Here is a 70,452-nt window from a genome sequence, read left to right as displayed (position 1 = left end):
CTGTGAAAACTGACCATTTATCCCTGTTGTTTGCTTCCTATCTTTTAACCACTGACCCATGAGAGAACCTTCCCTCTTATCCCATGACAGCTTACTTTGGTTAAGAGCCTTTGGTGAGGGACCCTGTCAAAGGCTTTCTGAAAGTCCAAGTACAGTATATCCACTGGATCACCCTTCTCCACATTCTTGTTGACCCCCTTCAGAGAATTCTAGTAGATTGGTGAGGCATGATTTTCCTTTCCAAAAGCCATGTTGACTCTGCCCTAACAAATTGTGTTCACCTATGTGTCTGATAATTCTGTTCTTTCCTATCATTTCAACAATTTGCCTGGTACTGAAGTCAGGCTTGTCAGGGATCACATCTGGAGACTTTTATAAAATTCACTGTCACATTCTCTATCTTGTACAGAGGCCGATTTAAACATTAGCTTACATACCACAGCACTGCACATAAGTTTGTTTGGATGTCTCGTGAGAGCTGCAACCTTTGCACCAGGCAGGCAATTTACCATGCGGTTCTCCCACTCATCACAAACCCAACTGCTTATATGTCTATTGATTGAATCCCCATTACTATTACCTGGCTTTTCTTTGTAACTGGGCTTCCCGCCTCAGGAGGGCAGCCTCAGTGTGAGAGGATATCCTGACTTCATCTGGCAGGTGGGTCCCAACTATGGGATCATCTCCCTCTGCTCCAGCTCGATGTTCTCCTTCCCAGAAACTTTCACCCTCCTCAGCAGCACAGAGGCTGTCAGACTGGGGGTGGGACCACTCTACTGCATCCCTAAAAGTCTCCTCTCTGTACCTCGCTGTCTCCCTTGGCTCCACCAGTTCAGATCCTCTGGCCTCCTGGTCTCCGAGGGCAGTAGCTCCTTGGGCCAAATGCCCAGATGTGCTACCTGCCCACAGGGCTGGGAATCCTACATGCTGCGTTCAGTGCAATCAACTGGAGAGCATCACACTGCTGCTGCACTTCCGCCTGGTTTATTTTTACTCTTCCAGGGGGGTTAGTTTGTTTACTTTTGTTGGGGAGGGAGGGGGAGTTTATTGGCCTGAATTTACAGTATGTTTCTTAGATGTACTTGTCTTTAAACTTCCTTGCAAAACTCCCGTTTCCAAAGCTAACCTCTGATTTATATTGCCTGCTGTCTGTTTCCCCTCCCTGGTTCAGGCACGACGCTGGCAAAGCAGAGTGCAGAGTATCTGCAGGTCTTCAGGGAGTGGCGAGCGGAGAACAGCTTCTGGGTCACCTGGTTCACCAACACCAGCAATATCGCCATGGTAACTACTTTCAATGCTTCCTGGGATTGTTGTGCCCAGAGTTATCAGGAGAGAGAAATTAAGACCCTAGGAGTCAGGGGGAAGGGAGAGACCCAGGCATGTGACTGACCCCATCCAGCTGGGCCGGAGCCCTGCCTATGGCCCACTCCACCTCATAGAATCATAGACCTCAGGAGGTATCTAATCCAACCCCAACTAAATCATCCCAGCCAGGGCTTTGTTAAGCCTGACCTTAAAAATCTCGAAGGATGAATATTCCCCACCTCCCTAGGTAATCCTTTCCAGTGCTTCACCACCCTCCTAGTGAAATAGTGTTTCCTCATATCCAACCTGGACCTCCCGCACTGCAACTTGAGACCATTGATGCTTGTTCTGTCACCTACCACCACTGAGAACAGCCGAGCTCCAGCCTCTTTGGAACCCGCCCCCCCCAACCCCCGCAGGTAGTTGAAGGCTGCTATCAAATCCCCCCTCACTCTTCTCTTCTGCAGACTAAATAAGCCCAGTTCCCTGGGCATTAGGGCTACCCCAGGAACTGTGTGCAATAGAAACCTCCCCGAGATAACGCGACACAACGGGACCTGTTGGATCCAGGTCACAGCAAAAGAGTTATCCAGCAGGTGGGAAGAGAAGATAAAAGGGGAACAATAAAATCACAGCGGGGACGGGACGGGACCTCAGACTCCCTGCAATAAGATACCTGGAAACACCTGAGAGACAAAGATTGAACCATGAGAAGTGATGGTCCTAGGCTAGAGAGAGAGATTCCTAGCCTGTGCAAGAAAACCTGGGAAATCCAAGCCCAACAAGACAAGGTAACAGGGGCCCAGGCTGGCAGAACAGGCGGGCTCAGTGATAAGCCAGTACATCAGGCCTCAAAGGGGGGCAACCCATCATGCTGGGGACTGGCCAAATCCAGTGGGCAAGGGGCATGGTGCGTGCCTTTTGTAACTCAAGAGAGGATGTTTTTAAGATGCTCTAGTTTAAACAGGAATTATTTGGGGGCAGGTCTCTGGCCTGTGTTATACAGGAGGTCACAGTGGTCCCGTTTGGCCTTAGAATCCATGCCTCATCCGGAGAAGGACGGATACTGCATGTGGACAGGGCAGTAGCTGAGAGATCAGAGGAGGGCTCTTGGTACCTGTTCATTGCCCTTGAGAAAGGTGTTGATGTAGTCTAGGGTCTCTTTCTCCTGCGAGTCTGGCCCCATGAAACAGGAGGCATTCCTAGGTGATGGTGAATCTGATCAAAGACAGAGCAGTGGTAATACCTGGGGCTGCCAAGCTGCAGGCTGGGTGACAGAGATCTTAGCAGAAACCCTTGCCCCCCGCTCCCACCCCAGCAGGGTAGCAGCCCCGATGCACAACAGGGTCTGGCACAGCCATCCCTGGTTTCCCCAACTCTTTGCTGCTCAGCCCAGCAAAGATCCAGTCAGAGCCCTGGTTCCCAGCGGCCACCCCACTTCCCTGCCCGCACCCAGCATGCAGGCTGAGCCTGGGGATTTGGGGAGCGCCACACCTGGAAGGAGGCATGATGTCAGGCTCTGAGTGGTGTCCCCGCTCTCCGGGCCATTGCTGGAGGGGGCAGAGGGACTGGCAGTGAATCGCTCTGCTCCCCGCTGCGGGAGAGGGAGGAGCTACCCAGTCTGCGCGGGATACGGGGACCCAGGGCCTGCCCGTTCTGCTTCCTCTGACTGCCTCTCCTGCCATTGACAGCCACGGGGTGTAACCTGGGCAAGCCCTGGGCTCCCATCATCAACCCCCCCACCCAAATGCCCTGTGCTGTGCCATGCGTCACCCCCCTGCAAAGGAGCCAGCAGATGGGGCTGCAACATCAGGGGGCATCTCATACTTTGGCCGGCGCCCTTCAATCCTAGGCTTAACAACCCACCGTGCACAGAGCATCCCCTTCGACTGGTGGAAAACATCTTCCGACCCTGTGTGTGACGGATCGGGGTGGGCAATTCAGTCAGTCTCCACCTGATGCTTCTGCTGCCGCCCCTAATGCCCCGGTCAGATGTCGGGGCTGCAGCTGCTGCCAGCAGGAGCGGCCATTCCCCCCTGCCTGGGTTTTCCTGTCTCTCCATCTCATGGCAGCCCAGAGTTGTACAAAGGTGATGGAGTCTTCTCCCGCCACTGACACCCTGGTCTTGCAACCCCAACCCCCAGGGGGCAAGCCCCACCGCAAGGCAGGGCCATGGCCCCGGCCATTTTTGCAGCCCCTCCGCCCACCCAGGAGGCACCCACTCACCAGCATGGAAGGGCTGAGGCACACACAGCTCCTGCTGCTGCTGTGGGCTCTTCCGCGGACTCTTCCTTCGAGGAGGTCTCGTCTCCTCCCAGGCACGGATGGGCTTCAAGGGGACCTTGCGGACTTCCTCAGCCATCCTGCAAGAAGCCAGGACAAGGCATTGCTTGTGAGAGGTGAGAGGCGACTGCCCCGTTCAGCATCAGGGCCAGTCCACGTATGGCCGTTCCACCAGTGCCTACAGCTGCCAGCAGGGAAACAAGCCAATGGATGTGCTCAAAGTCACCCAGGCAGTCAGCAGTACAGGCAGGATTAGAACCCAGGTCTCCGGACTCCCAGGCCCATCCCGCAGGCCAAACGGCCTCCCCCGGGTCACTCCCGCCTCTCCTTCTGCTGGTTCACAAACTGCCCAGCAGACAGGCTGCATCCAACCACTCAGGATTCTTCCTGCCCAGGGAAATTACCCTGATCCCTTCCCCCAGGAATATTGGGGCCGTGGCAGGTCCCAGGTGGGGGAGGGAAGCGGTGTGGGGTGCAGGGGCGGTCTGGTGAGCAGCAGGAGTTGCTCTGACACCACCATGAAGGGGAAGGAGCAGAAGGCGGGAGAGCAGCAGGCAGGCAGGCTGTGCCGGGGCAGAGCTTTGTGGTGATTTCGCAGCTCGTCTCTCCAAGGCCTGTGTGGGAGCAGCCACTGCAGAGAATCCCAGGCCTGATTCCCCCCACGCTGGGTCTCCTGAATGACCCCTGCCCTGGGGGGCTCCATTCCTCACCCAGTGTCTCCTGCTGATTCTGCAGCAGCTGCACGGCAGGCGTCCGAAGGCACCTCTCGTCCTCTCCAGAGCTCAGGGGGACTGTCCTGGCATCGGACTGTCCTGGGGAATGGAACAATGGCTCCGGGCAGCCCGAGAATGCCTGTTCCCCCGGCAACCTCAGTGCCATTCCCTCTGGAAGTGATGGTGTCAGCGAAGGTGCTGGAGGTGGTCAGGCCTCGTGGTTGGAGCTGGACTCAGGAGGCCGGGGCGTGGGTGGAGCGAGGCTGGAGCGAGAGCAGAGCTGGAGTAGGACGAGGGGCAGGGCCACCAGCTACCTCCCGGTCTGGGCACTTACCTGGCCCCACCATGCCAGAGGCTGAGCACACGGGTGTTGTGGTATTTAGGCTCTCAACTACCCCGCAGAGCAAGGACCTGCTCTCCCTCGTTAGCTGATGCCCGGAGCGGCGGGGACTCACCTGATCTCACACAGAAGACGTACAGAGGAGTGGGGAACTGAACACAGCTCTCCTGGGTCCCAGCCCAATGCCTCATCTAACCACCTGTGCTGCCTTCCCGTGCCGTGCCACCAGCCCTGACAACCCTCCTCCTTGTCTCCATCCCTTCCGGGCTCGACTGGTGCGACCCCTTCTGTCGAGCCGCCCCAGACTCCCTCCTGTGCGCATGCCGCTGCCCACTTCCTCACTGGCACCAGGCTAGACCGCCGGCACCGGGGCACTTGGCAGACGTGCGCTGCCCAGCCAGGAGCTCGGGGAAGGCTCGGTGTGGTTGGCGATGCAGTGGAAAAGCAGAGGTGGGCAATAGAAGATTCTCCTACCTGGAGTCAGGAGTGGGCACAAACCTGCGCGTAAATGGGCCACCCACTTTCTGCTGCCGGTGGCGGAGCTGGATCTGCTGGATCAGCGTTCCCCAGGGGCACCTGCCAGCTCTCGCTCTGCCAGAGCCAAGCCTGGCAGTGAGGGGATGAGGCTGTGCCAGCCAGCAGGGGCGTGTCACAATGGGCAGGCGAGTCACAGACCAGGCAATGTGTGACTCCCCAGCCATGGGATGCCCCAGCGCAGACTTGCTCTGGCCTCGCCAAGGCTTTAGAGCCTGTCCTTCCCCACCGGGGCCATGGGAGGGACCTTCCGCTCCCCACAGTCACAGACGTTAGGCCGGAAGGGACCACTGGGCTCCTCTAGTCCCAGCTCCTGCAGACCCCAGGCCAGAGCCCCTCCCTGCGTCCATGCCACTGGAGCCAGGGGGTCTCTGGATCCCCGAGTGGGAGAATCAGTTCCATCCCGGTTCCTCCTTCTCGTGACAGTGCAGAACGGGGATCCATGAACTCTCCCCACCCCCGGCTCCCAGCCCACCTGAGTGGCTCTTTCCACTTTCCCAAGCTGCCGGGTGCTTTGTCCATGGGGTGTAAAATGGTCCCATCTTTGCTTCGTCTCCCACCGCTGCAAGGACGCAGAAGCTGCTTTAATAGCAGCACACACACACACACACACACACCCCGCCCAACTGAGTCTCAGACCTTGCTAACTCTCAGAGCCACGGCAGCCCCAGGAGATGATTGCTGCGGGGGTCTCGGCCCGGGGAGAGGCAGTGACTCCTAGAAGCAGGGAGAGCAGCAGCACCATAGATCAGGGAGGTCTGGCACCCCAGGCACTCAGAGCAGATTGTCAAAGGCCAAACCCCTCTCACCACCGGCTCTGTAGTTCTCCCTTGCTTTCGGTCTGTCTTAGGCACCATCCTGGCCCACATCCCCCTGGCATCTGAGCACTACCCAACCTCGAATGCATTTATTCTAACTGCCCCCTTCAGGGCAGGGTCTGGCAGCTACTCCCACTGTAGAGACAGGGAACTACAGCACAGAGGGAAGAAAGGACTTGCTCAAAGACAAACAAAGCATCTGTGGCAGAGCTGGGAAATGAACATGGGTCTCCTGGGTTCCAGGATGGCACCTTCTCTTTTAACCTCCTGCCCCCTTCGTCCCTGGTTCAGTGGGAGCTGTGGGAGCTCTCTGGGGCACAGGAACTGGCTGGTGCCCAGATGGAGCTACATTGCCTTTTGCACAGATCTCGCTTTTGCCGAACATTGAAAATGCTGCTCCAACCATACCAGGGCCCGCCAGGATCCTTGCAGCTGGTCCGTGCTAAATTGTGAACTGTGCCCTGGCCTCCCAGAGTGGGGCAATGGGAGAGGGTGGGGCTGGCCCAAGGCGCTGCTGGATTGCGGCTCATGCGTACGGAGTCCCAGTGCTACAGAGCTCTGTGCCGGGATGGCGCTTTGTGGGGTTTTCTCAGCTCCTGTCTCCAAGGCCTGTGTGGGAGCAGCCGCTGCAGAGAATCCCAGGCCTGATTCCCCCCACGCTGCGTCTCCGGAATGGCCCCTGCCCTGGGGGGCTCCAGTCCTCATCCAATATCTCCTGCTGACTCCAGCAGCTGCAAGGCAGGCATCCTAAAGCACGTCTAGTCCTCTCCAGAGCTCAGGGGGACTGTCCTGCGATCGGACTGTCCTGGTGAATGGAACAATGGCTCCGGGCAGACGGAGAATGCCTGTTCCCCCGGCAACCTCAATGCCATTCCCTCTGGAAGTGATGGTGTCAGCAAAGGTGCTGGAGGTGGTCAGGCCTCGTAGTTGGAGCTGGACTCAGGAGGCCGGGGTGTGGGTGGAGCGAGGCCGAAGCGAGAGCAGGGCTGGAGCAGGACGAGGGGCAGGGCCACCAGCTACCTCCCGGTCTGGGCACTTACCTGGCCCCATCATGCCAGTGGCTGAGCACACGGGTGTTGTGGTATTTAGGTTCTCAACCCCCGCTCCCCACCCGGCAGAGCAGGGACCTGTTCTTCCTAGTTAGCTGATGCCCGGAGCGGCGAGGACTCATCTGATCCCACGCAGAAGACTTACAGAGGAGCGGGGAACTGAACACAGCTCTCCTGGGTCCCAGCCCAATGCCTCATCTAACAACCTGTGCCGCCTTCCCGTGCCGTGCCACCAGCCCTGCCAAACCCTCCTCCTTGTCTCCGTCCCCTCCGGGCTCAACTGGTGCGACCCCTTCTGTCGAGCCGCCCCAGACTCCCTCCTGTGCGCATGCCGCTGCCCACTTCCTCACTGGCACCAGGCTAGACGGCCGGCACCGGGGCACTTGGCAGACGTGCGCCACCCAGCCAGGAGCTCGGGGAAGGCTCGGTGTGGTTGGCGATGCAATGGAAAAGCAGAGGTGGGCAATAGAAGATTCTCCTACCTGGAGTCAGGAGTGGGCAGAAGCCTGCCCGTAAATGGGCCACCCACTTTCTGCTGCCGGTGGCGGAGCTGGATCTGCTGGCTCAGCGTTCCCCAGCGGCACCTGCCAGCTCTCGCTCTGCCAGAGCCAAGCCTGGCAGTGAGGGGATGAGGCTGTGCCAGCCAGCAGGGGCGTGTCACAATGGGCAGGCGAGTCACAGACCAGCCAATGTGTGACTCCCCAGCCATGGGATGCCCCAGCCCAGACTTGCTCTGGCCTCGCCGGGGCTTTAGAGCCTGTCCTTCCCCAACGGGGTCATGGGAGGGACCTTCCGCTCTTATACCAATAAAATAAAAACCAACAGAATCTTATTAAAGGGAAAAAGGCAACATACCACATTTATTGTGAATACAGAAAGAATCATAGTAAGCAGTTCGTTATAGCTATAACATTCCATTCAATCTCATATTTATTCACACATTCATTCATACAAACACACACACACAGGTTCTGCAAGGTTGTTATCATTGTTACCAGCCTTAGAGTTGCTCATGCCAAGCCATTGGCAAGGTGGCCTGGACGTGAGGAGAGAGCAGGGCCTTGTCAGATGGTCATCTGATGCTTCTGGAAGTTGGTTTGCAGAATCAGACCCCAAAGTTCTCACTTTTTAGAGTCTATTTTTATAGGAATTTCTTCCTATGCCAGTCTATGGGAATTCCTTCATCATGCTGTTGCTGAATCAATCAGCAGATAGCACATTCCTGAGGGCTCCGAGCTGCTAGATGTTATCTTGTTCTTTGGTTCTCCCATTCTTCAGGCTGTTGGGTGGATTCCAGTCTGCCCTCCGGGGGTCCTCTGATTATTTCCACTTGACGCCTTCTTCAGCCCATGGACACTGGATTCTTAGGCTGGCACCTCCCTGATCATTCAGTTATTATCCACACCAAGTATCCATCCACATACATCCTCTATCTCTATTTTAATCACAATTGTGAATACAACAAAAGGGCGGGGAGTCTCTGGGTGCTGTTTCTGTTGTTCGAGTATTGCTTTGAGTCTCTCTCTCTGTGAATTGCTTTGAGAACAGACTCAGTCTTAGAATGTACGAACACAATTAGCAGCTTGCAGGTTTCACACATAGAGGGAGAGAATCAGCACCAAAAACCAAGAGACCTCTTAATTAGTAATACCCTGGACTTTAAACTATTGGGAATCAAACTCATTTGTGATTTTAATACAGAACTTCTTTAATATGATCCAACACCGCTCCCCACAGTCACAGACGTAAGGCCGGAAGGGACCTCTGGGCTCCACTAGTCCCAGCTCCTGCAGACCCCAGGCCAGAGCCCCACCCTGCGTCCATGCCACTGGAGCCAGGGGGTCTCTGGATCCCCGAGTGGGAGGATCACTTCCATCCCGGTTCCTCCTTCTCGTGACAGTGCAGAACGGGGATTCATGAACTCTCCCCACTCCCAGCTCCCAGCCCACCCGAGCGGTTCTTTCCAGTTTCCCAAGCTGCCGGGTGCTTTGGCCACGGGATGTAAAACGGTCCCGTCTCTGCTTCCTCTCCCACCGCTGCAACGACGCAGCAGCTGCTTTAATAGCAGCCCCCACTCCCCCGCCCCCGTACTGTGTCCCAGGCCTTGCTAACTGTCAGAGCCACGGCAGCCCCAGGAGATGATTGCTGCGGGGGTCTCGGCCCGGGGAGAGGCAGTGACTCCTAGAAGCAGGGAGAGCAGCAGCACCATAGATCAGGGAGGTCTGGCAAAGCGAGTGGCTGTCTGGGGTCTGGCACCTCAGGCACTCAGAGCAGATTGTCAAAGGCCAAACCCCTCTCACCACCGGCTCTGTAGCTCTCCCTTGCTTTCGGTCTGTCTTAGGCACCATCCTGGCCCTCATCCCCCTGGCATCCGAGCACTGCCCAACCTCGATTGCATTTATTCTAACTGCCCCCTTCAGGGCAGGGCCTGGCTGCTACCCCCACTGTACAGACAGGGAACCACTGCAGAGAGAGAATAAGGGACTTGCTCGAAGCCAAACAGAGCATCTGTGGCAGAGCTGAGAAATGAACATGGGTCTCCTGGGTCCCAGGCTGGCACCTTCTCTTCCAACTTCCTGCCCCCTTCGTCCCTGGTTCAGTGGGAGCTGTGGGAGCTCTCTGGGGCATAGGAGCTGGCTGGTGCCCAGATGGAGCTACATTGCCTATTGCACAGATCTTGCTTTTCCCGAACATTGAAAATGCTGCTCCAACCTTACCAGGGCCCGCCAGGATCCTTGCAGCTGGTCAGTGCTAAATTGTGAACTGTGCCCTGGCCTCCCAGAGCGGGGCAATGGGAGAGGGCGAGGCTGGCCCAAGGCCCTGCTGGATTGCGGCTCACACGTACGGGGTCCCAGTGCTACAGAGCTCTGTGCCGGGGCAGCGCTTTGTGGGGGTTTCGCAGCTCCTGTCTCCAAGGCCTGTGTGGGAGCAGCCACTGCAGAGAATCCCAGGCCTGATTCCCCCCACGCTGGGTCTCCTGAATGGCCCCTGCCCTGGGGGGCTCCAATCCTCACCCAGTATCTCCTGCTGACTCTCCAGCAGCTGCACAGCAGGCATCCTAAGGCACCTCTAGTCCTCTCCACAGCTCAGGGGGACTGTCCTGGCATCGGATTGTTGCCGGCACCCAGTGCCGAGAGGCTGAACAACAGCTTGAGTGGTTCGTTTCCCGGTGTGCTACACCCAATAATCACAGTGGGGTGGAGAAGCAGAAAAGTTTATTTGAAGCTTCAAATAGGTACAGGGAGATTTGAATCTCAAATCCTGTACACAGAGCAGGAAGTTACACAGGCTTTTATACATTCTTTTTCCCAGCATACTTATCCAATAGCAAGCTGCCCCAAGTATCCATATAGCCAGCCAATCCAGTTCCCAGCTAGTTCCCTGATTCTCTGTATCATTTGTTAAACTCTACATAAAGCTGCTTTATTCAGCATTGTTCTTCCATATCTGCCCTGTGTGGCCTTGCTTAGTTTCAGGCAGTCTGACTCCGCAGCATATTGTTGCAGATTCTCAGCATAACCACTGTGTGTGCCTCCAGGCGGGGGTGTGGGGGGTGGGCAAGGACACTTGGGCCTAGTACGCAGAGCTGCTGCGAGTGCCTCCAGGCGGGAGGGGGGGCCAAGGACACCTGGGCCCAGTACGAGGTGGCTTCATCGACACTCGTGGTCTTCCATCCCCTCGAATTACCTTTTGGCCATGCCCCAGTGTCCCCAACAGGACTGTCCTGGTGAATGGAACAATGGCTCCGGGCAGCCCGAGAATGCCTGTTCCCCCGGCAACCTCAGTGCCATTCCCTCTGGAAGTGATGGTGTCAGCGAAGGTGCTGGAGGTGGTCAGGCCTCGTGGTTGGAGCTGGACTCAGGAGGCTGGGGCGTGGGTGGAGCGAGGCTGGAGCGAGAGCAGGGCTGGAGCAGGACGAGGAGCAGGGCTGGAGCAGCCTAAGACTGTTGCCAATGTCAGGCAGGAGCGAGTTCCTGGCCCTGGAGTCGTGTTGAGCAGACTGAGCTGCTGCTGTGAGACTGAAATACTTGCTCCGGGAGTCACGGGCCTGTTCCTGGCTTGTGGATTGGCGGGAGCCCGGCACAGGAGGGACTCAGGGCCTGACACATGGCTCCAGGGGGCGCTTGGCTCCCGGCCCCACTGGGCACTGACAGGCCAGGTGCAGGGGGCCAGGCGCAGCACCAGGGAGGACATTGGGGAGGCAGGAGCGCTGAGGTGGGGCTGAGTGGGCAGGTGCTGAGGAGCTGCGGCCGGCTGGCCAGCAGGGAGGAGGAGCAGCACCCAGCTGTGGAGGGCCCAGCTGCAGCTCCACACGGGGCGCTGCCAGAGCCTGGCAGGCAGCTGGCTGAAGTGGCACTTTGTGATCTGGCGCAGGCGGGAGCTGGCTGCCCACATCCGAACGCTCTGCAGCGCCGGCGGATTCACATCTAAACCCAGATCTGGCTCCCAATTCACAGCTGGCCCCTCCCCCCGATCTGGAGTGGCTGAGACTCCAGCGCTCTGGGGAAGAGGCCAACAAATGCCAGCTCCTGGGGTGGGCTTCCCCCAGAGACAACCCCGTGCTGGGAAAGGAGGTTCCAAGAGCCGGCAGCTCCACCACTCACACTCCCAGCGTCCTAGGAATGAGCCAGGAGCAGAGTCCCAGTCCCCGTCCCCTGGCATTAATCCAGGGACTCCGCACTGGGGATGTGCACCTGGCAGCACGCAGCCTCCTGAGAACACACAGGCCAGGGTGCAGGGCGAGGGCTCCCAGAGAGAAACGGCAGGAGGGCAATGCTGGGAACCCCCAGGCCGTCTTCAGCTCAAGCATGAGGGCACCCCAGCATCCTGGAGAGCATGAATCTAGCTTCAGCTCAGCCTTTATGTCCCCCCGTTCTCTGTGCTAGATGGGTTGGTCTCCCAGAGAGACGAAAGTGCCCATCAGGGCTTATCCAACGTCAGTTTCCCGCTCTTGTGAAAAAAACGGTGACTTCCCTTACACAGGAGCTGGTCTTCTTCAGGCTGGGCTGGGCCTGTACACGTTCCTCTGTAGGGGTGTGTGCACCCAGGGCCCGTGAGTCACAGACGTTTGCCAATGAACATTTGCCAACACATGTTTGGCCCTGCTCTCCCTGTGTGCTTAGGGACCGCCATCAAAAGGGCACGTCTGCCACCTCCCTCTCAAGTCCTTCGCACCTGCATACTGCCAGGGGAACATCCCCATTTCTACTGAGGCCTCAGGGACAGGGTTTATGATGAAGCAGCTGGAGTTGATCTCCCTCCCCGCCCTCCGTGTTGCACCCCAACGGCTAGCTGGAGATCCAAACTGACACTCCCTGGTTTGAGCCCCTGCCTAGCCAGGCCCTGTTCCCTCCCCCCAGGCAGTTGTTGGCCCTGAACTGCTGCAGGCAGCCATGACACACAGGTGCTTGGGGGCTTGAGAGAAGGGCTATCACCAGCTGAATGACCCCTGCCTGTACGGTGGTGACTGAGGCCACTTTGCCAGCAGGTGCCCCCCAAGTCCTGTGCTATGCTGAGTCTGGGGAGATGGGCAGGTTCAGCCTCATTAGAAGGAATCGGCCAGACAGAAAGGCAGAATCGGGTCCCCGCACGGAGCCCCTCTACTACCTGCCTGTGTCCTAACCACCAGGACAGTGGCCAATCCCACCTTCAGGTCAGGTTCCAGCGTCGGGCCCTGTCCATACCCACAGCGTGTGGCACCCAGCGTGCGCCGATAGACTCCGGTACATGCAGTAAGTTCACAGACACTAGAAACTGTCTAACACCGGGCTGGGTGCTGGGGATGTGTAGGGTACAGAGCACAGCACCCCCTAAGGCCGGGCAGGAGGGCTGGGAAATGCATATGATACAGAGCACAGCGCCCTCTAACACCTGGCAGGGGGGCTGAGAGATGGGGGGTGTAGGGTACAGAGCACAGCGCCCCCTAACGCCGGCCAGGGGGCCTGGAAGCTGGGGGAATATGTAGGATCCAGAGCACAGCATCCCCTAACACCAGGCTGGGGGGCAGGGAGAGGGGGGATATGTGGGGTACAGAGCACAGCACCCCCTCACACCAGGACACGAGGTCTCATCCATCTCAGGGCGGAAATGATCACACTCATCGAATGGGGGATCTGCCACGGGCACTGGCAGGAGCGCGCTGCTTTACATTAAGGTTCTTTGGCTGATGGGCGAATCTCACCCCGCCCTGCGTTTCGAGTGTGAACAGCTGTCGATGGAAACCCAGACGGCAGAGATGGAGCAGGACTAACCGGGGTCACTGGGTCTCGCCCTCACCCCGTGTCTACACTGTATGAGGGTGGGAAATAGCAGGTGCCTTTTCTTGCCCTGATACGATTTTGGAGATGCTGACGCTTGCGACAGCTTTCTCCTTGTGTGGGTTGTGGGATCCAGGGGAGCCGTCTGTGTCCTCTGTACAGGACAAGGTGTGTAGATCGTTTATACCTCAATGTATCACTGTAAATACAGTTATTTAATATATCAAATAAAAGCAGAACAATACATCAAAAAGCATCAAAATGAAACAGAGGATTGCTATGTACAGGGGGGATTGCTATGTACAGGGGGGTTTACACGTGACTAGTTAACTGCTCGAGAGCTTTCATCACCGGGTACTTTCTGACAGATTTCTGTGCCCTGTGTAGGGTTTACGTCCCGCCCTCCGTCCCCGTTTCCGGTCGTGTACGTTTTTGGTGCCGTCGGCCCTTTTGAACATTTCTTTTGTATTGTTTTCTGTGTTTGGCCTGGGGAAGGTTGCGTTCTTGTGTTTTGACATATTTAGAGAAAAAGTATGAACAAGTAGAAAGAAAGGCTGTAAGGGGTTCGCGGCTCCCTCCCCGTCCATCAGGGTGGGAGACCACGCCCCTCGCTACGATACTTCCGGGGTACCTTGGTTCAGGGGAAAATTAGCCCAGTGTTAATGGTTCAGGCCTGCAGTCAGGCCGAGCAATGGTAGAGAGTCTGTTTGCCAGGGGGCCCTCATTCAGGACAGGGCTGCAGTCAAGTAGGGACTCTGGCCTCCAGTCAGGCAGGCAGAGCAGCAGAAGGTCCATTTGTCTGGCCCTTGATCAGGGCGGGGCAGCAATCAAATAGGGGGGCTCTGGCCTACAGTCCGGCAGAGCCGTCGCCGTCTAGCGGAGCTTAGCTCTCTGGTGGGAGAGTCAGCACAACCGTCTGGCGTCCTGATTCAGGCGGGCGCCAGACCAATCAGGCCTCCTGACAACCAGGTGGGGAACCTGCCACTCCTGACGGTGGCGTGGCGGTGGTAGGGGAACCCAGGCCTTCCCGCTCCACTGCGTCCCCACCCAGGGCCCTAAACAGCAGCGGAGTGGTCCGCCACTGGGTCAGCGGGGAAAATCCAATCACAACACGCTGGCCAGCGTGAACCCGATTCAGCTGCCCTGGGCTCCTTCCTACACACCCATTCCGTGTGTACATGGGTCCCAGGGTTGTTGTTCGCTTCGCTGGGGTAGACGGCTAATGGCAGCCCCACCAGCTCCTTGGAGTCCCCGGCGTCTGGCAGCGCCGGCAACCCCTCTGGCTCTCTGTCAGGATAGCGCTCTCCATTAGGGGAGCAGGGAAGAGACGTTCTGCTCCTCCAGCAGCTCTCTCCCAACTCAGCTGGAGGGGCGGCCTTTTATAGTTCCGCTTCCTGTCCCGCCCCTCTGCTTCCGGCAGGGTGGCATGCGGTGGGAGACAAGCCTGCTTTCTGCAACCCTCCTGCCCCCAACAACCCACTTCAGCGAGTCCCAAAATCAAATCCACTTACCAGGGGCCTCCTCTCCTCTTTGCGCTTCGCCAACATCCGGGGTAGAAAAGAGCTCCTGGCCGCATGCATCTCTGACCTCCGAGTCATCTTCTGCCTCTGGGTCCCCTCCACATCCTCGTCCAAGATTTCCTCCTCCTGGCTCGGTCCACTCTCAACTGACATGCGAGCCACCGAAGTATCCACAGTGGTGTTCGCAATGGAGGTGGGGTCGCCGCGGAGTATCATGTCCAGCTCTTTGGAGAACCGGCAGCTCATAGGCGCAGCACCAGAGTGGCGGTTTGCCTCCCACGCCCTGTGCTCGGCGTTCCGCAGCTCCTTCACTTTGATCCTAAACTGCCGTGTGTCCCGGTCATCGCCCCTTTCTGTCATGCATTGTGAAATCTGCCCGTAGGTGTAATGATGCTGGTTCTGGCGGGACCCAACTGAGAGTGCCAGTTCAGGACAAACTGCTTCAAGCAGGGCAGTTACAGCCGAAGGCTGGGGATTTTCCACCTCCAAGGCAAACCAAACCAGCCAAACAGAGGAGACTTTGGTCTCACCCCACTGGCTCACCACAAGTCACACAAGCAATTCCCTTAGACACTCCAGTTTCCCAGTATCACCAATTGTTATGGGGACAAATGGTTATGAAAACCAATACCTCAGGAAAAGAAAAAAGGCTCTCTTGATCCCAAAGGACCAAGCCCCAGACCCAGGTCAATATACAAATCAGATCTTGTCCCAAATCACACTGTTGCCAATCCTTTCGAATCTAAAATCTAAAGGTTTTGTTCATAAAAGGAAAAAGTTATAGATGAGAGCTAGAATTGGTGAAATGGAATCAATGACATACAGTCATGGCCAAGTTCTTGGTTCAGGCTTGTGGCAGCGACAGAATAAACTGCAGGTTCACATCAAGTCTCTGGAGAACATCCATAGCTGGGATGCGTCTTTCAGTTCTTGGTTCAAAGCTTCAGTGTAGCAAAGTCCCTCCAGAGGGATGAAGCAGGACTGAAGACAAGATGGAGGAGCTGCAGCAGCTTTTTATATTCTCTTGCCATGTGGTCTTTCTTTCTTTGTCCCAAAGACAAGCTGTCCATCACGTGGCCTAGAAAAACCTCCGAGTTCTATCCATAGGCAGGTCCCTGAACACCGTGCTGAGTCCCAAGGCTTGTCTGCCTTCTTTCAATGGATCAATTGTGTAGCTGATGGTCCTTAATCGGTCATCAAGCAGGCTAGGCATTGCATCCGATGAAGTGAGCTGTAGCTCACGAAAGCTTATGCTCAAATAAATTTGTTAGTCTCTAAGGGCCACAAGTCCTCCTTTTCAACTTGTCTGGGGTGTCACCCAGAAGCATAGTACAAGATTGAGCCACAGACAGTATCGAGTCAATACTTATAACTTAAAATACAAAAATGACACAAACATATAGATAGCACAGTCATAACCAGCAAACCGTAACCTTGCCTTAGACACCTTATTGGACCCCCCATTATACAAGATTTGGTGCCACTACAGGACCTTGGTTGCAGCAATGATCTATATGGTCCCAGTTCAAGTCAATAACGTCACAGTAGGTATCATAATTGCTACGTCCGGAGTGCAGCTGGGACTGTACAGCCTCCTCTCCCCAAATGCTGATGGGGTCCAGCAGCTCAGCATAGCTCCGAGCAGGTGGATCGCCTGGTGCGTGGAGCAGGTCTGGCCACCTGGAAAGATGCGCTGCACTCATCACTGAGCAAACAGGAAGAGGACTGTCAAAATGGCAAAGGAGTTTATGGAGTGGGGATGATGGATGGTCATAGAATCATAGAATCATGGAATATCAGGGTTGGAAGGGACCCCTGAAGGTCATCTAGTCCAACCCCCTGCTCGATGCAGGACCAATTTCCAGTTAAATCATCCCAGCCAGGGCTTTGTCAAGCCTGACCTTAAAAACCTCTAAGGAAGGAGATTCTACCACCTCCCTAGGTAACGCATTCCAGTGTTTCACCACCCTCTTAGTGAAAAAGTTTTTCCTAATATCCAATCTAAAACTCCCGCACTGCAACTTGAGACCATTACTCCTCGTTCTGTCATCTGCTACCATTGAGAACAGTCTAGAGCCATCCTCTTTGGAACCCCCTTTCAGGTAGTTGAAAGCAGCTATCAAATCCCCCCTCATTCTTCTCTTCTGCAGGCTCAACAATCCCAGCTCCCTCAGCCTCTCCTCATAAGTCATGTGTTCTAGACCCCTAACCATTTTTGTTGTCCTTCGCTGGACTCTCTCCAATTTATCCACATCCTTCTTGTAGTGTGGGGCCCAAAACTGGACACAGTACTCCCGATGAGGCCTCACCAATGTCGAATAGAGGGGAACGATCACGTCCCTCCATCTGCTGGCAATGCCCCTACTTATACATCCCAAAATGCCATTGGCCTTCTTGGCAACAAGGGCACACTGCTGACTCATATCCAGCTTCTCGTCCACTGTCACCCCTAGGTCCTTTTCCGCAGAACTGCTGCCTAGCCATTCGGTCCCTAGTCTGTAGAGGTGCATGGGATTCTTCCATCCTAAGTGCAGGACCCTGCACTTATCCTTATTGAACCTCATCAGATTTCTTTTGGCCCAATCCTCCAATTTGTCTAGGTCCTTCTGTATCCTATCCCTCCCCTCCAGCGTATCTACCACTCCTCCCAGTTTAGTATCATCCGCAAATTTGCTGAGAGTGCAATCCACACCATCCTCCAGATCATTTATGAAGATATTGAACAAAACCGGCCCCAGGACCGACCCCTGGGGCACTCCACTTGACACCGGCCCTCACCTGAGGGCCGGGCAGTAGAGTTCAAACCGATGACCAGAGAGGCGAGAGCAGGCATTGTGGGACACCTCCCGGAGTTCAATCGCAGCGCCGTTATCGACCTCGGTGTCTACACTGGCACCGCAGCCTGTAGCCCCGGCGCAGAAAGTTTTTTAAACTGTGCAGGGCTTTTTTTAAAGCGCTGCAACTGCCCTGTTTCCGCGCCCTGAGTGGCGTGGCCGTACGTACACCTCACCAGTTGCAGTGCAGAAAGCTGCTTTACCGCGCTGCAACTTGCCAGCGTAGACAGGACCTAAGGAAACAGTGCCATGACGTTAAACCTCCTGTTCACCGGAAAAAAACAAGGCTGTGTTTTGGAGTGGAATAAAAATGCACCTTTTAAAAATGCTGTAACAGTTTTAACACATGATGAAAGTTATATTAAGCTTATTAAACATTTTAGATTTTTGTTGCATTATCAGACTGCTTTTGTTCTCAGATGTTTCCAGCCCAAGGGCAAACACATGCTTCTGTGTTTGTTTTGGGTCTAGAGGCTGTATTAAAAGTAATACTTTATAAAAGCAAAAAGTCTTTTTCATTTGTACTTTGTGTTTCTAAGAAGACAAAAAGCATTTTAGTAATAAGTTTGACAGGGGCATTTTTGAATTAGCCAGTTTGTTTTCCAAAGATGTCTAGTTACCATTAAGCAAAAGCCAGGGCCGTAAAGTTAATTAAAGGAAATAGGCATGTAGATTTCAAAGCCTCCTGGTTACAGAAATGGGAATGGCCATATCACCATTTACAAAATCTTTTCTTAACTGTTTAAATAAACTTACTATATAAAAGAATACAAAAAGAGACCCAAACCAAAACAGCTTTACCTTTAAATTGTAAAGAAAGCTTTAAAAATCAGGGTACAGTTAAAACCCTCATGTTTTTAAGGTTTGGATTTAGACAAAAAAGAAGAAAAAGCAGCTTATGTGAAAAATTCTGACAGAGATAAGGGGCTTGTTCTGTTTCCAACATACACACACATACGTTCTTCTTCTTTTCTCATGTTTTTCTGAAATGTAAACCAGGACATCTGGTTTACATTTAAATCTGCATGAAGCAGGATTTAAAAATAGCTGCCTTCCCCTGTTTAGCTCGCATGTCCTGTGACCAAAGTTGTTTCACTGTAAAGATGGCCAGAACATATATGAATTTAAAACAAACAAGAACCCACAGCAGATTGCTTTTCAGAAGACACCCTTTGAACTTCTTAAGAGTGTAAAATAAAGAAGCATCTCGGAGTTAAAACCACAGGCAGTTTACAAAAGTAATTTGTTAAAGTTAAATTAAGTTTTTATTGACTTAGGGATTTTAGTATGATTTTTTGTTGCATTATCAGACTGTCTTTGTTTCTAAATGTTTGCAGTCCGTGTGCTGAGACCCAGGTACAAGCTCTTTTTTAACTGTTTAAATGGACTTAATATATCAAAGAATGCAAAAAGAGAAAGTTGGGTTTTTTTGGTTAACTTGAAATTGTAAAGAAAGCTTTAAAAATCAGGGTACAGTTAAAAATCTCATGTTTTGAAAGTATGGATTTCTACAAAACACAAGAAAAAGCAGCTTATGTGAATCAGTTAGCTTTTTTTTTTAAACCAGAGATAAGGTATTTGTCGCCCCCCCCCCCCCCATTTTTCTTTTCTAGTGATTTTTTAAGTGTAAATCAAAGGCGAAATTTGACCTATTTGAAGCAGGCCCTTCTGCTTTTAAATTTTTTTTGCAGGAAAGGCAGAGGATTAAAACTAAATGTAAACCTAAGGGGCTGCCAAGTTTTACTGAACACTAGTAAGATCAACACCTGTTTACGGGAACGTTAATGGTAAAGATAAAGCAATATTACCATTCACAATCTATTTAACACATTTGTAACCCTTGAAATGAACTCTCTTGTTCTGTAGGGAAATAAAGAGGCCCCTTTGTAACACGAACTGGTTTAAGCTCTTAAGAAGGTGTCTACACTGCCCACGTGAAATCGCTGCCGCGACAACGCTTTAAGGTGGCAGTGTCCTCGCGGCTCCAGCTCAGGAGGGTGTTTTTTCACACCCCTGAGCGGGGCAAGTTTCAGCGCTGTAAGTGGCAGTGTAGACAAGCCCTAATTGAACTGTGACATTTTAAAACAGGGAACACTCTCTAAAAACCCCCAAAATTATTTTTGTTGTTTGTCTGTCAGCCCCAGTGGGAAAAGTCCCATAAAATTTAAAAGGCCTTAAAGCCAATGGGGTTATCTATCTATCTATCAATCTAGTGGGAAAGGTGCTTGGGGCCTGTTTTTTTAGATAAGAATAAGGCAGTTAAAGGGGGTGGGTGGTGAGGGGAGCGGCGGGGAGGGGAGGGAGAGGGCTCTTGTTTAAAAATCTTGGGTTGATAGGATTGGTTCAGGAAAATGCATTCTATGATGCAGCTGTAGAACAGTTTCTGATTGGTCTGCCCGAGAGGCAGAGATAACCATGCTGGGGGCTGTGAGCCTTGGGAGCTCCCTCTTTTCCCGGGGGCAGCCGCAAGGGAAGAATTAGTAGGGGAAGCAAAAGTGGATGGGAACCTGGGAGGCAGTGACCATGAGATGGTCGAGTTCAGGATCCTGACACAAGGACGAAAGGAAAGCAGCAGAATATGGACCCTGGACTTGAGAAAAGCAGACTTTGACTCCCTCAGGGAACTGATGGGCAAGATCCCCTGGAAGAATAACATGAGGGGGAAAGGAGTCCAGGAGAGCTGACTGTATTTTAAAGAATCCTTATTGAGGTTACAGGGACAAACCGTCCCGATGTGTAGAAAGAATAGTAAATATGGCAGGCGACCAGCTTGGCTTAACAGTGAAATCCTTGCTAATCTTAAATACAAAAAAGAAGCTTACAAGAAGTGGAAGATTGGACAAATGGCCAGGGAGGATTACAAAAATATTGCTCGGGCATGCAGGAGTGAAATCAGGAAGGCCAAATCACACCTGGAGTTGCAGCTAGCAAGAGATGTCAAGAGGAACAAGAAGGGTTTCTTCAGGTATGTTAGCAACAAGAAGAAAGTCAAGGGAAGTGTGGGCCCCTTACTGAATGAGGGAGGCAACCTAGTGACAGAGGATGTGGAAAAAGCTAATGTACTCAATGCTTTTTTGCCTCTGTCTTCACAAACAAGGTCAGCTCCTAGACTACTGCACTGGGCAGCACAGCATGGGGAGGAGGTGACCAGCCCTCTGTGGAGAAAGAAGTGGTTCGGGACTATTTAGCAAAGCTGGACGAGCACAAGTCCATGGGGCCGGATGCATTGCATCTGAGAGTCCTAAAGGAGTTGGCGGATGTGATTGCAGAGCCATTGGCCATTATCTTTGAAAACTCATGGCGATCGGGGGAAGTCCCGGATGACTGGAAAAAGGCTAATGTAGTGCCCATCTTTAAAAAAGGGAAGAAGGAGGATCCTGGGAACTACAGGCCAGTCAGCCTCACCTCAGTCCCTGGAAAAATCGTGGAGCAGGTCCTCAAGGAATCAATTCTGAAGCACTTAGAGGAGAGGAAAGTGATCAGAAACAGTCAGCATGGATTCACCAAGGGCAAGTCATGCCTAACTAATCTAATTGCTTTCTATGGCGCGATAACTGGCTCTGTGGATGAGGGGAAAGCGGTGGACGTGTTGTTCCTTGACTTTAGCAAAGCTTTTGACACTGTCTCCCACAGTATTCTTGCCAGCAAGTTAAAGAAGTATGGGCTGGATGAATGGACTATAAGGTGGATAGAAAGCTGGCTAGATTGTTGGGCTCAACGGGTAGTGCTCAATGGCTCCATGTCTAGTTGGCAGCCGGTATCAAGCGGAGTGCCCCAAGGGTCGGTCCTGGGGCCGGTTTTGTTCAATATCTTCATAAATGATCTGGAGGATGGTGTGGATTGCACCCTCAGCAAGTTTGCAGATGACACTAAACTGGGAGGAGAGGTAGACACGCTGGAGGGTCGGGATAGGATACAGAGGGCCCTAGACAAATTGGAGGATTGGGCCAAAAGAAATCTGATGAGGTTCAGCAAGGACAAGTGCAGAGTCCTGCACTTAGGATGGAAGAATCCAATGCACCGCTACAGACTAGGGACCGAATGGCTCTGCAGCAGTTCTGCAGAAAAGGACCTAGGGGTTACAGTGGACAAGAAGCTCGATATGAGTCAACAGTGTGCCCTTGTTGCCAAGAAGGCAAATGGCATTTTGGGATGTATAAGTAGGGGCATTGCCAGCAGATGGAGGGACGTGATCGTTCCCCTCTATTCGACACTGGTGAGGCCTCATCTGGAGTACTGTGTCCAGTTTTGGGCCCCACACTACAAGAAGGATGTGGAAACATTGGAAAGAGTCCAGCGGAGGGCAACAAAAATGATTAGGGGACTAGAACGCATGACTTTTGAGGAGAGGCTGAGGGAACTGGGGATGTTTAGTCTACGGAAGAGAAGAATGAGGGGGGAAATGATAGCTGCTTTCAACTACCTGAAAGGGGGTTCCAAAGAGGATGGATCTAGACTGTTGTCAGTGGTAGCAGATGACAGAACAAGGAGTAATGATCTCAAGTTGCAGTGGGGGAGATTTAGGTTGGATATTAGGAAAAACTTTTTCAGTAGGAGGGTGGTGAAACACTGGAATGCGTTACCTAGGGAGGTGGTGGAATCTCCTCCCTTAGAAGTTTTTAAGGTCAGGCTTGACAAAGCCCTGGCTGGGATGATTTAATTGGGGATTGGTCCTGCATTGAGCAGGGGGTTGGACTAGATGACCTCCTGAGGTCCCTTCCAACCCTGATATTCTATGATTCTATGATTCTGGGGTCCTCCTATTTTTCTAGGAATGAGCCTGTGACTCTTCTCTGAGGACCGTCTTCTGGATGCTACAGGAGGGGTTCAGACTCTCACTCCCCAAGCCAGCCAGGGGCCCTGTGGTTAGTGCTCAACAGAACCAGGCAGAGCTCTGGCTTGAAGTCCCAGCTCCTTCCTCTGTCCTTCCAGAAGAAAGGGCCTGACACTGCATTGCACTGACTGCCCTGACCAAGGACGGCCCACTGCTGGCCCAGCTAGGAAGACAGACTGGAAAATGGATCTGAGAGTTTAGGTAAAATTGCCCCCACCCCTCTCATCGGTCTAACCTCCAAGATGTAGTGGAGTCTGTCGGAGCCTGGGAACTCTGCCAGCAGATTCCGCAGCATGGCATCCAGGATGTCTGGCAAGACCCTATGCAGATCCTGCAAAGCAAGGGAGAGTCATGAGTCAGAGTAAGGGAAACTGGGGCTACACGTGCCACAGGATAGGAAGAGGGGGTCTCTGGGAAGCAGTGGTGAGACCCCCAAACACATATCCTGGCCTCTCTCATTCACATCCCACTGCAGGCAATTAGCAAGGATTCGTGGCAGGATGACAACTAGCTCTTCAATCCATGACTTTAGCATGATCTACCTGGACTTGGGTGGCATCCTTCTCCGTGCCCAGTGTGAACACGGCAAGAAGGGCAGCGCGAAGGAGGTGGGTCTCCAGCTCCGGCTCCAGGGCAGGTGTCAGGGCAGGTGTCCAGGGCAGGTGCTGGCAAGAGAGAGTGGAGCAGGTATTAGACTGTGCAGTGCAGGGGTGGGAGTGGCACCAACAGGGACGTGAAACTGCAGGGAAATAGGCAGAGGTTGGAGAGAATGGCAACTGAGGCACCGAGCCAGGGAATGATAAGGCCAAGGTTTCCCAGACAGACAGTGGCAGGGCAGGAATAGCGCCTGTTCCCTGGACCCGGCTGCCCCTCCTGTATCTGATCCTGGGAGTCAGCCTCTCCCCAGAGCCATTGCACTGTCACTGGAGTGAAAAGAACAGCCGAGCCAGGAGAGAGGGAACCTCTGCCAGAGGAGTCACCCTTAGGAGGTGACCTGGGAGTGGGAGGGGCCGTGACTCCCAGTCCTGGGCCTGAGCAGCACCGGGGTTAGGGGAACCGGGCAAGAGGGTCTTGGTACCTGAGGTTGCCCACAGCAATCAGGGAGTTGGCCAGGACGGCGCCAGGTGGAGAGTCATCAGGAAGCTCCTCAATGAGCTCCTGTGAAACCCAAAGGAGACAAAGGAGCGTGTGAGATTCGGGCCTCACTGACACTTCCCAATGAGATTACACAGCCAGCACCCCACCCAGCCACTAGGATCTCTCACACCTGCCTCCCGCTCCTCCGATTCCTGCCCACTATTTCTCCCGTCTCTTCACCCCAATCTTCAGCCCCAGCAATCCCTGCCCTCAGCTGCCCCTCCAGCACCAGCCATCCCCCAACCATCGGCCCGGAGAGACCCCTGCCCCTCCCATGTCTCTGTCCACCCTCCAGCTGCCAGGAGCCATGTGTCGCTCACCACAATCCTCTCCACCATAGCCACCTTGCAGTAGTGCGGCTCCAGCGTGTCCTGCCCTCTCTGGTGTGCAGTGAGACACGCGGAGTAGATGGCGTGCAGGAACGTGAGCTGCTGGGCCTCATCCTGTACCCATCAGGAGTGGCGTTAGGGGAGAGAGAGCCAGTTAGCCAGGGACCTCCCTGCCCCAGCCACACAAGCTGCAGGACTTAGGCCTGAATGGGGGATAGTGGGGACCCGCCCATTGTCCAAATCACCCATGACTCTTACCCAAGCAGGGTCAGGAACTGGGACAGTGCCTGTGAGGGGAGGAGATCCCGGCTGGCGTGTGACAAACACCCCCACCTTGGGAGTCCCAGATCATGGAGGAGAAAGGTCCCCATTAGGGGTGGTGGCTTATGAGGGCCAAGACCCTCTGCAGGGGGTTGGGATGCTGGGAAGGAGCAGGACAATCTCGGTTCCAGCACAGCTGGGGAACGTTTGTACCTTTTCTCGGCCCTGGAGCTGCTCTTGGATGTTTTTGAGAGCAGCCTCCTCTGTGACCATGTCCACCCGTTCCTCCTCCTCCTCCTCCTCCTCCGAGACCCTGGCAGTCCCTGCACCAGAGAGAGAAGGGGACAGCGTCACCCTGCTGCCCCTCAGGGGAAGCACAGGGGCATGGCGGGGCAATGTGCCCCTTCCCACCTCATGGACCTAGAGCAGATCGGCCCCACACTCCCCACCTCAGTGATGCCTTCAGCCCCCAACTCCTTCAGGAGTCCATAGCAAAGAGACCCTCCACACACACACTGTCCTGGTCTCCCTGGGAGGTGCTCCCCACACCACCTTCCACCCAATGGAGCACCAACGACCAAAGTGGCAGCATCTTGTGTCACTGGGGTTCACGTGGCTCAGGCCAGACACCTGGGCTGGGGATCTGCCCCCCATAGGCAGGGGCCTGGGCCCAGAGTGTTCACAGCCCCCTCTTCACCCTGAGCCCAGCCTGGCTCCTCACCTGGAACAAAGCAAAAGCGTCCATTGGCCTGGTTGCTGCTCCAGTCCCAGGCGCTGCTGCTGTCCCATGGTGTGACGAAGTGGGACTGTTCTTGATGTTCCCTCTGGGTGGTGTGGGGGTGCCTCAGTTTCCCCTAGGCAGTTCTTGGGTATCTGGGGGGTGGAGTAAGGGTATATGATCATTGCAGAGCCCTAGAGGGCATGTGTGTGCAGGAGTCTGGACACAGAGAATGGCCAACACCCTGTTTCCTGGCAACTGATGGCCTGGGCCCTTCCCCCCTGCAAGGTGAGAGCTGAAGGGTTGGAGAACAAAGGAATCAGGTGACCTCCTGGCCCGGGAAAGGAACAAAGCCCAGAGGAGGAGGGGCTGGAGGGAGTTTTCAGTTTGGGGCTGGCTGGGACATGGAGTGAAGTGCAGACGTGGTTGTCTGGCTCACTGCCCCCCAAAATGGACCCAGCTGAGGGGTCCCGTTCTCTGCACCTGCAAGCTCTGTTTTAGACCATGTTCCTGTCGTCTAATAAACCTTCTGTTTTACTGGCTGGCTGAGAGTCACGTCTGACTGCGAAGTTGGGGTGCAGGACCCTCTGGCTTCCCCAAGAGCCCCGCCTGAGCGGACTCACTGGGGGGAAGCGCACGGAGGGGCAGAGGATGCTGAATGCTCCGAGGTCAGACCCAGGAAGGTGGAAGCTGTGTGAGCTGTGTGTCCTGAAGACAGGCTGCTCACAGAAAGGCGACTACCCCAGAGTCCTGACTGGCTTCATGGGGAGCAGTTCCAGAGCATCGCCCAGGGACTCCGTGACACATGGGGAGCGGGCTGAGCTGCTGTTGCTGGTGCTGGGACAGGGATCCTCCACCTCCACCTCCTGCCCTGGGGAGGCTGGAAGGACCTCAGTGGCTGGGCAGGGTGATGCTTCGTGCTGGGAATCAGGGCTGGACTCCTGGGGCCGCTGCTGCCCACACAACAAGCCCCAGAGCCACCCTGCCCAGTTCCGCTCCTGGGCTGGGTCCTGCCTGCCCAGCCGCATCCTGGCCCTGCTCCGTTTTGGCCTGGCCACTGCCTCTGCCACCTCAGTGCCTGCACCGGGAGTGGGTTCCCTCTGCCAGAAGGCTGGGCATGTCCACCTCCTGGCCCGGCAGGGAGCTCCTTCCCCGCCAGCAGGGACGGAGGGGCTGCTCTGCTCCTGGGGAAAATGGCAGCTGCTTCCCTCAGGCTCTGGGGCCACCTGCAGAGCCTTCTTCCTGAACACCCTCAGGAGCCTGGCCATCCTGGAACCGAGCGGGACGTAGGCGTGAGTCTGGGGTCAAGGCAGCCTCTCACTAACCAGCCTTTTGGGCCCTGCCCCCCCCCAGGAGTGCAGGGAGTGCAAGCTACACACACTGGCAGGAGTTCATTGCACGATCTGTTCCCAGCTTTCCCCCTCGTCATTCCTGGTGCTGCAATAACTGGGGAGTCTCCTCCTCTCGAGCAGTGGGGTCAGTCACAAAGACCATCGGTCACTTTGGACAAGCGGCTCCCTCTTGCCAACCCAGGCCACACTCCCCTCGCCCCCTGCCCAGGCAAGAGAAGGAACAGAACCCAGGAGTCTGGACTTCTCCTGGGAAACCATTCCCCACTTCAAAGTCCCTAGGTATAGCAAAGTCAGGGCCCCCTCTTTTCCCATTGATTTCCATGCTCAGCAGCTCACAGGGTCTGGCCCAGCTCAGAGACTCTCAGCCTGGGGAACAGTCTCCCACAAGGGAAGGGCTGGGAGCCCCATTGCTGGGACCTTTCCAAACACACTGGAGATGGCTCTGGAGAAGCCACTCTCTGGTCTGAGAGCCAGGGGCTCCTGGGGGCTGTTTGCAAATCCAATCTCCTTTGGGAGAGATTCTCTGCCTCTCTTTCTGCCTCTCCCCAGACAGACAGGGAACGCCACAGAGGAACCCTAATGCCACTCACTTGCTCTAGGTGATGGAGCGATCGATGGCGGATGTTCAGTGTCGTCCCTCACTCTTCTCCTCACTCTCCAAGCCCAAGGCAGGCTGAAGAGGGTAGTGGTGACCTGAGGAGTTACCCTGCCCAGCCAGCAGACAGGGTGATGACACTGGGTGGTCGACTGGCTGTGAAAACAAGAGTCTGTCTTATTGCCAAGGGACGGAGAAACTCGGCCTGCAGCAGGGGGTGCAGAACACTGCCCTAGGGCGGAGGTGACAGCACCTCCAGGATCCTGACATCCCAGCACTTTACACACCTTCCTGGAGCCTCCCAGCCCCCCTGGGCTGTAGGGACTGCGACCCCAACCCGGCTGATGAGAAACAGGCCTGGGGAGGGGAAGCTACTTGCTCAGGGTCACCCCAAGTGTCAGAGCCATGGATGGGACCCAGAAGTCCTTATTTCCTGGCCCCTTCACTAACCACTGCTGCACACTCCCTCCCAGAGCTGGCAATTATAACCAGGCCCTCATGTCCGTTCCCCCTGCCTTTGACAGGGACTGGACCAGGGGATTGGGAGTCAGGATTCCTGAGTTCCAGTGCTGGGTTTCCTATTGGTTCCATTGCTGGTTGTTTTCCTTTTCCTGTGGGACTTTGGGCAAGTTGCTTCCCGCTCTATGACAGGTTTCAGAGTAGCAGCTGTGTTAGTCTGTATTCGCAAAAAGAAAAGGAGGACTTGTGGCATCTTAGAGACTAACCAATTTATTTGAGCATAAGCTTTCGTGAGCTACAGCTCACTTCATCGGATGCTGTAGCTCACAAAAGCTCATGCTCAAATAAATTTGTTAGTGTCTAAGGTGCCACAAGTCCTCCTTTTCTTTCCCCGTTCTATGGCTCTGTCCCCAGCAGTCAAATGGGGATTTAATACTTTCCGCTATTGGAAAGTGCTGGGAGAATTCCCCAGCAAAAGCTGCTCTGACAGTGCTAAGTAGTATCTGACCATTAAAGGTCAGAGCGCACTGCCCGGGAGGAGGAGTGTTTGGCTCTGGGGTTTCACTTCAGCCCAGTCTATAGAGAGGGGCCCAGCCATGGAGTTTGGCTCAAGAAGACCAATTCTCCAATTTGCTAAGGGCTTTTTGAATTCCAATCCTGTGCTCCAAAGTGCTTGGTGTCATTTGCAAATTTTGGAAGCGTACTCTCCGCTCCATTTTCCAAATCATTAATGAAAATATTGAATAGTACACAACTCTGGACTGATCCCTGCTGGACCCACTAGGTACACCCTCTCCGTTGGACAGCCAAACATGGAGAAGGGCTCTTGGAGTATGGGCTTTCAACCAGCTCTGCACCCACATTACACTAATTGCATCTAGACCACATTTCCCTAGTTTGCTTGTGAGAATGTCCTATGGGACTGTCAAAAGCCTTAGTAACACCAAGATAGATCACATCTACTGTTTACTCACCTCCACTAGGCTAAAGAAGGAAATAGGATTGGTTTGGAATGATTTGTTCTTGACAAATCCATGCTCACTAGTCCTAAGAACCAAATTATCCAGTAGGTGCTGACAAAGTGATTGTTTAATAATGTATTCCAGGATCTTTCCAGGGAGGCTAGCTAGTTTGTAAGTCCCAGGGTTCTCTTTATTCCACTTTTAAAGATAGGTCCTGTCTTGTTAATGGATGGGAAGATGTTCTTTTTCAGGGATCTCAGATGAGAACTGGGGCACAGCACCTGGTTTGTTAAGGCCACAAAACTGGAGGCAGGAACCTCTTCTCTCCTGCTGGCAAAGAACCCCAGGTACCTAAAAGACAGGGACTCACATCCCTGAGTAGGCTTTAAAAAAGGCAATGGTTAAAAAATTTGGCCCCAACCATTTCTTGTTTCCGCAGACTAGACATTTTAGCAAACTTTAGAATTCCTTGGTGCGAAACATCGTGAAACTCCCCTTTCTCCTTAACAGAGGGCTTTGATGCCCCTTATCTCACTCAGGCTCTTGACTGCTCAGAGTTCTAGAATTGTCCCTGTTCTCATTGGACAGATGGGGAGGAGCCTGAGGTACAGAGAAGGGAAGTGACCTACCCAAGGGCCTACACAGCAAGGTGGTGGCAGAGCCGGAAAGAGAAGCCATCAGTCCTGACTCCTGTTCTAACCGACAACAAACCCCCCAGAGCCACGGATAGAGCCCAGGAATCGAGATGTGGGGAAATTTCATTGAAACCGTTTCTGTCAGAAAATCCCATTCAGACTAAGCCAGTTTGTTTCTTGAAATCATAACAAGTGGGATGTTTTGTTGCAAAACAGAAGCATCTCCTCTTTGTCACAGTGTCTTAAATTGTCTTGTTGCACACAAAGAGGAGACACTTAAATCTCAAAAATTCGATAAGAAAATCCAAATAAAATAGACTATTTCAGCTATTCTATCATGTCATAATCTGATCTGAGTAAATGTGATAGGACACCTCATATTATGCACTACTCCTTGTGGCACTCTCCAGTGGATCCCCATCTTCCACCCACCATGAGGTAGGTAGGAGTGGACCTTTATTATCTCTACTTGAAAGAGGGAGAAGCTCTTTTCCTTCCACAGGGAGGATGGACGAGAACACCACTTGCGCCTCATACTCCTTTATTCTCCTTCCCAGAGCCACGTAGTCTGCAGTGATCCACTCAAGGTCATTCTTGGCAGTATCATTGGTGCCCACGTGGAAAAGCAGGAAGGGGTAGCGGTCCGAGGGCTTGATGAGTCTCGGCAGACTCTCCGTCACTTCGCGAATCTTAGCCCCTGGCAAGCAGCAGACTTCTCTGTTTTCCCGGTCAGGGTGGCAGATAGATGACTCAGTCCCCCTGAGGAGAGAGTCCCCGACCACCACCACCCGCCTCCTTCTCTTGGGAGTGGTGGTCGTGGAACCCCCAACCTTAGGACAGTGCATCTCATGCCTTTCAACTGGTGGAGTCTCCTTCTGCTCCCTTCCCCCAGACGTATCATCTGGGCCACTCCTCGCAATGGTACCTGTGGAGAGAACATGAAAACGGTTACTTACCTGTATCTGCGTTTCTGGTACCTGGACGTTCCCCCTTCTTCTTCTGGAGGTCACATGTTGCCAGATTTCTTCACTGTCCTCCTGTCCACGCTGGGCAGCCTGCTCTGAATCTTCAGAACCTTGTGCCTGTAGAAGCATATCCTGACGCCTGTCCAGGAAATCTTCAGTTTCTCTTATGCAACGCAGGGTCGATACCTGTTGCTCCAGACCTTGAACTTTCTCTTCCAATATGGAGACCAGCTTGCACTTTGTACACACAAAGTCGCTTCTGTCCTCTGGAAGAAAGACAAACATAGCACATCCAGTGCAGGTCACAACAGTTGAACACTTCCCATCCATATTACCTTCCTACTATGAGCTTCCTCAGGAGATGCAGTAATTACTCAGAGAAGTCGTTAGGGTGTAAGCCTCAGTGGGCTCACTCCAGGCGAACTCCCAGGCAAACTCCTGTTGTTTGCTGCTCTGCTGTCCGCCGCTGCTTAGCTGGTTCCCCGCCACTCAGCTGGTTCGCAGAGCGCTGGCTTTTTTAAACAGCCAGGCTCACTTGAAACAAAACACTCCCAACTCCCGCCCTTTTCAGCCAACCAATCAAGCACTCACTCAAACTTTCAAGCTGCCCTCACTACAAACACTCCGATCCTCTCACCAAACACACACTCAGATACCCAGATACTCACCAGCACAGATCCCTGGCAAACTCCTGCTGTTTGCTGCTCTGCTGTCCTCCGCTGCTCAGCTGGTTCCCCGCCGCTCAGCTGGTTCGTGGAGCGCCGGCTTTTTTAAACAGCCAGGCTCACTGAAACAAAACACTCTCAACCATAGGATCCATAGGGAAGGAATGTTCTCTGAAGGAATCAACTGTTTCTCTCTTTGCCACATGAAATTTTGGATCCAAATGGTAAAGAATAATTGTTCACAATCTAACCATGGCATCCTTTGTGACTGTAATTAATGCCAATGAACTAGGGAGTGGTTCTAAAAACAGTTTTACCTGGGCCATAGTTCACCATAGTTTCCTTGTCTGGGGTGTAAACCAACAACTAGGTTCCTGCTATTTCTACCTGAGTTCTTGCCAAATTTTTGGCCTTGTTCAGGGTAAACTTACACTTCTCTGAAATAGAATCCTTTACCAAGCCACCCAAATGGTCAGCAGTGGTAGTGAGGAATGGCTTCTACAAACATTCCTGGTTTATTTCTTTAATTGGGTGGCACAGGTCTAAATTAGGAACTGGACACAGGCCTGGATCAGAAGGTCTAGAAGCTCCCAGAGGTGGAGTTTCTATTCAAAAATTGTTATTTTTCTGCAGCTATCTCATTCAACACATTTCATTTTATACACATTTACAGCAACTACAAAGGGTGAGTTCAAAAACACAACTCTTCTATTTCCTCCACATATGCATAGTTAGGGGCAGCATTCTCCAAATCATAGGATTAGCTAAGCGATATCTTCAGCAGTAACCTGCAGTAGGCCCAGAGCCACAACCTCTTTGGAAATGAAACATATGGGCATCTTGCCTAGTTCAAAGTCTGAAATGAAGAAAATATAAAGAAGAGATGTATGAGTAAGCAAATGATAATAGTATTTAATAATGAAATGCCTAGTAATGAAATATTCTTGTATTTTAAAATATTACATGTGAACTACTTAAGTTATTAAAAATAAAAAGTGTAATATATTCATGTTGAAGTATACAATGCAACAAGCAATATTTTAAAGAATATTTAAGTACATTATTACTAATTAGGTAGTAATTTCCAAATGGCTTCTTGATCTTCTCCATAATCTTTGGTGTTGGATACATGAACTCTGGTATCTAATGTGGATCGATGACTTCTCATCCATGCTTTAACATATGGTATTGGGTTCCAGGAACTTAGTGGTTTTCCCAACAAATTGATGGTCATAAAGCTTGAGATATGTGTAATTGTTAAATTCGCCCTTTTATTACTATAAATAATATTCATCAACGGAAAAGCTCTTTCTGCTTCTGCAGAACTAATTGCAATTGTGTTCATAATTTGCTTTGCTTTCTTTATTGTTTCCAGATCAGGAAGATGTTCTGATTGAATGTTATTCTCTACATAGTCACGAAAATCATTGAAATCGACTACAAATTTTATGAATTTGTTTAATTCATGCACTTTTTCTTCTCCTGATTTCCAAGGTAACCTGACTTCTTCAATATTCCATGAAGTGGGATCCATAACATTGAATATTCAACTATTTTAGGTGTATTACTAGAATGACCTAAATTATCTTCTTTATATTTAATGTGATTTTCGTTTAATAATCTTCCCTTCATTTTTTCAATAATACACTCTATTACTTTGTCTCGTGGCAGTGATTTAAACCTTACTTTACCTTCAGACTCTATGCATTTAAAAGCATCACTTTCTATCATTTCATTAATTTTATTTTCATGTATACCAAACTATCTTTTAATTGTATGAAAAAATCAATCATTCGTTTGATTAGCTTATCTGCCTTTGTTAAACTCAATTGTCTCGCTTGCAGTGCATTTGATAATAATGCAAGTTCATCCAAAATGTCAATCATTAATGCCAAGTCTTTTAAAAATTCTTTGTTTTTCAATCTTTTTTCCAGGCCAGAAAATTTCTTATTTTTGGAAAAATAAATATAAAGAGCTGGATAAGCTCTCCAGACCGCTTTGACAGCTCTAAGGCTACAAGAAGCCAATCGAGGACCAAAAACACGGCCTATTTTGATTATTTCAATATATAGTTCTTCAGAAACTTGTTTAAGTTCAAACTGAGTCTTATTTGACTGATGAAAAATTGCATAAATCTTGTCCAAAAAAATCTTGAAATGGCTTATTTCATTGATATCATTTATAGCATCATCTAAAGCCAGTTGTAGCCGATGATTCAAACAGTGCCAAATTATAATGTTTGGAAAATCTTGAATGAGTCTTGTAGCAGCTCCAGATTTATGTCCAAGCATGCTGCTCGCGCCATCAGAACAGAATCCGATTAAATTTTTCTTTAAATATTCTGTGTCAAATCCTGTATCAGTTAACATATTTCTCAAAGCATTATAAATATTTTCTGCTTTTGTTGATTCTAATTCCACTAAATCGAGAAAAATTGTTGGTGAAGAATCTTGTAATTCACATTTTATAAGAATTACAAGCACAGTTCTACTTGAAATTGTAGAAGCTTCATCAATAATAATAATACAAATCTTTGAATTGTTTTAAATGATTTTACTAAAAATTTGTTTTCTTATTAATTCAGCAATATGCTCTACGATTCTGATGGCCGAAAATCGAGAATGTAGGCAGTTCCCTAAATCAGTTTCATTCTTAATTTGTAGCTCTACTTCATCCTCCATATCTGACATTGGTCGGTTTCTTTTTACTAAGCTGTAAACTATGTTGAAATTTTTGCTCCTTATTGCAAGATTTTTTTCAGTAACTTTATTTTTTTCAGTAACTCACTGTAGTGAGAGGGTTTTTTTTAGATTCATTTAAAATATTTATAACTATCAAATGAGAGCTTGATTCGAAATGTTCCTTCATTTTTCTTCTTAGTGAAGCTTGCTGAACTTTTTTATCAGCTCCAGAGGCTTGAATAGTACACTTCCGCCATGCCGAAGAAATGTGTCAAGATTTTCCGCCAAGGACCCCCAAATGTGACGTATTTGCACAGTGGGGACAGCCACATTTTTTGCCTTCCATTATCAACCCATTATATTTCTTTTAAAAATATTGTGCCTGCTCGGAAGTCCAACCATCGGGTGCTACCTTTTCTCAATCATGTAAATCCTCTTCCATTGCGGACACATTTTCAGATGATTCAACATTTAAGATATTTTCATCACCAAAATTATTGTCGTCAGCGTTTTCAGTATTTAAATCATTATTTTCACAATGAGAACTTCTGACTAATGATTTTGTCATTTTCGTGGAAAACCAGTCACTAATGCTTTTCTGGCGTTTCATTATGAAGGGTAAATAATATTGACTAGAAAACTTTAATCTTCGAATAACAGTCCAGTTAGCATTACACACCGAAATATCACATGCACTTAACTAGAAACCGACAGACCAACTATGACTCACTGGTCATGTTGAATTGTATAGAAAACAGTTGAGCAAGTGCACGAACGAGGCAAGTGCAACCCCTATTAATAAAATAATAAACGAGACGTTTGTCTTGCGTCAGGACAAACTTGGATGCGACCGAGTCGCAGCCTGCGACGACATTACATGCGCACGCGCATAGCAACATAAATCTTGACCTATCTGTTGTAGAAATGGCTCTTTAACTGCTAGAATTCTGTGTCCCTTTGCATTTGAAGTTTATTTTGTACACCGTATTACAAGTCTTCATTAATTTAAGGTTTCCCACGTGCCAGTTATAAATTTACACTTACATGAGCCCCTGATGCAACCCCAGAATGACAGCAGGCTAAGTGGGGGCCAATGGCCGGGACCCCGTCTGGCAAGGGGCCAGCGGCCGGAACCCCAGTCCGGCGGTGGGCTGAGAGGGATGGCGGACAAAACCCCAGACAGGCAGCGGCTCACCCACCGCTGGTCTGGGGTTCCGGCCGCCGGCTCCTGCTAGCCAGGGTCCCGGCTACCGGCCCCGCTCAGTTCCGTTCACCCAGGCAGGCAGCGGGCTGAGTGGGGCCAGCAGACCCCAGCCGGCAGCAGCGTGCCAGTAAAAATCGGCTCGCGTGCTGCCTTTGGCAGGTGTGCTGCAGGTTGCCGACCTCTGCCCTATTATTTTCTACACCATTTTATAAGATTAAGATTATTCATTTTAAGATCATTTTATAACATTTTTTTCCTAACAATTTTTAACAACCGGTTCTAAAACTGCTTCAAAATTTAGCAGCCGGTTCCCGCGGGTCCAGCTCACCACTGCCTATGACTACATTATATGATGCTTGGGAGGTGGAAGGTAGGATGTGAAGAAAATAAACTCCACATGCCTCCGACAGAAGGTAACACTGCTGTGGTGATGGGGAAGGCAGGGATCTCCTTCAGGTGTCACTGAGACTGAAACTACACTTTTCTTCCTGCCTCTGTTCCTGCTCTTTGTTATATTTTAAAAGATTTTAAATTATAAAAAGGGTATACAGAAGAATTTCTGTTCAGCTCCAGGCAGTGCAAGTGGGAATGAGACAACCTGTCCCAAGAGGGGAACTTGGTGACTCGAAAGCAATGGGAGGAACAGTAGAAATGAGATACGATGGGTTTCTTTAGACTAGGAAAATGATGGAGGTTAGGTTGGGTCATGAGGAAACATGCTAGGTACCCCAGCCACTATAAATGGGCTATGCCTTTATTGCAGGAAGTTGTGGGTTTTTACAACGGGATATCTAACTCAAACCAGCTACAGTTGCGGAAAATCCTTGTGGAGACCCATGTAGTTAGTTGAGGTCATCCTTATCTCTCCCACCTGTGGCTGATGGACATTCCTGATAGGACTCATAGGACAAAGGAGTTGATAGAAAGGACCATGGGATTCACCCCAGGGAAGGGGAAGCTGCAAAAGGCAACAGTGGGCAAATTATCTGGGGGACCCGAGAGTGACACAAATGGTGCAAACAGCCTTAAAGGTCACTATGTGGCACTGAGCAAATGTACTGAAGCAAAACAATCTTTTGTCAGCTCTAGACAAGTTTTTGGGGTATTTATCTTCCTGATGGACTCTCTGCTGACAAAGAGCTGGGCTTTCATGGACGCTTTTCCCACACTAGAAGCACCTACATGTTCTCTGTCCTGTGTGGCTCTTCTGATATGCGATAAGGAGTAAGCGCAGAGGGAAGGTTTCACTGCATGCCCAGCATTCATAGGTGCTCATTCCTTGTGGATTTTCTGATGTGTAAAAAGGTTTGCGCTCGGACTGAAGGTTTTACAACATGCCCAGCATTCATAGGGGCTCTCTCCTGTGTGGAGTCTCTCCAGTCCAATAAGGCCATTGTGGCAACTGAAGGTTTCCCCGTACTCAATGCATGTGTTGTTTGTCTCTCCTCTGGGGATCCTCTGCTGGGCTGTGCTTTCCTTGAGGCCCTTTTGACTTCCCTGACAATTACTGGATTTATCCACTTTCTCCCCTGCTTGGTTTCCCAGCTGTCTTCCTGGCCTGTGCTGACTTTCACAGGGTCTTTCCCTGCCCCTGGCTCCTGGACACATTCCCTTTAGATCTTTGTGATAATGTTTTGTGTAGTTCCATTTGCTCAGCATCTTCCTGCTGAGAATTCTGTTCTGCATCCTCGCTCACCATCCCATCACCTGCTGGGAAACAGAGAGAGAAAAGCCTCAGAAGCAGGGATGGAAAAGGGGAGAACCAAAATAAGGGAGGGATAGTTCAGTGATTTGCGCATTGGCCTGCTAAACCCAGGGTTGTGAGTTCAATCCTTGAGGGGGCCATTTAGAGATCTGGGGCAAAAATTGGGGATCGGTCCTGCTTTGAGCAGGGCGTTGGACTAGATGACCTCCTGAGGTCCCTTCCAATCCTGATATTCTAAGAGCTTGAGAGCTGAGGAAATAAATCAGGAACTGATCTGAGAGCAAGAGGAAGACCCAGAAAAAACAATTAATAGGAAATGTGGAAATGCTGGAAGTGCTAAATGCCTTTTTTGTTTCAGTTTTCATGAAAGGAGTTTTCATGGAGGAGTTCTGTTGACATAGCACTGTCAAAGAGTTGGGTTGGTATAACTGTGTCACTCAGGGGTGTGGATATTTCACACTCCTGAGCAATGTAGTTATACTGATAACTGTAGTGTAGACCAGACCAGAGTGCCAGTCTATAGAAACAAGAATAAGGACAATCCAGGGAATTACAGACAATCAGTTTAACTTCAGTACCTGGAAAGAAAATGGAGCAAATAATCAAGCAATCAATTTGCAAACACCTAGAAGATAATAAGGTGATAAGTAACAGTCAGCATGGATTTGTCAAGAACAGATCATGTCAAACCAATTTAATAGCTTTCCTTGACCGGGTAACAGGCCTTGTGGATGTGGGGAAAGCAGTAGCTGTGGTATATCTTGACTTTAATAAGGCTTTTGATATTGTTTTGCATGACCTTCTCATAAACAAACAAGGGAAATATAGCCTAGATGGAACTACTATGAGGTGGGTGCATAACTGTTTAGAAAACTTTTTCCAGAGAGTAGATATGAGGGGTTCACAGTCAAGCCAGAAGGGCATATCTAGTGGGGTCCTGCAGGGATCAGTCCTGGTTCTGGTTCTGTTCAGTATCTTCATCAATGGTTTAGATAATGGTATAGAGCATACATTTGACAGGGTAACAAGCCTTGTGGATGGGGGTGGAGAAGCGGTAGATGTAGTATATCTTGACTTTAGTAAAGCTTTTGATACTGTCTCACATGATCTTCTCATACAAAAACTAGGGAAAAGCAACCTAGAAGGAGCTACTATAAGGTGGGTGCAAAACTGGTTGGGAAACCTTTCCTAGCGAGTACTTATCAGTGGTTCACAGTCATGCTGGAAGGGCATAACGAGTGGGGTCCCACAGGGATCAGTTCTGGGTCCAGTTCTGTTCAATATCTTCTTTAATGATTTAGATAATGGCATAGAGAGTACATTTATAAAGTTTGCGGGCAATACCAAGCTGGGAGGGGTTGCAAGTGCTTTGGAGGATAGGATTAAAATTCAAAATGATCTGGACAAACTGGAGAAATGGTCTGAAGTAATTAGGATGAAATTTAATACAGACAAAGTACTCCACTTAGGAAGGAACAATCCGTTGCACACATACAAACTAGGAAATGACTGCCTAGGAAGGAGTACTGCGGAAAGGGATGTGGGTTTCATAGTGGATCATAAGCTAAATATGAGTCAACAGTGTAACACTGTTGCAAAAAAAGCAAACATCGTTCTGTGATGTATTAGCAGGAGTGCTGAAAGCAAGACATGAGAAGTAATTCTCCTGCTCTACTCCATGCTGATAAGGCCTCACCTGGAGTACTGTGTCCAGTTCTGGGCGCCACATTTCAGGAAAGATGTGGACAGACTGGAAAAAGTCCAAAGAAGAGCAACAAAAATTATTAAAAGTCTAGAAAACACGACTTATGGGGGAAGGTTGAAAAAAATTGGGTTTGTTTAGTCTGGAGAAGAGAAGACTGAGGGGACATGATAACAGTTTTCAAGTTCATAAAAGTTGTTACAAGGAGGAGGGTGAAAAAATGTTATCCTGAATCTCTGAGGCTAGGACAAGAAGCAATGGGCTTAAATTGCAGCAAGGGGGTGTCACACTATGCCCCATATTCTTCATAGAGATATTGTTGTGATATGACTATGGCATTACTAAGTTGTATTTTATGCAAGATGGGTCATGTGATGTATCATTGGAAAGGTTATGATTTACTGAATGTGATTATCCTATTTGTATGCATTTATCATTTCTGTATCTGAAGTTAGGAATATTGACTATGTAACAATTTCAAGTGGGTTTGCACCTGGGGAATGCCCACCAGACAAAATGCAATCAGTCTGGCTGGTTAGACAATGGGTCGTTAGGGAGAACAATAGGACTTTGAAGATGCTAATCTCCCACGTTCCTAGGAGCTTCCTGGGATGCTGCTTTGACACTGCAGGGTCATGTGATCATGTCACCTGGTACTGGACTTCATCTTGGACTGCTAATATTTTTCCACTAGTAGGGGGTGGGGATCAAACTGGGAAACAAAGGATTCCCGCCATATGTAAATCCTATTTAAGGCTGGGGAGTGAGTTAATCAGGGTCAGTTCTTCACTGAATCCCCACCCAAGGTGACTGCTAAAAACACCTCAGACTGATCTGGGGAAGAAAGGACTGGATCCAGGCTAGAAGGTATCTGGCCTGTGAAAGGAATATCTGGAGTTTTAAACGGCAAGCAAGATCAGTTTGTCTAAAAGAAATTTTGCAACCTGCTTAAAACAATATTTAAGGTGAGAAATCACTACTTGCAGCCAGTTTCTTTAGCGTGTTCAGCTTAGTTTGTGTGTTTGCTTTATTTGCTCAATATCTACTTTGATCCGTTATAATCACTTAAAATCTATCCTCTGTAGTTAGTAAACTTGTTTTTGTTTTCTATATACCAGTTTGTGGAATTCATAATGGGCGGGGGGCGGGCAAAAAGCTGTGCATATCTTCCTCCACATAGTGGGAGGGAGTGAATTTCATGAGCTTACGCTGTAGTTTTCTGTGCAGTGCAAGACAATATAATTTTGGGTTTACACTCCAGAGGGGGTGTGCACTTGAGTGCTTTAGGGCAATTCATAGAATATCAGGGTTGGAAGGGACCCCAGAAGGTCATCTAGTCCAATTCCTGAGCTGAGTCTTTCCACGCACAGCTGATTTCAGTGTCTGTGTCTTTCTGCAGCTGGGTGTGGCCCTGCCTGCACGTGTGCTGGAGGAGGCTTGACGGCCCGGCTCGCCAGGTCAGTGTAAGGGAACCCAGACTGGTGGAACCAGCGGGCTCAGTGGTACTCCAGTACATCAGGTGGCACCCAGGGGAGGGGGGACAACCTGTCACAGGCGGGTTGAGGTTGGACATTAGGAAAATCTTCCTGTCAGGGCAGTTAAGCACTGGAACAAATTACCTAGGCAGGTTGTGGAATCTCCGTCATTGGAGGTGTTTAAGAGCAGGTTAGACAAACACCTTTCAGGGTTGCTCTAGATAATACTTAGTCCTGCCATGAATGCAGGGGACTGGACTAGATGACTGACTGAGGGCCCTTCCAGTCCTACACTTCTATGATTCCCTCAAACTCTTCCAACTAAGGGAGAGAAGAGGGGAGCAATTTTCCCTCCACATCCCATGCAAACACTCAGGATGAAGGCAGGTGAGGGAGGGAGCTACTGACATAAGTCAGTCGGGGTGAATGATTCCGCTCCTGTGCTTCTGCCCCTCAGGGTCTCTCTTTCTCCTGAGCCCTGGAGATCTGGGACCCATTCCTCCTCCTCCCATTCCAGCTGGGAGATCACATCAAGTTTGGAAACTGGAAATCCTGCCCAGGGGAAAGAAAACAAGGGAGATCAAGTGAACTCTTGAGATATTTGTCACAAAAATGTTCCATTATTTTAACCCCAGTCCATTGTAAAGCCATAAAATCCCAGGGACAGATGCCCAGGCACTGAAAGCTCTCTGCTTATGAGGGATTTAACTATCCTCATCTGTGCTGGGAACACACACAGCCAGACACTCCCCCTCAAAGAGGCTCCTAAGACACAGAGAAGGTAACTCTCTGGGCCAGAAGGTGAGGACGTTAGTAAGAGGAAAATCACCCTGGAACTGCTTCTGACTGAGACAGAAAGAGGCCAAGAGACAAAGGGTGAGGCATAGGTAAGGGTATGGCTCTGTCACAGAGGTCACAGAATCCATGACTTTCTGGGACCTCTTCTGCAGAGGCAGGGCTGGAGCAGCTTCTGGGATTGGTAAGCCCCTCTGGAACTGGTGGGGCTGGAGCAGCTGCTGGCAGTCAGCCCCAAGGCCACCACAGCAGAGACCCCTGGGCCTCTGGAGCAGCTGGCCAGCAGTCAGCCCCGGGGTCGCTGGAGCAGCTTGCCAGTGGTCAGCCCCAGGGCCACCTGAGAAGCTGGCTGGTGGGCTGACTGTAGCCAGACAGCCAGCCCCCCCCCCCCCCCCCCCCACCCTCAGACCAGCATTGCTGGAAACACAGGAGGAAGCAGGAACAGGGCACTTAACATATATTCCAGCACAGCCTTTGAAGCTGTGAAAGCACAGGTGTGCTGCTACAATGTGCCTCTGGGAACAGATACGACGATTAAGCTCACAGCAGGCAGAGGCCCTGTGACAGACATGGCTCTTAGCCCCAACTAAATAGCGTGATGCACACACACCAACATCCTAGGTGGGAAAATATTTACCCTCATAAAAGAAATGTCCAGTAGTCGACACTTATTGTTTCTCTCCTTTGCAAGTGTAAACTACTCTTGCGAAAGCTGGCGTCACCCCGACAGACCAGCCTCAATTTGGCATAAGAAAGGAGAAAGAGAATAAAGGAGTACAGAGGTATAAGTAGGGGACCTACAGCACCATGATTTTTGAGTGCTTTTCACTATCTATCTGCTGGTCAGATAAGTGACAGCCTCCCAAGGCTTCTGCAGCTAAGAGGGTCCCTACGCCTTGTCCCTTATTCGTCTTTCCGCGGAATTGAGTGACCGATCCTGGCTTGGCACCGCTGGAATCGAGAGATGCAAGGAGGGTAAGAAGCACCCACACCTGATCTCCTATCTTTAGTGTACACATATTTTGAAATAGAGCTCTATACTTTGTTTTCTTTCTTTGGGATTGTGGCTTCAGTTTTGTAACTTGTTTGTGTGTGTAACATCTCTACATTTAAATAAGTAGGCACTAGCAATTTTGTAACCACATGATTAGAATCTAGCTTAATAAATTTTGGTAACCATTTATGCATAAGCCTGACTTGTTTTCTCTGGTTTACTGTAAAGCAGCCAACACAATTAAAGAACCTCAGCCGTTTTGGCTCTAAAGCCTGGCCATTAGGTGAGAGTACTAAGAGCTAGCGTTGAGTTGTGCCGCCTCCACGGGGCAAACTCTTGGGGCACCTGTCAGTCAATCCTGGCTGCCCGCTGCGAAGGAGCTCTGAGCTCTAGCAGTTAAAGTCACGGGTGTGGAGAGGCTCTTAGTGCTGCCATTGGGGCACCTGTCAGTCAGTATTGACTGCCCGCTGCGAAGGAGCTCTGAGGTCTAGCAGTTAAAGTCACGGGTGGTTAGGACCTTGGGGCATCCGTCAGCCTAGCCCGGGCTGCCCGCCGCGAAGGGACAGTGCGTCCTAGCGGTTAAAGTCATGGATGGTATAAACGGGCATAGCTGGCACCTCACCAAACATCCTTGGCCGTCGGCTAACACTGACCACTGGAGTAGTGGCCACAGGGTTGAAGCAGCAACCGGAGTTGGGTCAGCCCCTGCTGCAGGAGCAGCGGTGGGGTTGGAGCAATTGCCAGAGGTCAGCCCTCAGCAGTGCTCCAACTCTTAGTCCCTGTCCCCCCTCCCCCAGGGTATTTTTAGTTAAAAGTCAAGGACAGGTCATGGGCTTCCGTGAATGTTCGTTTATTGCCCACGACTTGTCCCTGACTTTTACAAAAACTACCCGGGACAGAATTTGAACCTTAGTCCCAGGGAAGCACATGAAAAGATGGGAGTTGCCTTACCAAGTGGGGGGTCAGTGCTAATGAGGCCAATTCAATTAGGGTGGATGTGGCCCATTTTCCAGCAGTTGCCACATCCACCCTAATTGAATTGGCCTCATTAGCACTGACCCCCCCCACACACTTGGGAGTTGCTTTACCATCTTTTCCTGTGCTGTATATTTATACCTGCCTGCTTTTTTTCACTCCATGCATCTGATGAAGTGGGTTCTAGCCCATGAAAGCTTATGCCTAAATAAATGTGTTAGTCTCTAAGGTGCCACAAGGACTCCTTATTGTTTTAACTGTGGTATGTAACCTATTGCTTAAACTAGCCTTTGTATCAGATGACTGGAAGATAGCTAAATAATGCTGATTTTTTAAAAAAGGCTCCAGAGGCGATCCTGGCAATTACCACCGGGTCAGTCTAACTTCAGCACCAGGCAAATTGGTTGAAACTATAGTAAAGAACAGAATTATCAGACACATAGAAGAACATTGTATATTGGGGAAGAGTCAACACAATTCTTGTAAAGAGAAATCACCCCTCATCAATCTATTAGAATGATCTGAGGTTATCAGCAAGCATGTGGACAAGGGTGATACAGTGTACCTGGACTTTCACAAAGCCTTTGACAAGCTCCCACTCCAAGCTAGCTGGACCATTGGTCTGACCCAACATGGCCATTCTTATGAAGAAGACTGTCACTGTACATCACTGATCCCAGACTCCCAAAGGTGTCTGCACTCAGCAAAGTGAGCAGTCATGGAATAAGAGGGAATGTCCACTCCTGGCTCAGTAACTGGATAGGAAACAAAGGGTTGGAATAAATGGTCAATTTTTAGAGTGGAGAGAGGTAAACACCGGGGTCTCCCAAGGATCTGTACTAGGACCTTCTGTTCAACATATTCATTAATGATCTCACATAGGGGTGAACAGTGAGGTAGCAAAATTTGCAGATAATGCAAAATTACTCAAGATAGTTAAGTCCAAAGAAGTCTGTGAAGAGTTACAAAGGGATCTCACAAAACTGTGTGACAAAATGGCAGATGAAATTCAATATTGATAAGTGCAAAGTAATGCAGACTGGAAAAAATAATCCCAATGATTCAACAAAATGAAGTGGATCTAAATTAATTGTTACCTGTCAAAAAAAAGAGATCTTGGAGTCATCATGGATAGTTCTCTGAAAACATCTGCACTACATGTGCAGTGACAGTCAAAAAAAGCTAACTGAATGTTAGGAACAATCAGAAAAGGGAAGATAATAAAATAGAAATATCATAAAGCCACCATATGAATCCATGGTACACCCACACTCTGAATACTACATACAGTTCTAGTCACCCCATCTCAAAACAGATATACTGGAATCAGAAAAGGCAAACAGAAGGGGAATGAAAATGATTAGGGGTATAGAACAGTTTCTGTAGGAGGAAAAATGTTAAAGACTGGGACTGTTCAGCTTAGAAGAGAGACGACAATGGGAGGGATATGACAGAGGTCTTTACAATCATCAATGATGTGGAAACGTGACTAGGGAAGTGTTATTTAATTTCACATAACAGAAGAACCAGGGGTCACCCCATGAAATTAATAGGCAGCAGGTTTAAAACAAACATAAGGAAGTACTTCACAAAGCATACAGTCAACCTGTGGAACTCCTTGCCAGAGGATGTTGTGAAGGTCAAAAGAATAACTAGGTTCAAAAATGAATTTAGATGAGTATTGATGGACCTGTCCTCCATGAACCTATTTGACAAGATGCAACCAAGGCTGTGGGCTTCCCTAAACCTCCAACTGCCAGAAGCTGGGGCTGGACAACAGGGGATGGATCACTCAGTAATTGCCCTGTTTTGTTCATCCCCTCTGAAGCATCTGGCATTGGCTACTCTCAGAAGACAGGATACTGGGCTACCATTGGTCTGACCCAAATGGTCATTCTTATGAAGAAGGCTGCACTGTACAACACTGATCCAGACTCCCAAAGGTGTCTGCAGTCAGCCTGACCTGCTGAGTAAGCATGGTTGTAAGTAAGCATGGCATTGTACCCAGGGCCTGGTCTAGGATGTGGGAAATTGTGTAATTCCACTCCAGGAGATGGAAAGACCAGAGGCCGAACACCTTGGGCGGGGGCGGGGAGCTCATAGAGAACAGGAAGGGGATAAAGATACAGCTAGCCCTGTCACTCACTCTGACACCCAATTCCCTTTCCCTGCTGTTGTCAGCTCTCCCCAGCTCCTGGGGCCCCAGGAACACCCACTTCTTGTGTTCTCTCCTCCACTCCTATTGTCCTCAGTGCTTCTCTCTACCAGTTCCCTCACATTTCCTGCTCCCCAACCACTTTCCACCCCACCTTCCCACTGTCCCAAGTGTTCCTTGCTCCTGAGTCCCAGGAGCTCCTGCCAAAAAAAGTGTCCCTTCTCCCCTCCCCTTGCTAGCACCCCATTTCCTGGAGCAGCTGCCACCCTCTCCTTACTCTCACTATCACCAACCCTCTCAGCTTCTTGAGGTTCTGGTCCAGCACTGTCCCATTGCTCCCGGCACCCCACTGCACCCCAACTCCTTATAGCACCTACTCCATGGAACCCCCCCTTCCCACTGTCCCCAGATATCTTGGCTCACTGGTGCTGTTTGCCCCAATCCTCCCCCCACCCCAGCTTGCCACCATCCAGCCCCTCCCCAGTAGCCTGAGAGATCAGGCCTCCTGGTGGCAACACCCATTTTTCTCATTGTGGCTCTCCAGGGAGTCCACATGATTTCAGATTCCTGTTGGACACTCTCCCTCTTCAGGAGATGTAACCAGTAGGTACTGGCAGCATCACAAGAAGAACCTGGCCTTTATTAAACAACTGGAATACAGAACGGAAGAGTCATTAGGTTAGTCTGATGAAACAAAACAAATCAAAATGTATGTTGGCAGAATCTTCTGCCCAGCTTTTCCAAATTGTCCTCAAGTTCCTGTCTCTCTCTCCTTCCCTCTCCCCTGTTCCAGTCCCTGTGCCCTCCTGGGCAGCCGCAAAGTCCTGTTCACACCCAGTCCCTTTGTCCCAGGTTCCACTTCCTTAGGGTTCCCATGTTCTGCTTCCCTGGTCTCCTAGTCATTACGTATTCGTGTCCAGTTGTTGGTACTGCACCTGTATTCCCTGCCTATGATCCATTAAGGGCCCCCACTCTCCGGCTTTGAGTTCCCCCGCCGTCACCTCTCTTGGGCAGTGACACATGTCTCACTGCCTCCTGACAAGGGTCTTTCCAGGCTGCACTATCCCCTGCCTCGGCTCTGAATTCCCCAGCAAGACGTACTGTCTATGCAGGCCTGCCTTGCCTTCTCTTCAGAGATGGTAAACAGTGTAATTGCCCACAGGTTAGTGTAATTGCACCCAGCTCTGTCTAAGCAAGCACATTAATTCTTAAGGAGAAAGCAGTACAGAGAAAGTATTTATTGAAACAGTAAAAGAATTTACATGCCTGCTAATAAGCTCACCAAAGAGCAATCGCTGCAACTCCAACAAGCTCTATGGCTGGTGAGCATTTCTTCATCCACCCCAAGGGTTTATCCTGGGGTGGGCAAACTACAGCCCATGGGCCGCATCCGGCCCATCAGCCGTTTTAATCCGGACCTCGAGCTCCCACTCTGGCCCTCCAGCTGGGGAGCAGGGTCGGAGGCCGCTTAGTGCGGCTTACGGAAGCAGCAGCATGTCCCCCTCTGGCTCCTACACGTAGAGGCAGCCAGGGGGCACCACTCCACACGCTGTCCTTGCCCCAAGTGCCTCCCACCATTGACTGGGAACTATGGCCAATGAGAGCTGTGGGGGTGGTGCCTGCAGACGGGGCAGTGCGCACCAGAGCTGCCTGGCTGCGCCTCCATGTAAGAGCTGGAGGGGGGACATGCCGCTGCTTCTGGAAGCTGCTTAAGGTAAGCGCTGCCCCAAGCCTGCACCCCTGAGCCACCTGCCCCACGCCCCAACCCCCTGCCCAACGCTTGATCCCCCTCCTGCCCTCCAAACCCCTTGGTTCCCACCCGGAGCACCCTCCTGCACCCGAAACTCCTCATCCCCAGCCCCACCCCAGAGCCCGCACCCACATCTGGAACCCTCACCCCCCCTGCACTCCACCCACCCCAGCCCAGAGCCCCCTCCTGCACCCTGAACTCCTCATTTCTGGCCCCACCCCAGAACCCGCACCCCCAGCTGGAGCCCTCACACCCCGTCCCCTGCACTCCACCCCCCCGCCTTAGCCCGAAGCCCCCTCCTGCACCTTGAACTCCTCATTTCTGGCCCCACCCTGGAGCCCGCACTCCCAGCCAGAGCCCTCACCCCTCCCACACCTCAGCCCCAATTTTGTAAGCATTCATGGCCCACCATACAATTTCTGTACCCAGATGTGGTCCTCGGGCCAAAAGTTTACCCACCCCTGGTTTATCCTGTGATTACAAACTCAGAAGACGCACACTCAGTTTTATGGGGCCATAGGTGCTGGAACCAGGGATGCTGCCACACCTCCTGGCTTGCAATGGTTTCCATCATATGTAGGGTTTACAGTTTGGTTTTGTCATAAATATAAAGGGAAGGGTAAACCCCTTTAAAATCCCTCCTGGCCAGAGGAAAAATCCTCTCACCTGTAAAGGGTTAAGAAGCTCAAGGTAACCTCGCTGGCACCTGACCAAAATGACCAATGAGGAGACAAGATACTTTCAAAAGCTGGGAGGAGGGAGAAAAACAAAGGGTCTGTGTCTGTCTGGGTGGTGCTTTTACCAGGGACAGAATGGGAATGGAGTCTTAGAATTTAGTAAGTAATCTAGCTAGATATGCGTTAGATTATGATTTCTTTAAATGGCTGAGAAAATAGCTGTGCTGAATAGAATGAATATTTCTGTCTGTGTGTCTTTTTTGTAACTTAAGATTTTGCCTAGAGGGATTCTCTATGTTTTGAATCTAATTACCCTGTAAGGTATTCACCATCCTGATTTTACAGAGGTGATTCCTTTTTTACTTCTATTAAAAGTCTTCTTGTAAGGAAACTGAATGCTTTTTCATTGTTCTAAGATCCAAGAGTTTGGGTCTGTAGTCACCTATGCAAATTGGTGAGGATTTTTACCAAACCTTCCCCAGGAAGTGGGGTGCAAGGGTTGGGAGGATTTTGGGGGGAAAGACGTTTCCAAACTACGTTTTTTCAGAAACCCAGATAAAGTTTGGTGGTGGCAGTGGAAGTCCAAGGGCAAAGGGTAAAATAGTTTGTACCTTGGGGAAGTTTTAACCTAAGCTGGTAAAAGTAAGCGTAGGAGGTTTTCATGCAGGTCCCCACATCTGTACCCTAGAGTTCAGAGTGGGGAAGGAACCTTGACAGGTTTGATGACTCTCAGCACCCCCACTACATAAATTGTTCCAGCACCCCTGTACAGGGCCTCAGGAGGCCAAAGTCTCTCCGACCCTTCCCTAAGGATTGGGCCCCTCTTGGACCAGAATTCCTGTGTTCTTGATGAGAAGGAAGGGCATGAGTCAGTTTAAATTCAGGCTATTGATCCAAAAATCCTTTCTGTATCTGTTGGTCTTTGGAGAACCCAGTTTGCATTGGTGTATGCGAGGCTCTGCAGGTCGTGGTGCTTTTCTGGCGGTGTTACAACATGAATAAATTTGCCTAAGCAATGTTCACTGCTCTCAGTTCCTGAAGGAACTACCCTTCCCCATGGCAATACATGCAGGCCCTGTTCCGCATGGATGCATAAACAATTCATACAATGGACTCCAAAGACATTGAATTTCATTCAATAAGGTGTGACCAGGATATTGCAGGAAATTGCCGTGCCTGTCACAGCTAGGTCTTCAGGCGCTCCATTCGTATGTAGACAGTTCTTGATAATGTATCCATGCCAATCTAGACAAGCCTACATTACTGGGAGAGTCATCACTTCCCCTGTCCCAGAAGTGGAATTAACTCCTTCACACCCAGAGCATGACAATGCAAAGTGAAGGTGGAAACAGAGTCATGCATATTTTCATAAAAAAAATACTACCAAAACGTCCCACTTTCTCCACAGGGAGATGTGGTCAAAGCAAAGGGCTTGAATAATGAATCATAAAATCCTAGAAACATAGGCTTGGGAAGGACCTCCAGAGGTCATCTAGTGTACCCACAACAGCCTTGAGGCAAGACCAAGTATAGCTAGAATATCCTTGACAGGTGTTTGTCTAACCTGTCCTTAAAAATCTCCATTGATGAAGATTCCACTGTTTCTTGGTAATCTTCTGCAGTGCATATCTATCCTTAACGTTAGAAAGCTTTTTCTAATATCCAACCTAAACCTCCCCTGCTACAGATCAAGCCACTTACTTTATGTGATATCCTGGTGGGCACAACGAAATATGGGTCACCATCCTCTGTATAATAGGCCGGGACATATTTGAAGACGGTTATCAGGTCTCCCATACACTAAATATGCCCATTTCTTTCAACCTTTCCTCATAGATCATGTGTGAGGATAAGGAGGTAGCTTTGTCGTTTCACTTCTGAATGGCGATTTGTAGCAAATGAAAGAGATTGACATCACCTGGAGGTGAGTGTGATGCTGGCAGATCAGGTGCCAGCTCCCGCCAAGGCTGCTAAGCCTCAGCTGAACACCGCCAACCCCATCCCTGGAACCAGTCTGGTTCACCTGTGTGTGAGGTTACAATAGGTATTAGAGTTATAAAAATGTTTAGTGTTAAGACTTATTCAACACTTGTAGGAAGATGCATGTATTAATCTCACTTATAACATCTGTATCCTGGGTTCTAGAGTGACATTAAGCATTTACACTGTAATCCTCTGTAACTAAGTCATCAAACAGGGAAGAAGCACTGATTAATGTAAAATGCTGGCTTCTGACAGAAGGTGTTTGGTCCTGCCCACCAAGAAGGCCCAATGAAACCAAATGAGCCATTATGAAACATCAAAGAACAAAGATTTTGTAATTGCATTCCTCCCCTCCCTGCATGTAGTGGAGACATGCATGTGAACTCATCCCATCAGCTTGAATTTGCGGGGGAGAAGGGTATAAAAATCCCTAACAAAAAGATACTGGATTTCTATGCTGCTTGGACTTTGGGAGGGAAGATTTCTAAGCATAAGCAAGGGATCTGCAGCTGCTTAGACTGGGTTAGCCCTAAAGGACATATAGAGCTTGCACATTAGTGGCTTCTATCACCTTTTGGAACTTAAGACTGTCACTTATTTGTGTGTATGTTTTCCTGCTTTAACCTTTGTTACTTCTTATTCTTAGTTAATACATTTGTAAATAGTTTATTACAGGATTGGCTACCAGACTTGTTCTTGGTGTCAGATCTAAAGTGCCATTGATCTGGGATGAGTGATTGGTCCTTTGGGACTGGGAGTAACCTGAAAATTATTGTGATTTTTTTGTTGTTGTTGTTGTAATGGACCAAACAAAGGCAAGCTTGCCTGGATGGCAAAATAGACCAGAGTACTCAGGGGGACTGTCATAGCGCCTGAGGAATTTGTACTTGGTTGGTGAAATCTAAGTATAGAACTCACAGCCAGTTTGGGGCGTGTGCCCTGCTTCTAGTCTGCCCTGACCCAGCAACTCATGCTCATAAGCCACTCCAGACAGCTTGACCATCAGGACCTAGAGCAGGGATCTCAAACTCAAATGACCAAGAGGGTCACATGAGGATTAATGTATTGGCCTGAGGGCTGCATCACTAACACTCCACCCCTTCCATGAGGCCCTGCCCCCACTCCAACCCCTTCCCCAAAGTCCCCACCCCAACTCCGCCCCCTCCCCGCCCCTATTCCAACCCCTTCCCCAAATCCCTGCCTCTTCTCTCCCTCCTCCCCTGTGCGCGTGGCTTCCTGCTCCTCCCTCCTGGAAACAGCTAAGCTGCCAAACAGCTGTTTGGCAGCAGGAACTGCCTGGAGGTATGTAGAGGAGTGGCGAGCAGCGCACGCACGGGAGGGGACGGGGAGCTTAGCGGCCACAGGAAATAACTCGGGGTGGGGGCGGGGGTGAGGGGAGTTTGGCGGCCACAGGAAGTAACTCCGGGGAGTGGGGGTGCACGGGGAGCTTGGCAGGCCGCAGCAAAGAACTCCGCGGGCCGCATGTTTGAGACCCCTGACCTAGAGAGAGGGCCATGCTGAAGATATTGCTCAGCTTGTGGGCCTGAGTGGCTGTGGTGTTGTCCGCAGTGACAGAGAAAGGTGGTGATGGGATGGCTCAGGGGAATAGTAAGAGTCTGTTTTTAGCCAATTAGCTTGAGCTGGTGGCCAGACATCCACAAGGAAATGTTAGAGAGACAGTCTGAGATTTTAGTTTGGTCAGAAGGAGACAGGTCTGGAGTAGAGAGGTAGACCTGTGAGTCATCTGCCTAGAGATGGTAGCTGAATTTGTGTTTGTGGATGAGATTCCCAAGAGATAAGTTACAGAGGAAGAAGAGAAGGGGACCAAGGACAGAGTGGGGATGTGGAGGATCCTCCTTAGGACATGCTGAAGGAGAGAATAGAGAAGTAGCAGGAGAATCAGGGGAGGAAAAGGGAAGGCAAGATTTCATGAAGAAGAGTATGTTCATCGTATCAAAGGCTGCTGACAGGTCAAGGAGGATGAGTGTTCCTCATTCCCGGGTAACCCGGATCTCCAACTCAATCCTTCCCCACCAACAGCACCACTGTTGAGCCCTTCCCCTGCTTTTCTCCATTAGAACATAAGAACAGCCATATTGGGGCAGACAAAAGGTCCATCCAGCCTAGTGTCCTGTCTTCTGACAGTGGCCAATGCCAGGTGCCCCAGAGGGAATGAACAGAACAGGTCATCATCAAGTGATCCATCCCCTGTCACCCATTCCCAGCTTCTGGCAAACAGAGGCTAGGGACACCATCTCTGCCCATCCTGGCTAATAGCCACAGTGGTTCTAATCGTCTCCTTGATGGATCTCAGTCGCTTGGCATCCATCACACCCACTGCCTCTTTGGGGAAGCTAAAAACTGCAGAGATTGGAACTTCAGGTGATGATGAGCCAAACTGATGAGTTCAACAGACCGAAATGCACACGTCCAGCAAATCTAAGGCTCTGTTAACCCCCAAAGAGTTTCCAGCAATCAGCTCTCAAAGCCATTCATTGACTGAAGAGGACACGCTGTGGCCATTGAACCTGAGCTACCCCCATGCATTTTAGCCTGAGCCCAACTTGGGACAGCTTTCAGACAGTGCATGTGATGAGGTTTTCTTGCATTCTGCATGAATTTGCCTTGGAGGTTTCGCACGGATACCAGAATTTCTGGGTTAACAGCCGTATTTTAAAGTGCTCTCAAATCCACATGCAAATTCTGGCTCGGCCCCACCCCCTGAGCCGGGAGCTGGCAATAGCAACTTGGAATAGGTCAGTAAAGGCAATGCAAAGGGAAGGGGCAGATTCTCCACCTCTGGAAGTCTTCACGCCAAGACTGGATGTCTTCCTGGAAGATAATTTAGTCAAGCACAAGGTATTCAGATCAATTGTCAGAACCATGGGCCTTGAAGCCAGGGCCACGGGAGCAGCCACGCTTCAACCTTCCACTTGGCAGCTAACTGCTGACCAGGATCCCGGAAGCCGAGACCCAATCTGAGGCTTTGCTCCTGACAGCCAATTGGCAGAGTCCCAGAGCTGCCAATTGGGCTGCTGACCCTACTTAAACCAGCAACGGGAACAGGAAGCTGTCTGAATAACTGGGATCCACCCTACTCTGGATTGTGTACCTTGTGGCTCTCATGGCCAATCCTTTGGCTTGACTTCTGGGGGCCCTGACCTGGTTTGGCTCCTGGCATCTGAGCTGTGGTTCTTTCTGATTTGTCGCCTGCCTTTGACCCCCTGGTATCCTGACTTCGACTGACTCTGGTTACCAACTTGTGGTTCTGAACTCTGGTTTGTCTCCTGCCTCTGATCTCCCCAGATCCTGACCCAGCTGGCTCTTGACTCCTGACTGTGGACCCCAGCTCTGACCACTGGATCTGGTTGTCCATGACCTAGCCCTGACATCAACCCAACAATAACTGGATGAAGTTCTATAGCCTAACAGTCCCTCCTGGCCTTGGAATCTGTAAATCTATAAGAGCTATCGGAATGCCAGCATTTCTCCGCATGCCCTCCAGCTGTGTGCACTGTGTCAGTGGCAACTGTAATTAAATGGTGGAGGGATTAGTGGAGCAGCTTGGCAGAGTTGTGACTGGGATAAAAGACCGGTGTATGTCGACCCTGAGGGAACAGGTATGCCTCACGTAAGTGCTGGTTATTGTCGGTTGTGTCAGTAAAGGTGCACAAGGGTGTGTCCTTGCCACAGGGATTGACAGCAGCGTGGTGGTGTACACGCAAAGGTGAAGGAGTGACAATAGTTTGCAAGTCTGAGCTGGTTTGTGTGGATTGGGCTTGCCGGTTCAGGGCAGGAAACTTCCATTCGCTACACCAGACCTGAACCCAAGTTTGACCTTTGCAAAGAGAAGGTGTGAGACTTTGTGCCATGCTGCTCCTGTGCTCTGCTCCCAGAGTGCTCTGTGGCGTGGAGGGCAGAGTGCTTTTGTATGTGTCATTGGTACGTGGGGACGTTGCTAAAACAGGGCAGAGCTGGAGTGGCCCTGTGTGGGTGGTGTGAACCTTAACTCTTCATTTCTCCTTCTAAGAACCGAGGGGTCAGGAATCCTTACCCAATGAGGTCACATTCTCATAGTTCTCCTGCATGACGTCTCTGTAGAGGGCTCTCTGAGTGGGGTCCAGCAGAGCCCACTCTTCCCTGGTGAAATACACAGCCACCTCCTCAAAGGTCACCAGCTGCTGAAAGAGCAAGAGCCCCCTACTCAGTGCTTGCCCCCCATCACAGGAGAAAAGGGCCAGCCCTACCCCACTCACAGCAGACAGGAGACTTGGCGGGGGGGGGAGACCTCTCCCCACTCCCAGAAGAAAGAGGGGGTGGGGGTCTTTGCATTCATCACCAGAGGCAGATCAGAGGAGCCAACTTTCTAATTTCCCCCAGGGGGCTCGATCCCTGCTTTACTCCAGGCCCTGGCCCCACCCCCACCTCGCCTCTTCCCACCCTGCCCCTTCCTGGGCCTGCTTCACCCCGCCCCGTTCCACCCCCTCCCCAGAGCATGCCCTGCCCTTGCTCTGCCTCTTCCTGCCCCAGCTCCTCCCTGCCAGCGCCTCCTGTACGCCACTGACCAGCTGATCCTTGGGGGCGTGGGAGGTGCTGGGAGGGGGGGAGGAGCTGATCACAGGGGCTGCTGGTGGGTGCTGAGCACCCACTAGTTTTTTCCCTGTGGGTGCGCCAGTCCCGGAGCACCCACGAAGTCGCTGCCTATGAGGCAGATACAGGAAACAGAGCTGCTAGCATGGTGCAGGGACAGCTCCCTGGTAGGAATCCCAACACCCTTCCCATTGCCATCAGCTGGATGTGAGGGGATGGGTTATCTCCCCTACACCTCACTGGGTGGGGGGGTCCCCTTCATATCTCACAGCAGCCCCTGGTTAGTAGATTCACACTCCAGTACTTACAGGCTGGGGAGTTTTCCCAGTGCAGTCCAGGGGGTTGTTTCCTGTTCCACAGTTCAGGGCTTTTATACCCCCAAACAGAGGTGCTGGAACAATTGTTATAGTGGGGGAGGCTGAGAGCCATTGCACCAAACTGTAAACCCTGTATACGATGGAAACCACTTCAAGCCCGCACCCCCTAGTTCCAGCCCCCCCTGCCCCCAAACCTCCTGGGCCTGTTCCTACAACCCAGCCCCTCCCTTTCTCCACCTCCTCCACCTCCAGGCCGAACTGCCCAGCAGATCCCGTCTCCTCTCTCACACAGGAGCCCACCAGCATCCCTACCTGAACTGGCTCCACGGCAGCCATTTCCCTGCCCTGTCGCCGGGGGAGAGGGGATGAGCAGGAGCGAAACAGGGATGTTCTTCTGCAGCCTGCCAGGACAAAAAGGGCAAGTGGGCAGATTGCAGAAAAGGCTTTATTTTAATTTACCTCCTGATTCCCCACAGGCTCTTTCCCGGCAGAGCTGTTCTCGACTCTGCCATGCAGAGGAAACGCCTGGTCTCCTCATTGCAGAGCAGACCTGGCCCCTCTCACCAGCACTAAACCCATGCAGACATTTTTAAACCCTCCCCAGGAACGAAGTCTCTGAATCAAATACTAACCATATGCTGATGCCTATGTTACTCTGGAGTCACTCCTTGTCCTTCCCTCCAGTGACTGGATTAACACTAGTTTCAGTGAAACAAGAAACATGGCTTTGGAGAGATGAGGACAGAATCTGTTTCAACAGGTCACATCTGGGATAAGGCCTCAGGGCAATAGTTTTCCCTCCAAAATGTGAAGTTCCTGCAGTACTGAAGGGGCCAGTGCAGCAAAAGTTGGGGTGATTGTGACAGATCTGGCAATTTCCTTGGTAAGTGTTACGGAATGAAGTAAATATCTTTGGAGACCATTGTAGAAAATGCAGAGATTTTGTATTATTGTGGGCCAGGTAGACCAAAGGACTATATTGAACAAGGTGACCGACAAGAATGGTCTTTTGGGACAAGATGTGGGAACTGGATTTCCTGGGAAATATCTTGAATGCAAATCCCCCACCCCAGTTTATGCAAATTCCAGGCCTTCTGAAGCTATGCCCTGAGGAGTGGGCCTTTGTCTGCTGGCCACCTGTTATCTGAGGCCAACATCAAAGGCCAAATCTGTATAGAGGCAAGGCTGAACTATTTATGGTTGTTCTGGTTCTAGTTAAGACTGTTATGAACTTGTAACAACAGAAAAAAAGCTGAGTGGAGTTTGAGGGCCTGGCTCCTTTTAGAGCCCCTGCTGGAGCTGGGGGCTGATTTCTGGTAAGCTTATGAGCATGCATGTAGGGTTTTTATTGTTTTTACACTGCTGATAGCCTCTGGAGACAATGCAAAGTGCAGACTCTGGCCTGTTTACGCAGCGTGGCTTGCTGGGATATCACAATGTAGGCAGGGAGCTGTGCAGCCAGGAAACACTCTGGACAGGAGGAAGAGAAACACTGGACACTGCATTAGAGAGGTGCTGGCCAGGAGCCAGAAGCCTAAAAGTGGGTGCCCTTGGTGGACCATGCAGTGGAGATACATGTGCAGTTGCCCTGAACTGTGAAAGTGATTTCCTATCAGTATTTGCTAAAAGGAGAGAACATTAGCTCACCACCTGCTGGCCACTCACACAGGGAGCACTGAGTGATGCTTTTTTAACCAGAGAATGGCGGGTGTGAAATTTCCATGCCGTCACTGGCTAACAGCAGCCACTGATCCACCCCAGAGGCGGCTGCATCTCAGCCCCGGGGAAAGCAAACCCTCATGGAGACCATTTGTCATAAAGTTTGGGGATACTTCTGGTTAGGATTGTGTTTAAGGCCAGAAGGGATCAGCAGATCATCTGGTCTGACCCCCTGTATATCACAGATTACCAGCACCATGCAGCGTCATCACACTAACCCAGAGACTGAAATTAGACCCCACCATATCAGCCCATGGGAAAATCAACTATTATGTTCCACAGGGAGAGACTAGGAGAGAGTGAGGACCACCGATGTCTGAGCCCTCTACAATGGCAGGGAGATGATTCAATGAGATACACAAAGACAATCCTAGTGACTGACCAGCACCCAACACTGGAGAGGAAGGTGAAACCCCCAGGGTCACTGCCTGTCTGTCCTGGGGGAAATTCCTTCCTGACCCTATCCACTCAGAGCCTGAGCAGGTGAACAAGAACTAGCCAGCCAAGCACTTGAGAGAGAGAGTGCTCAGTGCCACCTCAGAGGCTTGGGCCTCCCATCCAACATCCCATCTCCAAACATGGCTGTCTCTTACAAAAATCAAATCCCATGGGGAAAAAAACAGAACGAAACATTAACTGTGGCAAGTCACAGGAAGTATAATTAGGCAGGGAGGCCAAAAACAAATCTGAAGAACAATTAGCAAAAGACACACAAACTAAGAGCAATTGTTTTTAAAGTACATCAGAAGCAGGAAGTGGCTAGTCAGTGTGGCCACTGGACTATCAAGGTGCTACAGGAGCACTCAAGAAAGACAAGAAGTTAAATGAATTATTTGCATAGGACTTTACTGCAGAGAATGTGAGGGAGATTTTCACACCTGAGACATTCTTTTTAGGTGGCAAATCTGAGGAACTGCCCCAGACTGAGGTGTCAATAGGAGGTTTTGGAAGAAATTGATAAATTAAACAGTAATAAATCACCAGGCCCAGATTATATTCAATCTAGAGTTTTGAAGGAACTCAAATGAAATTTCAAAACCACTAACTGTGGTATGTTTCAGAGTAACAGCCGTGTTAGTATGTCTTCGCAAAAAGAAAAGGCGTACTTGTGGCACCTTAGAGACTAACCAATTTATTTGAGCATAAGCTTTCGTGAGCTACAGCTCACTTCATCGGATGCATTCAGTCTCTAAGGTGCCACAAGTACTCCTTTTCATTGTACCAGATGAGTGGAGGATTGCTAATGTAATGCTGATTTTTAAAAAAAGGCTCCAGAAAGGATCCTGGGAATTACAGGCCACTAAACCTTACTTTACTACCAAACAAATTGGTTGAAACTATAGTAAAGAACAGAATTATCAGACAAATAGAAGAATATGTTAGGAAAGAGTCAACATGGCTTTTTGTAAAGCGAAATCATGCCTCACCAATCTACTAGAATTGAGGGCGTCAACAAACGTGTGGATGGGGTGATCCAGTGCATCTAGTATACTTGGACTTTCAGAAAGCCTTTGACAGGGTCCCTCACGAAAGGGCCTTAAGCAAAGTAGGCTGTTCTGGGACAAGCAGGAAGGTCCTCTCCCGGATCAGTAATTGGTTAAAAGATGTGGGGGAGGGGGAGAAGGAAAGGTAGGAATAAATGTTCAGTTTTCAAAGTGGAGTAAGGTAAATAGTGGGGTCCTCCAATGATATGTACTGGGTCCTGTGCTGTTCAACAGATTAATAAGTGATCTGGAAAAAGGGGTAAAGAGTGAGGTGGCAAAGTTTGCAGATGACACAAAATTACTCAAGATGTTGACTGTGAAGAGACACAAGTATCTCACAAAAGTGGATGAATGGGCAACACAATGGCAGATGAAATTCAATGTTGATAAATTCAAAGTAAGGCATATTGGAAAACATAATTCCAACTATACATGTAAAATGATGGGGTCTAAATTAGCTGTTACCACTCAAGAAAGAGATTGTGGAGTCCTTGTGGATAGTTCTCTGAAAACCTCCATTCAGTGTGCAGCAGCAGTCAAAAAAGCAAACAGAATGTTAGGAATCATTAGGAAATGCAAGTAGGTTTTCCCTTTAGGAAAGGGATAGATAAGACAGTAAATACCATAATGGCACTATATAAATCCACGGTATGTCCGCATCTTGAATACTGTGTGTACTTCTGGTCACTCCATCTCAAAAAAAGAAATATTAGAATTGGAAAAGTACAGAGAAAGACAAGAAAAATGATTCAGGGGATGGAACAAGCTTCTGTATGAGGAGAGAATAAAAAGACAGGGACGGTTCATCTTAGAAAAGAGATGACAAAGGTCTATAAAATTATGAATGGTGTGGAGAAAGTGAATAAGGAAGTGTTATATACTCCTTCACATAACATAAGAACCAGGGGAACCTAACGAAATTAATAGACAGCAGGTTTAAAACAACATACAGCAGTACATCTTCACAAAGCACACAGTCAACCGATGGAACACATTGCCAGAGGGTGCTGTGAAGGCCAGAAGTATGAATGGGCAGGGGCAGCAGGTTTGTAGAAATTTTGGTGGTGCCCAGAACGGCCAGAGCCTGCCGCCCCCCAAACTCTGCCCCCCCACCTGCCTAAGGGTCGGGGAGGGGGGAGGAGGTCCGGGCTGCAGGCTCTGGGCTGGGGCAGGGGATTGGGGTGCAGGATGAGTGAGAGGTTGGGCTCTGGGAGGGAGCTTGGGTGTGGGAGGGGGTCTGGGATGCAGGCTGTGGGATGGCATTTGGGTGTAGTCTCTGGGCTGGGGCAAGGGTTGCAGGCTCTGGGAGGGAGTGCAGAGGGCTGGGGTACAGGCTCCGGCAGGAAATTGGGGGCAGGAGGGGGCGTGTGGGAAGGGGGTGGGGGTGCAGGCTCTGGGATGGAGTTTGGGTGCAGGCTCCAGGCTAGGGCAGGGGGTGGGTGTGCAGGAGGGGGTGAGGGGTGCAGGCTCTGGGAGGGAGTTTGGGGGTGCAGGCTCTGGGAGGGAGTTTGGGGCCAGAGGGTGGGGGTGCAGGCTCTGGGAGGGGGTGCAGCGCTCACCAAGGGCTCCTAGGCAGGGCAGGCCGGGGGTCCCCACGTGCTGCTACCCCCAGGCACTCCCCCTGCAGCTTCCCATTGGAAGGCAGGGCACTTGGGGTGGGAAACAGATCCCCCCCTGCCCACGTGGAGTGAGCAGGCAGGAAGCCACTCAGCTCTGCTGCGCTGCCAGTGGTGAGTGGGGACCCTGGGCTGTTTTAAATGGCCTGGGGGATGCACGGGGGGGGGGGGGGGGGCGGAGGCAGAAGGCGGGGCTGAGGGAGAGAGCCGGCCTCAAACAGTGCTGGAGCCGGGTATGTTAATTGTATGTTAATAGTTCATAATAGGAATAGAAGCAAAAATTGAATGAATTTCTTATCAGTATTTCATCAAAAGAGAGAAAAACCCCCAACATTTGATATGCAATCCTTGCAATATTCAAGAATTTGAGGAAAGGGCAAAATCTGAGGAGATTTTAATGTTAACATTTTATAATGAGAGAGAGATGGAAATATCGCAGGGGATATTAAATTAGTAATAGATAACTAGAGACAAAATGGGGCAAGACTTAGGGTATTTTATATCAGTCTTGGGGAGTTTTATATCAGAATTGGGAGGAAGAATTTTGTGGGTCAAAAACTAAATATTTGATAATAGAGAGAAACAGTAAAATCTGAGGGCATTTTACATCCATATTCAATAATGAGAGAGAAAAGTGGGAACACTTGAAAGGATTTCATATGGCTGTTTGTAACCAAACAACCCCCCTGCCCAATTCACATGATGAGCAGGGAGTCCTTTGAAAAGCTGCTTTAAGAGGACAAGGCAGGGGAATACGGAGCCGGAGGGTGATGGGCAGGCAACTGGTGAGAGCTGCATCAGGCAGTTGTGGGGGGCAGTATCTGGGACTGGGTAACCTGAGTCTGGGTGGGCAGTCTCCACTGGGGACTCTAGTTCCTCCCTTCTCCTCCTCTGCATCTTCCATGCCCGACGGCTTGCAGAGAATGGCCACCCCATCCCATCCCACCCCACAGGCAGCCAGGGCACAAGGCTCTCCCAAGCAGCACCCTCTAACCCCCTCCCCATCTAACCCCCTTCCTATCTGGGGAATGACTCAGGACAACAATTTCCTGCCTAAACAAGGACAATCTACTGCAGAGAAAATAGGCAGGGAAATATCCAAAATCTGAGGAGATCTGAAATTGATAGTGGAGAATTAGAGAGAAAATGGGGCAAAATCTGAGAATAGAAAAGGGGTCAGTAATTTGAGGGGAAAAAAAGTGTGTGGGGGGAAATCTACATGGATTTTACCTCCATATTCAATAATTAGAGAGAAATGGGGGAGAATTGAAGAAAATTTTATCAGTATTTGGGAGTATTTGGGAAATCGTCAATTCTGAGGTGATTTCATCCTCCCTTGTCCCTGCGATTCTATTCTATGTTCTCTTCTCATCTCGCTGTAATTTCCTGGCTACACAGAGATAGTTAAATCTACACTTCACGCTGTCTCTCTCCCCTCTCCCTTTAATCTCTTTTATTTTGTCTCTCTTCCCTTTCTCACATCTCTATCCCCGAACACAAAGGGGAAAACCCACTGGAGACAGGTCTCCTTGCTCCCCCCCACAATCCCAGTTTTGCTCCTGGGGCAGATCCTGGCAAGAGCTGAGAGCAACAGTGTCACTGTTGTTAACAGAGCTCCAGTGACTCCCGCAGGAGCATTAGCAACAAGGGAGCAGATTCCGAGGCCGTGAGATGTGACATTCCAGGAGCATTCGTGCCTGTCCAGTCCCCAGCACTTTCACTGAGGTTTCTCTCCATCACCTGGTGTCCCCGGCTCAGGGGTTGAAGTCAGCAGAGCCGGGAGCTGTCCTAGGGGGCTGGTTCCAGCCAGAGAAAGTCCCCACCTACTGCTGGGCTGAGGGTACGTTGCTGAGGCATCATGCCGTGGTGTGGGAGAGGCAGCAGGGGCCTGTGCTCTTGCAGCCATTATAGACAGGAGTTGCTGGACCAGTTCTCTCTGTTGGGCTCTGTCCTCCTCCCTTAGCTGCCGTTCCTGTTCCAGGAACTGCTTTGCAAGTGCCTGCTCCCTGGCTGAAACGCTTGCCTCCAGCTGGATGGCGAGCCTCAGCCTCTCCACCTGCCTCTCAGCACGCCGTTGTTCCAGTCTTTCATCCCTCTGCTCCTGGTACTGCACCTGCTGCTCTACCCTCTGAAGAACATGGAGCATAACTTCATCACGGAAACGCTTTCTTTTGGAACGGTCCGCGAGGGTACGCTGGGTCAGGGATGGAGTTCCTGAAGAACAGCAGGCCGTGTAGCCTGAAGGTCCTGAAACAGGACAAGAAAGAGAGGGTTAGCGTCTAAACTAGCTCAGCGGAGGAGACAAGATCAGTAACTGAGGAATCCCAAGGACATAAAATGTAACAGTTCTGAAGTGAACCTACACATATTGTGAAGGGGACGCTTCAGTCCACATGCTGTTTCTTGACACAGCCTTGTTAATCACAGTGACAGATGTGCAAAAGCAATGGTAAGTTTAAAATTAAAACCTTTACTCTGCTTCATAAAAACCTCGTAACTTATTGTCATATGGGGGAGGGGTGTATAGCACCCTGGCTGCAAAAGGCTTTTTCTGTCATTTCAGATCTTTTTCCTATTTCAGAAGGCATAACTGTCCTTGTGGTGCCCTAGTGACAGAGAGAGAGGTTATTCCAAGCTACTGGAGGGAAACCCACAGTGTAAGCAGCAGAAGTATTCAAATGTATAGTGACTGGAGGGGGCCTGGAAAATTTGCTCTTCCATGCAATCTATCTAGAGTTCCTGCTTCAGGAGAAGTTTGCAGCTATCAGCAGCTAGGCTTGGGTCAGAATCCATGAGGGAATTAACATGATGCTGTGTTAGCTCACACATGGCTTATCCCGTTATTACTGTATGCAACATTTTCTGAAATCTGCAACTTTACTCCACCCTTGCATGGATTATCTCTAACTGAAATGGACTAGATTTGGACATATAGAATACTGTTTCCAAAATACACACACCAGTTCACTGTTTACAGGCAGCTGCATAGACCTAGGAGTGATTGTAGAGTGGCAAATTTCTAATTACTGAAAGGAAAACAAGAATGACCATAGCAAATCACTGTGTCTTAATACTTAAAATAACCATTACAGCTGTGTACGGAAGTTTGAAATTCCAAGTCACCCTGCGAACTCCACGCTGGGACAGGGGAAGTGGGGGCGCCTAGGGACTGTGATACAACCCGCCATTACTAGCCAAACGCTGGTAGCCAGGGGTAGCTTACTGGTTTTGCATTGCTTCTTAAAGCAGAAATCGCTCCCATTACTGTAATAATCCACTTTTAATTGGAATCATACACTTACCGGCGGGTTCTAGGGCTGCTTCTGGCTCCACCGGGTTCTCAGCAGACTTGGCAGAGGGCTGTTCTTTAGAGGCAGGAGGATCAAACAGCTCTTCTGAGTAGGGACTGAGAATTTGCTCTTGATCCTGATCCACAGCCTGCTCTGGAACTGGTTGCATTAAAAATGTCACTTCATGATCCTGGCTGGGAGCCGGCTGCCGCCTGCAATCAGACCCCAGGCTGGATTCGGGGGCCAGCAGGGCACCGTCCGGGCTCACCAGGTCATCATGAAGCACGGTTGGCTCTGTGCTGGGCACAGTGCTCAGGACCCGGTCAAAGTCATCATAAAATGGGCATGTCATTGGTGAGTTGCCCGAGAAGCGATTCTTATCCCTGGTCTTCCTGTATTCTCTCTTTAGCCTCTTAATTCGCTCCCTGCACTGATCACTTGTCCGGAAAATCTGCAGAGCGGCCAGCTTTTTAGAGATTTGCTGGTACAGGTGGTCATTCCTGGTGCTTTTGCTGAAATCCACAGTTTTACTGGCCTCACACCACAGATTCACCAAAATCTGGCTGTGCTCAAGTGACCAGGAAGCAGCTCGCTTTACAAAAGGCTTGAATGGATCAGTCTCCATTGCAAACCCTGGAGGATTTCTCACCGTGTGCTTGCAGAGCGGTGCTCAGAAGACAATGGGTTAACGCTGACTTGCTGCCATTCGGAAGGGGGGCTTCCGTTTGCAGTAGAGTGCATTGCAGATTGCTGGCATAGAGAGGACTAAGGAAGTTGTCCCAATGACCTCTGGGATACATCCGGCAGACTCCCAAGACCTGAATCAAGCCAAGGTCATGTCTACACTGCAAAGCAATAGGGCTCAGACCTCCAACCCTTAAGGGTCCTGGGACCCTGGGTTCAAGCCCAGGGTTAGCACAATTGCAGTGTGGAAGCTAGTGGGGTTTGCATTGAGCCTGAGTTTACATTGCAGTGTAGAGATAGCCCTGGTCACTTTCCTGTTCCCAGGGCATTCACTCTCCTGTAGCTGGATTGGCTCCTACAAGGGCTAACAGGAGCGAAAGCCGTGTGTGTGTGTGTGAGAGAGAGAGTGTGTAACGCAGCAGCTCTGGGACTCACAGATGCAGGAGGAAGAGCAGAGATGGGGGCTAGTTCCCTCTGGAGAAAGTCCCTGTCCCAGTGTGTGTGGCAGGCTGCAGGCCAGGTTGGAATTGAAGGAGACAGGAGGGGCTGGCAGGAAGGAAGCACAAAGAACGAGACACTGGGCAGCTCCTGGCTGTAGGTGCTCTGTGAAACACAAGATGCTGCTACCTCCAGTGTGACTGGGGAGCCCTGGCTGAGCAGCTGCTGCTTTCCCAGCCTGGTCTGTGCTGAGGAGAAATCTTCGTTAAAGTTCTTCCTGTGCTCAGCTGAGGTGGGGATTTTCTCCAGCTGGACCCTGCCACGGGCTCTGCCACCCCCCGACCCCGCCACGGGCTCTGCCACCCCCCGCCCCGCTACGGGCTCTGCCATCAGCAGCCCCTGAGCCGGAGACACCAGCTAATTGAGAGAGACCTTGGAGAAAGGGCTGGGGATGGGCAGGAAAGAGTCTTTCAGAGCTCACAGCCCCTGGGAACAGGATGGGTAAGGAGGAAGGGAGACTGCCCAGCCCAAGGTTACCCATTCTGAGTTGCTGTCCCCCCCGATCTGCCCAACACAGCTCCCATGTGCTGCAGGTTACCTGTCCACCTCTGCTGCTGCGCCCTCCCTGCTGCAAGGGAGTCTGCTTCTTCCATACCCCCCTCTGAAAGCAGCTCCCCAAAGGGCTGCCCGCTGCCCATGTGAATGGCAGTGGTGGTGAGAAACTATCACTGTCTGCTTGTTTATTGAATGTTCATGTACAATCCCTTCTAACTTTCCCACGTATTTAATATTGAGATCAAATCCCTTCACAGCATGGTGTTTTTCTCTCATATGATCAAATATTTTATTTGTATCCTATTTTCTCCCCATGTCTCAAGGATTGTTATAAACTGTCCTAAAATTTTTCCCTGCTTTCTCTCTGCCTCTCTATTCCTTATTTAAGTGTCCTGAGATTTTCTCCGTCTCTGTTATAAAATATTAACATAAAATCTCAGAATTTTCCCTTTTCTCAAATTCTTGAATATTGATAGAAAATCTTTCCAAATGTTGCCCCATTTCTTTCTATTTATGAAATAATTATCAGAAATTCACTCAAATTTTAATTCTTTACCTATTATTGACTCAAAGTATTAAATCCCTCAGATTTTTCCACTTTCTTTTCTAATTTATGAAAATTGATCCAAAATTCTTTAGATATCCACCCTTCTGTCTGTAACGACTGAACACTGATATCAGCTGTCAGAGTTTGAACCTCCCCCTCCTCCCACAGTGACATAAGTCACATCAACTTTCAGGGCTGTCTACACTGTGCGATGTCAGCGAGAGCGTCTGCGGCTGACATCACATGTTTTCACCAGATGCGCTACATCGATGCAGCTGCATCCATGGGTGGCATGTGGCTCCAGCATTTGGAGGCTGGCCCAAGTGCCAGAAGCTCCACCGGTGCCCAGATGGTGGCCCCAAGGCCCTGCCCCACCCCCATGTGGCCTTCTCCCCTGAGGCCCTGCCCATGCTCAACCTCCGCTCCACCCCAGGCCCCGCTCCCGCTCAGCCTTCTCTCCCAAGGCCCCCCTGCCCACCCACCGAGTCCATCCTCGCCTCCTTCCCTGAGACCCCACCGAGTCCCGAGACACCCACCACTCTCTGTAACCCCCACACCTCCTGGGTGTGGTGTTCTGTGCCATCTAGTGGCACAAAGACCACGTAGAGAGAGAGATGAAATGAGTTTGCTCTATAGCCTTAGCTAACAACCAGTTGGCTTTTAGCTCATGCGGTAGAGGCTCATGCACTAAGCTCCAGAGGCCCCAGGTTCGATCCCCCCTGCCCGACGACCAGGGTCTGTTGGTGTTACACCTCCTTCCCCATGTCCCCTCTGCTGCCACTCGCCGAGTCCCTCCTCTCCTCCACCCCTGTCCCCAAGGCCCCCCTGCCCACCTCTCGCTGAGTCCGTCCCCCCCCACCCTCAAGACCCCGCTGCTCGGGGGAGGAGGCCAGGGGGTTGAGGGTGGAGCAGAGGAGGAAGTCGGGACTCAGCGAGCGTTGTGGTAAGTGGGGGGGTCACAGGAGAGGAGAGTGGAGGAGGGGAGAGACTGGGTGAATGGCAGCATGGGGGGCCTCGCGGGAGGGGCGGAGCAGGGACGGGAAGAGGTGGAGCGCTTGGGGGACCACCGGAGGAAAAGCGGGAGGGGGCCTTGGGGACAGAGCACAGGCTGGGCCACCACAGCCCAGGTGTCTGCTCGCTCAAAGGCAGCAGCAGATCGGTGGCTATGCCGCAGGGAGTCTTAGCATCCCCTGGCCTATTATACCCATTGCCTATGACTGCACTGATGTAATGTAGCAGTGAAGATAAGCCCTGGGTTTTTGCTGCCTCAGGCACTCCCCAGAGTGGGTGACAATCTCCATGCTACTGTATTAACCCCTCACTTTCCCATCACCACGTTCACTGGAAGTGTCTCAAATCCCCATGACTAATGAGCTCCATGACATGTTGCTTCTCCCAGCACTGAAATGGAGCCACCTCTGGGGTGGGCCCCTTGTGGCCTTTATTTGCCAGGGATAGGGCATGTGACCAAGTCACCTGGTACTGGACACCATCATAGAATACCATACACATCACTCCTGACCCGCAGCCTCAGCAGACGATGCGCCTCACTCCTGACCCGCAGCCCCTCACTCCATTGATGCGTATCGTTCCTGACTCACAGCATCCCCAACTCCTGACCAGCATCCCCAACAAACAATGCACTTCATTCCCAATTCGCAGTTCCCCTGCCAATGCCCTTCACTCCTGACCCGCAGCCCCCCCACTCGAACAATGCACCTCACTCCCAACTTGCAGTCCCCCATCGTGATGATGCATCTCACTCCTGACCTGCAGGCCCCCACCACAATGATGCACCTCACTCCTGACTCACAGCCCCCCACCTGTACGATACGCCTCATTCCATGACTGCAACCCGCTCCCCAACAATGCACCTCACTCCTGCCCCAAAATGCCCCCAGATGATGCACCTCATTCCTCTTGACCTGCTGCTCACAAACAGGGAAGAATTGGTAGGCGAAGGAGAATTGGGTGGCAACCTGGGCAGCAGTGACCATGAGATGGTCGAGTTTAGGATCCTCACAAAAGGAAGAAAGGAGAGTAGCAAAATACGGACCCTGGACTACAGAAAAGCAGACTTTGATTCCCTCAGGGAACTGATGGGCAGGATCCCCTGGGAGAATAACATGGGGGGGCAAGGAGTCCAGGAACGCTGGCTGTATTTCAAAGAATCCTTATTGAGGGTGCAAGAACAAACCATCCTGATGTGCAGAAAGAATAGCAAATATGGCAGGCGACCAGCTTGGCTTAACAGAGAAATCTTCGGTGAGCTTAAACACAAAAAGGAAGCTTACAAGAAGTAGAAACTTGGACAGATGACTAGGGAGGAATATAAAAATATTGCTCAAGCATGCAGGGATGTAATCAGGAAGGCCAAAGCACAGCTGGAGTTGCAGCTAGCAAGGGATGTAAAGGGTAACAAGAAGGGTTTCTACAGGTATGTTAGCAACAAGAAAAAGGTCAGGGAAAGTGTGGGACCCTTACCGAATGAGGGAGGCAACCTAGTGACATGATGTGGAAAAAGCTGAAGTACTCAATGCTTTTTTTGCCTCTCTCTTCACAGGCAAGGTCAGCTCCCAGACTGCTGCACTGGGCAGCACAGTACGGGGAGGAGGTGAGCAGCCCTCAGTGGTGAAAGAACAGGTTAAGGACTATTTAGAAAAGCTGGGCATACACAAGTCCATGGGGCCGGATGCAATGCATCCGAGGGTGCTGAGGGAGTTGGCTAATGTGATTGCAGAGCCATTGGCCATTATCTTTGAAAACTCGTGGCGATTGGGGGAGGTCCCGGATGATTAGAAAAAGGCAAATATAGTGCCCATCTTTTAAAAGGGGAAGAAGGAAAATCCTCACCTCAGTCCCCAGAAAAATTATGGAGCAGGTCCTCAAGGAATCCATTTTGAAGCACTTGGAGGAGAGGAAGGTGATCAGGAACAGTCAACATGGATTCACCAAGGGCAAGTCATGTCTGACCCATCTGATTGCCTTCTATGATGAGATAACTGGCTCTGTGGATATGGGGAAAGTGGTGGATGTGATATATCTTGACTTTAGCAAAGCTTTTGATACGGTCTTCCACAGTATACTTGCCAGCAAGCTAAAGAAGTATGGATTGGATGAATGGACTGTAAGGTGGATAGAAAGCTGGTTAGATAGTCGGGTTCCATGGGTAGTGATCAACAGGTCAGTGTCTAGTAGGCAGTTGATATCAAGGGGTCGGTCCTGGGGCCAGTTTTGTTCAAGATCTTAGTTAATGATCTGGATGATGGGATTCCTTGCACCCTCAGAAAGTTCGCGTCTGACACTAAGCTGGGGGGAAAGGTAGATATGCTGGAGGGTAGGGATAGGGTCCAGAGTGTCCTAGGCAAATTGGAAGATTGGGCCAAAAGAAATCTGATGAGGTTCAACAAGGACAAGTGCGGAGTCCTGCACTTAGGATGGAAGAATCCCAGGCATTGCCACAGGCTGGGGTCCGACTGGCTAAGCAGCAGTTCTGTAGAAAAGGACCTGGAGATTACAATGGACAAGAAGTTGGATATGAGTCAGCAGTGTGCCCTTGTTGCCAAGAAGGCTAACGGCATATTGGGCTGTATGAGTAGGAGCATTGCCAGCAGATCGAGGGAAGTGATTATTCCCCTCTGTTCAGCACTGGTGAGGCCACATCTGGAGTACTGCGTCCAGTTTTGGGCCCCCACTACAGAAAGGATGTGGACAAATTGGAGAGAATCTAGTGGAGGGCAATGAAAGTAGGGGACTGGGGCAAATCACTTATGAGGAGAGGCTGAGGGCACTGGGCTTATTTAGCCTGCAGAAGAGAAGACGGGGGATTTGATAGCAGCCTTCAACTACCTGAAGGGGGGTTCCAAAGAGGATGGAGCTTGGCTGTTCTCAGTGGTGGCAGATGGGCTCAAGTTGCAGTGGGGGAGGTCTGGGTTGGAAATTAGGAAAAACTATTTCACTAGGAGGGTGGTGAAGCACCGGAATAGGTTACCTAGGGAGGTGGTGGAATCTCCTTCCTAAGAGATTTTTAAGGCCTGGCTTGACAAAGCCCTGGCTGGGATGATTTAGTTGAGGTTGGTCCTGCTTTGAGCAGGGGGTTGGACTAGATGACCTCCTGAGGTCTCTTCCAACCCTAATCTTTTATGAGTCTATGATTTATGAGGTGGCGGGGGAGACTTACTAGGGTTTCCATGGGCAGGAGGAGGGGGTGCCGTTATCCGATGACAGATGCTCACACAGGATCCCCAGTGACGGGCTCTCAGCTGAGTCTCTCCAAAACCCTCCTCATAGCATTAGCCCAGCCCCTCCCCTGGCCACACTGACCCTGTGGGGAGGGGACGGAGCAGGATGGGGAGGGCAGGCTGGCAGCCTCCAATTCCTGTCTGTGCCAATGGCAGCTGCTGATCTGGGCCAGAGGGGGAGCTCTGGGACTGGGGTGTGCATGGTTTGCTGCAGAGCTTGGCACCAGCTCTGAATATGGACCTGTTTCCCGAACTGGCCTGGCCATGCCACCTGAGGCCCTGGGGAGACGCAGGATACTGGTGCTGATGGCCCAGGCTCAGTGTTGTGGAGACCACAGGCCTGGCCCTGTGGAACCGTGTCAGGCTTTGAGGCCTGACCCAATAATGGGGTCACACCTGGAGGACCAGTTAGAGGCTGGGCATGGACCAGACCCTGTGGCTCCAGGACACCCAGCCAGGCCCGGGGCAGGACAGACCAGCAGAGCCATAGCGTGATGGTGGCACAGAGCCTGGCAGGGCTGCGATTGGGCGGGGAGTCACCTAGGAGGGGCTCAGCTAAAGGGCAGAGGGGAGAGGGGGCGAGGCCTAGGGGCTGGGGGAGATTGCAGCTGAGGTGAAGACACTGCCATGCCAGGGGGTGGGGGAGGGATGGGGCCCAGCAACCAACCAGCACTAGGCCCAGATCGTTTGCACCTCGGGCTAGACTGGCTAGAGGGCCAAAAAAGGTCCTAGCTTTGGGTGCTCCCTGCCTCCCAGGGAACCCTCTGGCTGGTTCCTCTCTGCAGACCCCATGGCTGTGGGGAGGGAGGGTCCCAGTACCCCCAAAGTGGAGGCAGAGGCACCATTTCAGATTGGGGGGGAGGGCAACTTTAACCATGATTCCAGGGGCTCCTTTCTACTGCATCAATAGTCCCCAGTCACTTAAAGACTAGTTCAAAAGTAACTCTATTTATTTCAACAATTGTTTTTATTAACACTATGGTCTGTACCTTTAAAAAGAGTCACTATCTAGAGCAGGGGTCTCAAACTCCCAGCCTGCAGGCCATCTGCGGCCCAAGAACCTCCCCAATGTGGCCCACGGGGCTCAAGCACTTTTGAGGCTGGGTGTCTCCCTTGGCCCCACCTGCCGCCTCCAGGTGCTCCCCCTGGGTGATTTACAGCAGTGCACGGAGGCCCCCCGGCCCACCCCACCTTGGAGCCCCAAGTAAGCACAACACCCCCTGACCCCTTCCCAGAGCTTGCATCCCCACCCCCTCCCCACATACCCCCTCCTGCCGCCAAACGCCCTCCCAGAGCCTGCACCCCCACCCCTAGAGCCTGCAACCCCACCGCCTCCTCCTGCACCCCCACCCCCTGCCCCAGCCCAGAGCCTGCACCCAGCACCCAAACTCCAGCCCAGAGCCTGCACCCCAGACCTCCTCCCCCACCCAAACTCCCTCCCAGAGCCTTAGGCAGGTGGGGGGCAGAGTTTGGGGGGGCAGAGTTTGGGGGGGGCAGGTTCTAGGTGGCACGAGTGACAAGATTGGCCTGCTGGGAGGATTTGAGGACTGGGACTGGCCCTAAGGTAAATTGAGTTTGAGACCCCTGATCTAGAGTGTAATTAAATGATGGATGTTAGCAGCATAGATCTGTAACGAACACATTTTGTCAGCCAAATCGTACAAATTGTTCAGACTGGCTGGGGGTTCTGTTCACTGAAGGGTTTATACAAATAGTTCTGATAAATTCAAAGGATTAAGTTGGAGGGAGGTTTCTAGTGTGCTGTGGTGAGGACTTGAGAGAATAAATGTCACCTCCATGAAATTCATGAATGGTCCTCAAGTTTGTGAGACTCTGCCACCCTCAGAAATGTTAAACAGTAAGTACCACAGACAGGAGCGGATTGACCATGGCGCCAGGGCGCTGGGCCCACGCTCCAAAGGGGCCCCGGCCAGCCGCTCTTCTCCACCCTGTTGCCTGCACCCAGTGCCGAGAGGCTGAACAACAGCTTGAGTTGGTTCGTTACCCCAGTGTTCCCAACAACTCCCTGCTCTCTCCTGCATGGCAGGCTCTGCTGGCAACCAAGCTCCCGCGTCCCCGGCCTCTTTCCCCAGCTTGCTACTTCCATCCCTCTCCCTGCCGCCGATCAGCTGTTTGCCAGACCCGGTGGGGGGGGGGGTGGGAGGGCGAGTGGAGAAGAGGCAGGGGCGTGACCTTGGGGAAGGGGATGGAATCGGGGCATACCCCCGGGGCAAGGGTCTGGGAGCACCCCCACGACCCCAGCCCAATCTCCCAGCCCTCTGCCCTAACTCCTCCACCCCCCTCATGCCC

At 50.9% G+C, this 70,452-nt stretch overlaps 1 protein-coding gene, 1 long non-coding RNA gene and 1 pseudogene across 8 annotated transcripts; all 3 read right to left on the bottom strand.

Moving 5' to 3' along the window:
- Positions 1–14,804: 14,804 nt before the first annotated feature.
- Positions 14,805–23,112, bottom strand: LOC140902051 (uncharacterized). Its single transcript, XR_012155995.1, has 3 exons — positions 23,030–23,112; positions 22,723–22,818; positions 14,805–16,499 (listed from the first exon to the last, which is right to left on the bottom strand). It is a non-coding gene; the product is annotated as an uncharacterized lncRNA (long non-coding RNA).
- Positions 23,113–24,940: 1,828 nt separating this feature from the next.
- LOC140902050 (uncharacterized) lies at positions 24,941–62,426 on the bottom strand. 7 transcript variants are annotated; one of them, XR_012155989.1, is made up of 10 exons: positions 61,690–62,426; positions 60,128–60,634; positions 53,881–53,969; positions 52,716–52,842; positions 39,741–39,884; positions 35,633–36,160; positions 30,569–31,421; positions 29,310–30,166; positions 26,875–27,035; positions 24,941–25,087 (listed from the first exon to the last, which is right to left on the bottom strand). XR_012155989.1 is itself a non-coding variant. In XM_073321672.1 (6 exons), exons 1-6 carry the CDS (start codon positions 62,300–62,302, stop codon positions 36,021–36,023), a joined length of 1,620 nt encoding a protein of 539 aa, XP_073177773.1. In that variant the 5' UTR covers positions 62,303–62,426; the 3' UTR covers positions 33,800–36,020. The 7 variants fall into 7 exon arrangements, 1 of the variants encoding a protein (XP_073177773.1); XR_012155990.1 differs by having other exon boundaries at positions 29,892–30,166; XR_012155992.1 differs by having other exon boundaries at positions 35,633–36,157.
- On the bottom strand, positions 31,632–33,983 carry LOC140901843 (E3 SUMO-protein ligase KIAA1586-like; annotated as a pseudogene).
- Positions 62,427–70,452: the final 8,026 nt, after the last annotated feature.

This window comes from Lepidochelys kempii, chromosome 23 (genome assembly GCF_965140265.1).
Source record: "Lepidochelys kempii isolate rLepKem1 chromosome 23, rLepKem1.hap2, whole genome shotgun sequence".
In the NCBI taxonomy this organism is placed as follows: Eukaryota; Metazoa; Chordata; order Testudines; family Cheloniidae; genus Lepidochelys; species Lepidochelys kempii.
Note: the sequence above shows the minus strand (reverse complement) of the source record. Positions and strands in the feature narration are given on the sequence as shown.

What these genes read in the sequence shown, in the direction of transcription:
- LOC140902050 (XM_073321672.1), bottom strand. Translation starts at nt 62,302, where the DNA reads ATGGAGACTGATCCATTCAAGCCTTTTGTAAAGCGAGCTGCTTCCTGG. An exon ending in CTGCCGTGGAGCCAGTTCAG is followed by an intron (nt 52,843 to 53,880) that starts GTAGGGATGCTG and finishes TTGCTCTTTCAG; the next exon opens with CAGCTGGTGACCTTTGAGGA. An exon ending in TGAGAATGTGACCTCATTGG is followed by an intron (nt 39,885 to 52,715) that starts GTAAGGATTCCT and finishes TCCCCTGGGCAG; the next exon opens with GATTTCCAGTTTCCAAACTT.